We start from the raw sequence: 71,039 nt of genomic DNA, 5'->3' as shown, positions 1-71,039 counted from the left end.
TCCCCGTGTGACCCGATCTTTCTAATGCTCTCTCCTACTAGTGCTATATATAAAAACATTTTCTCACTGGATTTACACATATTTGTCCTCCCAACACGGTGTGCATATTTCTGACTTGGCCCTTGCCATTAGCTCCCAGGCTCACTGAGTCTGCATTGACGTCTTCCTCCCCACTTCCCTGAGTGACTGTGCCACCAATGTGAGGCTTTATCAGATGCTGCCGGTAGCCCTTTTCAGAGTGACTCAGTGTCACGCTTGCTTCTCTCTTTCACAATGTGCTCCTTTCACGTACTCAGCGTCTGTTGAATGAGCCGTTGCTGTGAGACCCTAGATAGAAAGTGTGCTGTTTCTGTGAGGAGCCAGATCTCTCCTCAATTCACCCTCCCTGCAAAATACTGTCACATCAGGGGTCCTTTAGTGCTCGGGACAGTGAATCCCAGCAACTTTCCCAGATTGGTCTTGTTGGCTGAGCATTTTCTGACTGCATTATTGTTTCTCTGGCAGTTCCCAAACCAGATCTAGATTCATACGTGTTTCTGAGAGTGAAAGAACGACAGGAAAACATCCTGGTAGAACCAGAAACAGATGAGCAAAGGTGAGCGACATGTGACCTTGATGGTGGGACATACGCCTCCACTGGGGGCACCAGCTCAGCTCTGCATACATTTGTTCTTCCTTTTTCAGGGACTATGTGATTGACTTGGAGGAAGGCTCACAGCACTTGATCCGATACAAAACCATTGCACCCCTGGTCGCTTCTGGAGCAGTTCAGCTGATATAAAATCAAAAGTAAATACACAATGACGGCATGGGACCCTAAAGAAAATGTGTAAGAACGCCTTACCGCGCTGTGCCTGAGGACAGCCGGCATTCCCGGCAGTGCTGGGGGTTACTTGGGCATCGAGGAGGAGCTCAAGGCACCATTCCTAACTTGCCACACGTCTTCACTGCCTGCCATCTTAGCCACCATCAGCAGATGGCGCCATCGCTCTGTTGATTCCGCTCGCTCGCCGAGCCCTGGGAGAATCTCACTTTGTGGGCCTTTTTCCTTTGTGGTATTTCTTGAGCTAAGGGAAATGAGGCAACCGCAGTTCATAAAAAAAGCATCGCTGCCTATGATTAGGAGATGGTAGTTAGCCCTGACCTGAGAGTGACCGGGCAGTCCGTTCCCCTCCCCAGTAAGAAGACTACAAATGCAGGGGCGCCTGGGTGGAGCAGTCGTTAAGCGTCTGCCTTCGGCTCGGCGTGATCCCGGCATTCAGGGATCGAGTCCCACATCAGGCTCCTCTGCTGTGAGCCTGCTTCTTCCTCTCCCACTCCCCCTGCTTGTGTTCTCTCTCTCGCTGGCTCTGTCAAATAAATAAATAAAATCTTAAAAAAAAAAAAAAAAGTATAAATGCAGTAAAAAAACAGAAGATGAAATATCTTCTAGATTATCTCACTGGATTGTGTGAACTAACCTTCTGGAACCTCTAATATTGGACTTAAAACCGGTTTCTGCCCTGGTTAACTGAGAATCACAACTAAACCAAGAAACCATTACAGAGTTTCAGTTTTGTGCCAGATGGGGCCTCTGGCCAGTTCTCAGTTTGTAACCTCATGCGGTATGTGCTCCCTTCTGCTAACCTGCAGCCTTCCCTGAGACTCAGGCAGCTTTGCCAAGCCAACCTCCAGGCCATCTGGCCGTTCTTGGCCAGGGATCTGCTAACAGCAACATAAACTATCCTATCTTGTGACCTCAGTAACAGCGTTTCTGTTTTTAGCTCTACTTTCTCAAGGGAAGTGGATGAAGTTAACACGAGCAGAGAGTGTCACAGTGATGCCTGAAGGAAGGATGTAGACAGTGAATGAATCGTCTTTCCCTGAAACGTGGTAAAAAGGAACCTGCATTCCAGTCTTTCTTGCTGATGAGAAGGCAGCAGATTTTCGTTTATGTGATACAGGCTGTTAGAGTAATCAATGTCATATGGCCACCATTTCCAAGAGAAATCACTAAGTAAAAGCAAGGAGGGTTTATTTGTTAATAAAAGCATTTTATATTTCATGCAGTGCTTTATTTTTTCCAGTGTTTTTACCCTCTTCAGCTATTTATAAAGCAAATATGTATTGAGCATGTAGGGGACCAGGCACAGTTCAAGGCACTGAGGCTCCAACCCAGAATAAGACACAGAACTGGAACAGGGAGACTCACTGAAGAGTAACTAGAGTGGGAGTTTGAGAGATTCTCACCTCATTCAGTGAATCTCACTAAATTGGGCCAAGATCTGAATACCAAGGAGCCAGACACAGATCAAAAGGAAGGTCATTCCAGACAGAGAAGACGGCTTATACAAAGGCCCTGAAGCAGAGATGAGCTCCGCCCACAGTCATAAAACACAATGGGTGAAATGGAAAGTGGTACACAGTAGGGTCTGAGAGGCAGTCTGGGCCCAGATCACATAGGGCTTTGTTAGCAAGGATCCCATTTGGTCCCCACAGCAGTCCTGAGAAGCAGACAGGGCTGGCAGTAATAGGTGGGAAATGGGTGTTAAAGTGGACGTTTAGTGGTAAGTCTGAGACCAGAACCCACAGCTCCCTCCTAATCACGCGTATGCGAGCTCCCTCCCCAATGTCTCCCTTGTGCTGAGCAGCCCGAGGAGGGATGTGGGCTATCACACTGTTATCTAGAACAGTGCCTCCAGAGCCTTGATATGAACACTGATTGCCCAGAGATCTTGTTAAGATGCCCATTCTGATTCAGGAAGACGATGACGGGGCCCAGGATTCTGCATTTCTGAGGAGCTCCCAGGCTGTGCCGTCGCTAGTGACCCAGGAACCACACTTTGAGTGGTAGAGCTCTATGTCATCACCGGCTCCTTCCGTGTACATGCCAGGCCGCACAGAAGACTGAAAGGTCTCTACAAAAGCCACAGAGCGCATTGCTGTATTTCCTAGGCTGCCTCTTTAAAGGAAGACTAGTTTAAATCAGTCGTTTTAAGATAAAGGGGAAGTTCAATTTCAAAACCAAGTAGGAAAGGAAATGAAGTGGCTTAGTGTGACATTGACTTCAACTTTTCCAGTTTGTGGTATTTCGCTCTAACGATAAGAACTCATCATGGAAGCATGATAGATGGTTTTTCAAATAATTGCATCATACTTCATCATAAGCTTGTTGCTAGCAAGATGGCCATTCCTGAGAAGTGCTGGCAGGTCCGTATCTGGGTTTTTCCAGCCACAGCGATCATGATTCAGCTGTGACCTTCCAGCAAGGTCAGCTGTATTTACTATGTGCTCAGGCTCTGGCAGGCAACGGGACCTTAGTGCCCTCCTCGAATGCATCAGACTGCCTTCTGTGACGTGCACAAGTTAACCATAGAGCGTTCGGAGTAAACTGTCAAGCACATTATCAATTCTTAATGTAATGTTCTTGAATTTTTCATGGGAAGCTAAAATTTCAAACATTTGGAATTCTTCAAGAATTGATGTTTTTATATATTGTGGTAAAATACACATAACATAAAATCTACCATCTTAACCATTTCTAAGCGTACCGTTCGGCGTATTAGAGACATCCACATTGTGCAGCTCTCACCACCGTCCATCTCCATAACTTCTCATCTTCTGAACCTGGAACTCTATACCCCCTTAACAACAGCTCCCATTTACCTCCCTCCCTGCCCCTGGAAGCCACCATTCTACTTACAGTCTTTATGATTTTGACTACTCAAGTACCTCATGTAAGTGGAATCATACAATATTTCTCTTTTTTGTAACCAACTTATTTCACTTAGCATAGTATCCTTGAGGTTCATCCATGTTGTACCATGTGTCAAAATTTCTTTCCTTTGTTTAAAGATTTTATTAATTTATTTGAGAGAGAGCACAAGCAGAGGGGAAGGCAGAGGGAGGGAGAGAGAAAGGGAGAAGCAGACTCTCCTCGGAGCAGGGAGCCCAACAAGAGGCTTGATCCCAGGATCATGACCTGAGCTGAAGGCAGAAGCTTAACTGACTGAGCCACCCAGGAGCCCCAGAATTTCTTTCCTTTTTAAGGCGAATAATATTCCATTGTATATGTATAGATCACATTTGCTTACTCATTCATATATCATTGAACGCTGGGTTGCCGCCACATTTCAGCTATTAAGAATAGTACTATAGGGGCACCTGGGTGGCTCAGTCGGTTAAACATCTGCCTTCAGCTCAGATCATAATCCTGGGGTCCTGGGATCGAGCCCCACATTGGGTTCCCTGCTCAGCAGGGAGCCTGCTTCTCCTTCTCTTTGCTCTTCCACCCCCTCAATGCTCTCTTAATAATAATAATAATAATAATAATAATAATAATAATAATAATAGTAATACCAACGTGGATGTACAAATATCTCTTTGAGACCCTGCTTTCAATTCTGTAGACCCAGAGGTGGAATTGCCAGATCATATGGTAATTCTGTTTAACATTTTGGAACCATTCTACTCTTTTCCACAGCCACTATACCATTTTACATTCTCACCAACAGTGCAGAAGAGTTCCAGTCTCCAGTTTCTCTACATCCTCACACTGTTTTCTATTGTTTTATAATGGCCATCCAAATGTGTGTGAGGTGGTATCTCGTGGTTTTTAGTTGCATTTCCCTAATTATTGGTGATGTTGAGCATCTTCCGTGTGTTTACTGGCCATTCCTCTATCTTCTTTGGAGAAATGTCTATTCAAGTTCTTTACACATTTTTTAATTGGGTTGTTGGTTTTTTTGTTGAGTTGTCAGAGTTCTCTATACATTCTGGTTATTAACCCCTTATCGGATTTATGATCTGCAAACATTTTCTCCCATTCTGTGGGTTGCCTTTTTACTCTGTGAATAGTGTCTTTTGATGCACACAATTTTTAAATTTTCGTGAAGTCCAATTTGTCAATTTTTTCTTTTGTTACCTGTGCCTCTGGTGTCGTAGCCAACAAATCATCATGAAAGCCAATGTCATAAGCTTTTGTTGTATGTTTTCTTCTCAGAGTTTTATTGTTTTAGGTCTTACATTCAGGTCCTTGATTCATTTTGAGTTAAATTTTATATATGGTGTTAGGTAAGGGTTCGACTTTTTTTTTTTTTTTTTGCATGTGGATATCCAGTTTCTCCCCCCCCCCCAACACACACACCATTTGTTGAAAAGACTGTCCTTTTCCCATTGAATGGTCTTGGTACCCTTGTCAAAAATCATTTGACCACTTATGTCAGGGCTTATTTCTGGGCACCATATTCTGTTCATTGGTCTATATGTCTGGCTTTATGCCAATACCACACTATTTTGATTACTGTAACTTTATAGTAAGTTTATCATCAAGGAAGTGTAAATCCTTCAGTTTTGTTCTTTCTCAAGACTATTTCGGTTATTCGAGGTTTTCTTGAGATTATATATGGGTTTTAGGATATATTTTTTCTATTTTTGCAAAAAAATGTCCTTGGGATTTTGATAGAGATTGCACTGAATCCGTAGATCACTTTAGGTAGTAATGACATTTTCACAATCTTAACTATTCTATTCCATGAACACGGAGTGTGTTTTCATTTACTTATGCCTTTAATTTCTTACCGCAATACTGCATAGTTTTCATTGTACAGAACTTTCACCTCTTTGGTTAATTCCTAAGTATTTTATTCTTTACGATGCTATTGTAAATGGAACTGTCTTTATAACTTTTCATTGGTCAAGTATAGAAATGTAACTGATTTTTGTGTGTTTGACTTTGTATCCTGCTACTTTGCTGAATTTATGTATTCTAGCAGCTTTCTGGTGAAGTCTAAGGTTTTCTACTTTTAAGATCATATCATCTGCAAGCAGAGATAATTTGACTTCTTCCTTTCCGATCTTGCTACCTTTTATTTCTTTTTCTTGCCTAATTGCTCTGACCAGAACGTCCAGTACTGTGTTAAATACAAGTGGTAGACATGGGCGTCCTTGTCTAGTTCCTGATCTTAGAGAAGCTTTCAGCCTTTCACCATTGAATATGGTGTTTGCCGTGGCTTTTATTACGTGAAGGTAGTTTACTTCTCTTCCTATTTTGTTGAGTGTTTTTATCCTGAAAGGGTGTTGAATTTTGTCAGATGCTTTTTCTGCACAACTGAGATGACCTTGTGATGACCTTGTGGGTTTTTTTCCGTCATTTTGTTGATGTGGCCTATTACATTGATCAAGTGTCATATTTTGACCCATCCTTGCATCCCAGGAACAAATCCCACTTGGTCACTGTGTATAATCCTTTTCGCATCAGTGTTCATAGGGGGTATTGGTCTGTACTTTTCTTGTAGTGTCTTTGTCTGGCTCTGGTATCAGGGTTATACTGGCCTCATTGAATGAGTGAGGAAGTGTTCTCTCCTCTTTCATATTTTGGAAAAATTTGAGAAGGATTGGTATCACTTCTTCTTTGATTTTTTGGTAGGATTCACCAGTGAAGCCATCAAGTTCAGGGCTTTTTTTGGGTGAAATATTTTTTATTACATATTCAGTCACCTTAGTAGTTATAAGTCTGTTCAGATTTTCTATTTCTTTGTGATTTAGCCTTGGTAGGGTTCTGTGTTTCTAAGCATGTGTCCATTTCATGTGGGTTAACCAATTTTTGTTCATGTACTTTCTTATAATCCTTTTTTCCTCTGGAATCAGTAGTAATGTCCCCACTTTTATTTCTGATTTTGGTAATCTGAGTCTTCTGTCTTTTTTTAGTCCATCTAGGCAAAGGTTTGTCAATTTTGTTGATCTTTTTGAAGCACCAACTTTTGGCTTTATTGCTTTCCTCTGTTGTTTTTCTATTCTATATTTCATTGATCTCTTCTCCAATCCTTACTATTTCCTTCCTTTTGCTAGGTTTGGGTTTTAGCTTGTTCTTTGTTTCCCTAGTTTCCGAAGTTGTAAAGTTAGGTTGTTGATTTGAGACTTTTCTTGTTTTTTTAATATAAAACATTCATGGCTATAAATTTTCCCATTAGCACCGCTCTTGCTACATCTAATAAGATTTTCGTATGTTGTGTTCTCATTTTCCTTTGCATCTGTTTTCTAATTTCCTTTGTGAATTTCTTCTTTGAGGTTGTTAAAAAGTATATTGTTTAACTTACACAATTTTGTGAATTTTTCAGCTTTTTTATGGATTTCTAACTTCATCCTGCTGTGATCAGAGAAAATGCTTTGTATGGTATCTTTTTAAATCTGTTGAGACTTAATTTGTGGCCTAAAATGTGATCTATCCTGGAAAATGTTCCATGTGCACTTGAGAAGACTGTGTATGCTGCCGTTGGATAGAGTGTTCTGTTATGTCTGTTAGATCCAGTTGCTTTACTGTGTTAAGTCCTCTGTTTCCTTACTTAACTCGTTTGTTCCATTCATTGTTATGAGGGGGTATCGAAGTCTTCAACCGTTATTGTAAAACTAGTTGTCTATTTCTTCCTTCAGTTCTGTCAGTTTTTGCTTCATATATTTTTGATGGTCTGTCATTAGATGCATAAATGTTATAATTATTATATCTTCTTGCTGTATTAAACCTTTTATTAATATATAAGGTTATTCTTTGTCTCTTCTAACCTTTTTTGATTTAAAGTCTATTTTGTCTGATATTAGCATAAGCTTCCTGTGCTCTCTTTTGGTTACTGTTTACATGGAATATCTTTTTCCATCCTTATCTTTCAACCTGTTTGTGTCCTTGGACCTCAAGTGAGCTTTTGTGGACAGCATATAGTTGGGTCATATGGTTTTATCCATTCTGCTGATCTTTTGAGTTTATGTACAAATTTAAAGTAATTACTGATTAGGAAAGACTTAGTTCTGTCATTGTGCAGCTTGTTTTCTATATGCCCTATGGCCACTCTGTTCTGTATTTCCTGCATTTCTGTTCTTTCTTTGTGTTTAGTTGATATTTTTTTTCAGTGAAATGTTTAAATTCCTTTATTATTTCCTTTTGTGTATACTGTCTAGCTACTTTGTGGTCACCGTGTGGATTACATTTAATAAGCTAAAGTTATAACACTCTAATTTTAATTCATAGCAGCTTAACTTCAGTAACATGAAAGCTTTGCTTATTTGCAGCTCTGTCCCACCCCTTTCAGTTGTTGGTGTCCCAGAATTACATCTGTATACACTGTGTTCCTAAAAACATAAACTCATGATTCATCTAAATTCATGATAGTCTCCTTAATTATGTAGAAAGCAAGATTTGTAGTTACAAACCAAAGTTACAGTAATACTAGCTTTGACACTATAAAATTGAGGGTTTTTTTTTTCTTAAAATACATGTCTATTAAATCATGTAGAAAACAAAAGGGACGGTTGCAATAATACTAGCTTTTATAATTGCCTGTGTGTTTACCTTTATTAGATTTTTATCTCTTCATATGATTTTGATTTACTGACTAGTGTAATTTCATTTCACCTTGCTGGACTCCTTTGAGCATTTCTTACGGGGCTAGGTCTAGTGGTCACGGATTCCTTAGTTTTTATTTATCTGGGAGTATCGTAATTTCTTCCTCACTTTTGAAAAACAGTTTTATTGCATAGTTTTTTTGTTGACGGTTTTTTTCTTTTAGCACTTTGAATATATCGACCCACTGTCTTCTGGCCTCCAAAGTTTCTGATGAGAAAACTACTCATAATCTTATCGAAGTTCCCTTGTTATGTGATGATTCACTTCTCTCTTGCAGCTCTCAAGATTCTCTATTTTTGGCTTTTGAAAGTTTGATTATAGTGAGTCTTTGTGTGGGTCTCTTTGAATTCATCTTGCTTGAAGTTTGTTGAACTTCCTGGATATTTATATTTGTGTCTTTCATCAAATTTGGGAAGTTTTCAGCCATTATTTCTTCAAATGTTCTCTCTGTCCCTTTCTGTCTCTCTTTTCTTTCTGGGACTCCCATGATGCATACGTTAGTCCCCTCGATGGTGTTATGTCCCACAGGTCCCTTAGGTTTTGTTTGCTTTTCTTCAATTTTTTTTCTGTTCTTTGGCTTAAATAATTTCCATTGGCCTGTCTTCAATTCGCTGAATTTTTCTTCTATTGTTCAAATCTGCCTTTGAATCTGCCAGTGAATTTTTCATTTCAGTTATTGAATTTTTTGGCTCCAGAGTTTCTTTTTGGTTTCTTTTTAAGTTTTCTGTATCTTCAATATTTCCATTCTGTTCACAAATCATTTTCTTGACTTTCTACACATCTTCTTTTAGTTCTTTGAGCACCTTTAAGACAGTTCTTAAAAATCTTTGCTAGATTACTATTAGGTCTTTTTCAGGGACTGTTTCTATTGATTTATTTTTTCCTTTGAATAGGTCATAATTTCCAGTTTCTTTGTATACCTTGTGATTTTTGCATTGAACACTGGACTTTTGAAACTAATAATGTGGTAACTGTGTAAATCAGACACTCCCTTTTCCCCAGAGTTTGCTGTTTTTTGTTATTGTTTGTGTTTATTGGTTTTGGGGTTTTGTTTGTTGTAGGCTGTCTCAGTGCCAAGGAGAGACCTGAGGTCTAAACTTACTGTCTTCTCGGTCTTTTTGGAGCTTTTCCCTGGGCATGGACTGTCACTTTCTAGTATTCCCAGCATATGCAATTATTTTTGAATGTCCTAGTCTTTAAGTCTGGCTCCTGAATAGGGAAAAAATGAAAAATAAATGGAGAAAGAAAAGGTACCAGCCCTTTAAATCCCTTGGAAGTCACCTTAACCAGAGAGAAAGGGGGTTGCAACAATGAGGGGAGGTTCAATAATGGCTGCCTGCCTCTTTGCACCTCTGAGATCAGAAGCACCAGTCGGCAATCAGAGCACAGAACCCTCTATATTTAGAGGATTGGGTTCCTTTTTGCCCACCCTAGCTCCCACAAGCTGAGTGTAAGCTGCTCTAGGAACACTTGGACAACCACCTACCACATGGCCAGGAGTGAAGGATGGGTAGCTGCTACTGAGCTAAGAGCTGAAACTGACCAAATCAACTGGGATTTACCATCCAACTCTTCCCCTAGAAGTTGAAAGCCTGCAACAGACTCCAGCATTCCAAAATAGTTACAAAAGACCGATTCTGCCAGTGTAATTATTGTCTAGGCAGAGAGACGGATTCCTGATGCTTCCTACTCTACCATCTTCCCAGAATCCTCTGAGATTTTATTTTTTTAAATGTATCTAATAAACTAGCTCTGAAAATACTCTCACTTATCAAAACAACTTCATTTTTTAAAAAGCAAAATCAGTAGCCTTTATTTATAGCTTGGTTTCAAATACCATAGCTGTTTCTAAAAACTTGAACATCCCTTCCATGGCTGAAAAACAATTACTGAGTGTTGTGAAAATTAATGAAGGGAAACCTCATTGAAGTGCAGTTGGGAGGCCAGAAGAGAGGACAGTACTATGCAACATCAATTAAAAGACACCAGCGGAAGGATCATCAATTCCAAGTCCCAATAGGGAAAGATGTACATCGTATCTCCAACAAGACCTCCACTACCCCTGCAACTCACCCAATGAGAAACTGTCATCGCCCTGGACTTTTACTTTTCTCCAATAGACTTTCGTTCAAAACCACCCCTCCCAGCCTTCTCCTTCTCCATAATATAACATTCCTCTCCTTCCTTTGTTGGACAGGCCTATGGTTTTACCGTAGCTTGCATGTTCCTAAATTGCAATTTTCTGTTATTCATGAGTAAGCCCATTTTCACTGGTAAAATAACTGTTTCAGTTTTTTAAGATTGACAGGGTATTCAAAGGAATGTACTACAGACTCTGACGGCAATACTGTTGATCAAGTAGTTACTATGAGTCATACTATTCTATGCCTTCAGGAGGATAAACTTGTAACTCTTCACAGCAACTTTATTATTTTTTTCACAGCAACTTTATTTGCTTACAAATTCTTCTAGCTTGTTAAGGAAAACTATTCAAAATAAATTCACACAATTAATTACCTAAGCCTTGCTTTTTGTCCCAGTTCTGTTAGTTTCTATGAGAATAAAAGTAAATGACTATTTCTGCCCCCAAGGAATTTACAATGAATCCTAAGAGAACCCCCTAAGTGTAAACCTGAAAATATGAGATTGTTCAACTCAAGAAAAAGATTGTCTTAAGAGCCGGGACTATGACGTTTGAAAGGCAATGATTTGCTTGGGTTCAAAGCTTAGTATATGAGAGGATGTTTTAAGCCCCTTAGGTGGGGTATTCTTTAGGATCCAAAGTTGTTCCCAGCTCAAATGTAAATTTTTTTAACTTCAAGTTGCTGCTTCTGTTATCTCTGAAGCTGCAATTTTCCTCAAGTATAATTCTGACCATTTCATTGCTTCTCTTAAAAAGCATCACTGGCTACCCACTCCCTACAGAAAAGGAAGGAGTAAAGTGTCCAGGGCAATGCATGAATTGCCCTCCACAAATTACCTTGTTTAATCCTCATACTCACATTGTCTCCCAGCTTCCTGGTTAAATCACCCTTTCTCTTTCCCTAAATGGTTACTAATCTTTTACAGTTTTAGTATTTTCTGTTCATTAAAATCCCACCAAAATTCTTTGGAGAATTAGGTAAGGTATAAATAATTTCATATTAGGAACACTGGAACAAACAAGATGATTTAAGCATGACTGCAATCTAATTTCCTGAATAGATCATGAAAAATAACATAATGAGAAATGGCATATGCCTCATCTAATTTCATTTGACAGCAAACACGGCGTGTGTGCACCCACTTGGCTGTGTTTGCAGGCATGGCTGCCATCAACCTCCAGACATGGCAGCTGGCCTTCAGTCTCAATGAGACTGCAGTCCACCTCCATCATGTTTATAACAGATCATCAACTTTGCCATCTCCTGGTATCTAAAGCTTTCTGACCAGCAGTCAACAGCACCACATGTCTACACTTGCGTGAACTCAGTCGTGAGTAATAGACTGCCAACCGTGGCGCATCAACAGTTTAATAAACAAAACAAGAGAAATACTAATACGAATACTGATACCATAGTAGCAGTCTCTTTTTCCTGGTTCCACAAGTTTTATTTCTGTATCATACTTGGTCCCAGAAAGCAGTTACCCTGGGCTAATGGGAATGTATTCCTTGATTTCAGCAGAGAAATAGCTGTGTGAATAACATTTCCATGTCTTCCAAAAATTATAATCAAAGTCAATTATGTTAACTTTTCTTATCTTTTTTTAAATGATTCTTTTTTTTTTTAATTTTATTTATTTATTTGACAGAGAGAGACAGCCAGTGAGAGAGGGAACACAAGCAGGGGGAGTGGGAGAGGAAGAAGCAGGCTCCTAACGGAGAAGCCTGATATGGGGCTCGATCCCAGAACGCTGGGATCACACCCTGAGCCGAAGGCAGATGCTGAATGACTGCGCCACCCAGGCACCCCAACTTTTGTTATCTTTATAAGGATCCATGTAAGAAATTTTTCTCAAAATTTAGTACAAGTAAAAATTTTTCTCTTCAAACTTCTATGATTCATTGTATCAGAGGAGTCCTACTGGTTCTCATTTTTAGCCTTCCTACCAGGGAGCTCAGAGCCAATTCCTGTGTCCATTGCCTCACCGTGGCTTCCCATCACATTGCCCTGGGTCCCTCCTTAAATACTTTCTGATCTTTTTATACCTACAATTTTACTATTTTGTCTTAATTTTAAAAGCTATGCCAAATCTTGAGGAGAATTAAGAATAAATAAGTACACAGTAGTAACTTGGACAAATATTAGTAACCTGGTCTACCCAATTTTTAAAACACGTAGGAATGAGCCATTTCATGGAATACAAATTCCTAGGCGAGGGGCATAAACAAAGGTGGTAATGAAGGCAAGAGTCGTAGTGTCCTGTCTAGAACTTTACAGAGTGACTAGATCACGTAAATGACACGATAAAAGTAGTAGTATGCTTTGTGCTTCATCTAAAATTCAATAGCAAAAAAAAAAGGTGTGAAGTTGAAAAAATTAAAATTAGAAAAAAATAGTAGTATGCCAAGTATAACTCCTCTCAATTTGATAAACAAATGTAAGGTCAGACACTGTGGTGTGTAACCTGCATGTAACCTGTGCATCAGAGGAAGAAAGTGTATCACCCAGTGAGGGAGACCAGGAAGAACACAATCACAGAATAATATGATTTTGCAAAAGTTGGAATGGGCAGGAAATGGTACAAAAGAACACAGGAAGAACTCCAAGGACAAGAAATCACACAAGGTTCCTGGAAAGGGTGCCCTAAGTCAAGACTTGAAACACTAGAGCAGTTAGCCAGGCCAAGGAAGGAAGAGGAGACAGCTATTTTGGGTAGACATACCATGAGCAAGGCACAAAGCCGTGGGGCACATACAGCACTCCAAGAAGCTGGGCATGGTAATACCTTAGGATGAGAGTGGGTTGTGGGAGGAGGGCAGTCTTACAGGGTCCCATAGGAGACACCTGGGAGCTTCTGGAGGACTCGAAGGTAAGTTCTGAAATGATTAGAATTGTATTTTAAAATCTGATTTGCATTTAGAAAAATGCTTCTGGTGACTATGGAGAATGGAGGCCACACCACAGGGTTAGAAATCAGTGGCTGTAAATAAAACTTAAAAATAAAATAAAAATTAGAAAAGGGGGGGCACCTGGGTGGCTCATTCGTTAAGTGTCTGCCTTCGGCTCAGGTCATGATCTCAGGGTCCCGGGATCGAGTCCCACATCGGGCTCCCTGCTCAGCAGGGAGTCTGCTTCTCTCTCTCCCTCTCCCTCAGCTTGTGCTCTCTCTCACTCTCAAATAAATAAATAAAACTTAAAAATAAAATAAAAAAAAAAAAGAAATCAGTGGCTGTGTTGGTCGTGCAAATGAGAAGAAACAAGGAGCCTATGGCACATAAATGCGGGGATGGCATGGCAGTGCACAGGCAGCTCTGCTTGCTGTAATGGTCCGAGTAAGTAATTTGGGTCAATTCACACTGAAGACAATTTAAAAATTGGATAAAGTACAAAAACATTTTTCTGAAGACATCAAATTTCTAACGAACTAGTGAGGAATTGTTGCATCAAGATCTAGGATCATACAGAAGTCCGGAGAAGTGGGTTCAGCATTTGCCCAGGCCAGGTGTAAGCCAAGAGACTGAACAGCACTGCCAACAGCCAAATGCAGTGATTCTAAATCTGAGGTTCACAGACCATTCGATTCAGGGCGTCTATGACCTTGGTTAAGAAAAAAACGACATCTTTCTTTTTCTTACCCACTAAACGAAACTTAACTTTTCTTCTATTACTAATCTAGGCCACAAACCGTAGTAATAGTCACAGTACTTGTGACTTTGTCATCAATAGAAATCAGGTATTTTCATGCCACACTTACAGTTGTTGCAGATTCCTCAAAATGTCATTTACGTTCATCACTATTCTAAATTACACTTGGTATTAGACCACTGCTAGAACCTGCTATTTAGTACATTAATAGAGAAGCACATATATTACCATATCACCAATTTTTAACCAGTCTTTTGATAACTTTATTTCAATATAATAGGTTTCCTTTGTAATACTATTTATTTTATGATTTTAGGGGCACCTGGCTGGCTCAGTCAGTTAGGTGTCTGACTGTTGATATCAGGTCAGGTTTAGATCTCAGGGTCATGAGCTCAGGCCCTGTGTTGGGCTCCACACCTACTTAAAAAACTTAAAACAAAACATTGTTCCAAGGAGCCATTAGCTCCATCAAATTGTCAAAAGATGAAAAAGGTTACGCACCTCTTACCTAGTGGAACCAGTGGCACAAAAGTTAGAGTTCAGTGCCTGCGAAGGCTGAGAGTTCTGGTAAATCACCCTTCTGTGGGATTAGGACTCAGGGAGTAAAAGAGAATTAGGAATAAACCAAGCCCTCGCACACGAGATTTTAGGTCCACTTTGAATCATGTGAATGGTCCTGAAAATTTTAAACTTGTAAATTGGATTAAAGCAATCCAGGCTGCTGGTGAACAGAACTAAAATCATCTCTGAGGAAAGAGAACATCCTAGGCCTCAAATGATTTCTATAAATAATTTTTCAAATGCAATGTCTAGCATAAGTTAACTAGGCATGTAAAGAGAAAAGATAATATGTGTGAGAACCAATAGAAGGAAAAGATAACAGAAAGTCAGGTATTCCAAATGCGGAATTACTAGACACAGGCTATAAAACAACCATACCCGTGGGGGTAAAAGATGAACTAAAAAATTTCAGTGAGGAACTAGAGCAATACAAAATAACATTGCAGATTTGGAAAAAAAAAAAAAAAGGTTAGCAATGAGCAAGTCTAAAGAAGGAGATGACCATTTAGATTAGAGGTGAGTGGAAATTACAACAGAAGAGAGAGAAGTCTAGAATGACATCCAATCTGGGTAACTGTGAAAACAAAAATTACACGAATTGGTATAGGAGAATATAGAAAAATTTTGTTAGCTGGAAGTAGAATGAAGGAAATGATGATGTCATGGACATATGGAGCTTAATGTATTCATGGAACAAGAAAGTGGAAATTCCTGCAGGAATCTGACTGGCTGGAGCTCAGAAAGGAGGTCTGACATGGAATATGACATGGAAGTCATCAGTACTCAGGTGAAGTTGAAGTCCTAGGAGCAGATGAGATAACCGAAGGACAAGTAGACTAGAGGGTGTGAAGAGAGTTCCATAGATCAGAGATTCTGGTTACAAGCGATGAAACTCAACCTGAGTTAACTGCAGGAAAAGGAATTTACTGCCTCCTATAACCCAAAATGGCAGCTGGCCTCTAATGACCAACAAGGTCCACAGATTCTAACACCACTTTGAGAGGGATATGCGTGTGTGTGTGTGTGTGTGTGTGTGTGTGTGTGTGTGTACAAGTCTCTATCTCTTCTCCTGCGTCTCCATGTCTTTTGACCTTATTCTCTCCTGCAGTTGGGGTTTCTCCTGAGCAGGAAATAGAACTGCAGGCAGCTTCATCGTTACTCCACTCCAGCTTAGCAAATTCACATGTTAAAGTCCCACCCCTCCAAGGTGATGCTATTTGGAGGTGGGGTCTTTGAGAGGTAATAAGGTGTAGATGAAGTCATGAGGGTGAGGCTTCAATTATGGGATCAGTGCCCTTATAAGAAGAGGAGGAGATCAGAGATACCTCCCTTTCCACCATGGGAGGACACAGCAAGGAGGTAACCAACTACAAGCCGGGAGGTGGACTCTCACTAGAATCCATCCATGCTGCACCTTGATCTCAGACTTCCAGCCTCCACACCTATGAGAAATAGTTGTCTGTTTTTGAAGCCTTCCAGATTACGGTATTTGTTTTGGCAGCCTGAACTAAAACAGGAGGCAAAAGTTCCATGGAATTTCCATCCTCGGAGTCTCTGAGAAAGATGTAGCTTTGTCCTCCATCAGTGGGAAATTGGGATTTCCTTGCTGTTTGTGATTCACAGCCAACCAAGTTGTTTTAGACTCCGGAGACCTCCAAAATGAAACTGCTTAATAATAAACTCTTGGGACTACATCAAGATAAAAAATTTCTGCGCAGCAAAGGGAACAATCAAAACTAGAAGACAACCTACTGAATGAGAGAAGATATTTGCAAATGATATCTCCAACAAAGGGTTAGTATCCAAAATGTATAAAGAACATGTACAACTCAACACCAAAACAAACAAACAAACAAACCAAACCCAAATAATCCAATTTAAAAACGGTCAGAAGACATGAACAGATATTTTTCCAACAAAGACATAAAGATGGGCCACGGATACATGAACAGATGCTCCACATCTTCAGGGAAATGCAAATCAAAAACACAACGAGCTATGACCTCACACCTGTTACAGCAGCTAAAATCAAAACCACAAGAAACAAGTGTCGGCAAGGATGCACTGCTGGTGGGGATGCAAACTGCTGCAGCCACTGTGGAAAACAGTGTGGAGTGGAGGGTCCTCAAAAAATTAAAAATGGAACTACCATACAATCCAATAATTCCATTACTGGGTATTTTCCCAAAGAATATGAAAATGCTAATTTGAAAAGATACATGCACCTTTATGTTTATTGCAGTGTTATTTACAGTAGCCAAATTATGGAAGCAACCTAAGTGTCCATCGAAGATGAATGGATAAAGAAGATGTGGTGTATATACACACAATGGAATATTACTCAGCCATAAAAAAGAATGAAGTCTTGCCATTTGCTACAAAATGTATAGATTTACAGGGTATAATGCTGAGGGAAATGAGTGAGTCAGAGAAAGACAAGTACTGTATGCATTCACTCATATGTGGAATCTAGGAAACAAAACAAACAATGGAAAAAAAGAGACAAAGTCTCTTTATAGAGAACAAACTGATTGTTACTTGAGGGGTAGTGGATGGGGGATGGGTGAAAGAGGTGAAGGGAATTAAGAGCACACTTAGCATGATGAGCACTGAGCAACGTATAGAATCGTTGAATCCCTATATTGTACACCTGAAACTAATATACTACCACATGCTAATTACACTGGAATTAAAATTTTTTAAAAATGAAACTGCTTAATTTTAGTGAATTAAACAGAACAGACGGGAGTCTGGACATGATGACCAATGATGAGGCCATCAATTTGTATGTGGTAATTAGAGGCATAAACTGGATCTGATGACCAATTTGATCTTGGTTTTTAAGGGATAAATTAGTTTTATGGGATAAAAAATGCAGGAAGAAATGGTTGGAAAATTATTTAATTGAAAGGAAGAAGGAAGGAATTAAGCAGCTTTTAAAAAAATGAATGCTAAAAGACCAAAATTCTCTAACATTATGATTAGCAGGAGGAAAACAATGGAAAAGAAATGGAGACTCATGAAAATCAAGCCGCTTTTCTTTTTTTTTTTAAGATTTTATTTTATTTATTTGACAGAGACAGCCAGCGAGAGAGGGAACACAAGCAGGGGGAGTGGGAGAGGAAGAAGCAGGTTCCTAGCAGAGGAGCCCGATGTGGGGCTCGATCCCAGAACGCTGAGATCACGCCCTGAGCCAAAGGCAGACGCTTAACGACTGAGCCACCCAGGCGCCCCTCAAGCTGCTTTTCTAAAGTATAAGTCGGCACAATCAGGAACATATATAAAGAACAAAAGAATCAGAAAAGTGACAAGTGACAAAGAAAGCTAAACCTAGAACTTTTTACAAAGAGGAAAGAGACCTATATGGTATCACAAAGAAAAGGTTTTTTATCATCTAGATAAAAAAAAAAACACACACACTGGATTTGTCTACCAAAGAAGGCTATAGAAGCTAAGATCTTGGAGATGCAAAAAAAAAAAAAAAAAAAAAAGTCATAGATACTTTTCTGTTCCTGAAAGCTCTCAACACTTGCTTGCCTACTGCTTGCAAAGGATTGGACCAGAAAATCTCCCAAGTTCCCTTCCGCTTTTCAATCTGCCTGCAGCCCAGCAGTCTTCTGCAGATCCACACCCGGAGCCACCCATGCCTCTTGCAGAAAATTAACACAAAATCCTTACATTTGCAAGGTGCTTTTTGTTTATCAAAATGTTTTCACAAGGACCAGGTTACCATGAGATGATGCTGGGATTTGGAGTCAAAACTAGGCTCAAGTCCTGAATCTGCCTTTTTACCAACTCAGGAACCTGGAGAAATCACTTCCTTACATGTAAAATAGGGAGATTAGTAACACCGACTTAGCAGGGTTGTCATAAGGAAAAAGTGAGATGAGGTGTGAAAAGGTTTTAGAAAATTCTAAAATAGTAATGCATATATAAATTGTTCATTTATTGCTGTCTTCTTCTACAATACATTGTCGTAGGCAGAGATCCCTATCCCATTCGTAGACTATCATGGCTGTTCCTAATTACCAGTAAGTGGTTTGGCCAACACCGGAACCCAGCACTTCTGACGCAGAAAACCAGTTATCTTTCCTTGACCCTACATCCCTTGTCCAACAGAAACATGTCCTAGCCTTGTGCTCTTCAGATGGCAGTCACACAGGCAGCGCCTACCCAACTCCCCAGTTTCCGTGTTCTGTGTTAAGGAGTAAGGTTGCTTATCTTGTGGTAGATTTTTTCCACTTCTAGCTTTGGTTCACTATGTTATTCCAACCCAACATGTCTTTGTGGCTGAAAGATTTTTAAAATCTTGGAGAATTTCACATGCCTGCATGCACGTGTCTGTTTCTGTTTTTACCAGATTTGGGAAATTTAGGGGTACAGGATAGATATACAGAATCCTGATAGAAGGAGGTCTGAATAATAGCCAGAAACTCCCCGTTCAGTTCATATTAGCTCTGATAGCAGCGCTAGGAGCTCATTGAACTAGGTGCTTGGCATTAGACAATGAGGATGGAGAAAAACCCACTCTTATGCAATGCAGGTCAATTGAAAACTTAGAGCTTATTGAAAGGACCAAGAGCAAGAGGAAAAGAAGAGAAATCTAGAAAAACACAGTCCCACTATTTCTGTTCCTCCCAAACAACCTCACACTTAAAATAACCGAAAAGTGGATTTAATAAGTACTAAATACAGCTATAACAGGCTGATATTAATGAAGCAAAATAGGGGTACTGATAGAATTATGAATGTAGACTGCAAGGCAAAAAGATTAAATAAGATAAAGAGGATTCGTTGATATAACATAGACTCGCTAAGAAGGTATAATAGCGCTGAGCTTTCACGCGCCACCAAGGCGGTATTGCAATACTATAAAGCATAGTTACCAGAGTATATGAATTCGAGAAAAAACTATCATCATAGAAGATTTGAACACTCGTTTCTCAGAATTTGAATTCAAGCGAGGGAATTTTATTTTAACAAAAGAAGGAAACACTTCTTTTTTTTAAAAGAAAATTTGTTCACATTTTGGCCAACAAAGAAAATCTCAATAAATTCCCCAAAATAAAGGTAATAAAGACCACATTTTCTGAATGCTGGAAATTAAACCCCATGTGGTCAGCAACCTTGCCACTTCTGTTCACCTTTGTACCTCAGCACCTAACACATCCTTACCACGTTGTAGGGATCCAGAGCCTTGGCGCATAAGAAAGAAAGGAAAGGTGACCCACAATGTAACTCAAAATCAGCATGAAAAATATAGCCTCCCCCAGGATCATCCCTTAGAAATTTCAATAACATGCTTAAGAATAATTCTCACAGGGGCGCCTGAGTAGCTCAGTTAGTTAAGCGTCTGCCTTCAGCTCAGGTCATGATCCCGGGGTCCTGGGATCCAGCCCCACTTTGGTAAGCTCCCTGCTCAGCAGGGAGTCCGCTTCTCCCTCTCCTCTCCCCTGGTGCTCTCTCTCCCTGTGTCTGTCGCTCTCTCTGTACTATCACTGTCTCTCTCAAATAAATAAATAAAATCTAAAAAAAAAAAAAGAGCCCACTGCGCCATTGTTATTTATTAACCCAAGAACTACTACTTGGTTTAAAAATATACAAATGGCTTACTATAAAACTTGGCAAAAGATTTGACTATGCATTTCACTGAGAAGAAAATGGAAATGGCAGAAAATATATGAAAACAATACTACATGCCGTTTTCATTTAAAAATATAATCAGGGTGCCTGGGTGGCTCAGTCAGTTAAGTGTCTGACTCTTGATTACGGCTCAGGTCCTGATCTCAAGGTCATGAGATTGAGCCCCACATGGGGCTCTGCTCTGGATAAGGAACCTGCTTAAGATTCTCTCTCTCCCTCTGCCCCGCCCCGCACCATTCTTGCTCTCTCTAAAATAAATAAATAAAGATTTAAAAAAAGAAGCAGAATCAAAACAATTATGAGATAGTTTTTCACCTATCATATTGGAAAATATTTTAAAGTGTGATCATTCTAGTGATGGTGAAGTTATGGAAATAGGGCATCTCTTGAAGGTTATCGGTGAAATTATAAACTTACGCAGCATTTCAGGAGGCAATATGTGGGTACCCTTCGAACTAACAGTCCTCATTCTAAATATCTGTCATGGAGAAATTCTCACACGTGTGCACAAATGTATGTATGCAAGAGTTTTTTTCAGGGGGTGGTTTTTTAAAGATTTTATTCATTTATTTGACAGAGAGAGCACAAGCAGGGGGAGCTGCAGAGGGAGAAGGAGAAGCAGGCTCCCCACTGAGCAGGGACCCCCCCCAATGTGGGGCTCAATCCCAGACCCCAGCCGAAGGCAGATGCTTAACTGACTGAATTACTCAGGCACCCCAGTAGGCAACAGTTTTAGTTGCACTATTTTATTAGCAAAAATTTGAGAATCACCTATGGGGTGCCTTGGGTGGCTCAGTCGGTTAGGCATCCAACTCTTGGTTTCAGCACAAGTCAGGATCTCAGGGTGGTGAGATCGAGCCCCATCTCAGGCTCTGCACTCAGTGGGGAGTCTGCTTCTCTCCCTCTCCCTCTGCCCCTTCCCCCGCTCGTGCTCATGCTCTCTCTCTCTAAATTAAATTAATTAATCTTTTAAAAATATTCAAAATCACCTAAATGTGTTGTAGAGTATGGTGGACCCATACGACAGACTACCATGCACCATGGGTGAAAAATGAGCCGCATTTGTAATATGAAATGAGGTTCACTGCTGCACAGATTAAGTGTAAAATACATATTGCCTTCATATATATTCATTCTGAGGCCATTCTTGTAAGAATAAAATCTTCAAACCACTATATAATTAACAGTTTTACCTCCTTGCTGGTTTTTTCTTTATTTTTTAGAAGATTTTCTTCATTTATTTGAGAGAGAGAGAGCGCAGAAGCAAGGGAGAAGGGCAGAGGGAGAGGGAGAAGCAGCCTCCCCACTAAGCAGGGAACTGGACTAGGGGTTCCATCCAGGACCCTAGGATCATGACCTGAGCAGAAGGCAGACACTTTACTGACTGAGCCACCCAGGCGCCCCTGTTTTTTTTCTTTAAATAAACCTTCGACTGATTGAAGTAAAACACACATAGAGAAAATTACACAGGGAACTCATCCGCGGTACCACCCCCCAGATCAAGAAGTAGAACCATGATCTAGGAGTCTGGAGTGCGACAAGAGAAAGGTCTAAGCTAGTTCCAGATGCGCGAGTTAGCATATGAAAGTAATTGAATAATTGTCAAATTGGATCAAGATCTTGGAGGAAAAGGTCTAAAGCAAAAAATGCAGAGGGCTGAGGACGTGGGGAGCGTTAAGCTTGAAGGGACAGAGACAGTACAGTGGTTTACAGAGGAGACTTGAGGACACCAGAGGTGAGAACACAAGGGCAGCTGTCCAGCTCCTGAGGCAGTCTGATCCTACCAGGCACAGGAGTGCCATCCCCCCACCCCGTGGGATTCCTTATGGGGGCACTTTGTAGCCTGTGACCCTGTCACTCTGGCCACAACTGACTGAACCAGAGATCCAAGCCCCAGGACCCATAGGCACGATATTGGTCAATAAGTGCCTCACCCAGTGACCCTCCTCTCTCTTTGGAGGTCGAACACACACACACACACACACACACACACACACACACACGGGGTACAGAGTAATAAATCGACACAGAAACAGAAATTCAGAAAGAAGGCAGTGGTGAAATGTGATTGGGAAGAAACCGTGAGGGAGAGAGAAGCGAAGCCAAAAAGTGGGCAGCAGGTGACTGCACAGGGAAGAGCCGCAAAGCCGACTCTGTCAAGGGAGAGGCAGAGAAAAGTAATGAGCTGNNGAGCGTCGTCGGAAACCCTCTCCTCCCTGGAAGCCTGGATCTGTGTCCTTGCCCTGCCTCTCCTCGTACTCGACCACAACCACAGATAACCGCAGCGTGACCCCCGGGGCCGTCTGCTCAGGGGTGGAGTGCTGGTGGCCCAGGGCAAAGTGTCTGAGTCACACTTCTTGTCATCTCCACACTTCTTGTCATCTCCTTCCACTTCCCCAAGCGGTCCCGACGCGAAAGGCCTTTCTGATTGGCTGCCTCCAGGGGCCAGTGCCCCGCTGCGGCGGGCGGCCCGGGGTCAGCAGCACATAAATACCTCCCGCTGGGGAGCGTGGCTCAGACTCCGGGAGCTGCCGCGCGCTGCTGCCTGGAGCCGCGTGGGGTAAGTGCTCCCACCTTCAGGAATCGCCTGGCTCCCTCTTGGCGACCAGCCCGCGGCCACTGCTTGCCTGAGCTTACTTTTACCCAGTTTCACCAGACTTTTGCGGGCAGGGGACCCCAGGGAGGGAGAAGCGCAGCGATGGGGCAGGAAGGAGGGGCAGGCTGGGCTGCAGGGGAGAATTCCAGGTCCTTGTTCCCTGTCATCAGGACGTCCTTGCCCTCTCGTCGAAGGTCCCAGTGCTGCCAGCCCGTCTCCAGTGCACCGCTCCATGCACCTCTGCCTCAACCACAGCGCGGCCCCGCAGCCGCTCCTGCGGTCTGGCCGAGCCCAGCCGGGGCCCCTGCGGTCCTTACGCTCCTGCCTGGCACGACCTCCTAAACCCCAGGGCCCCAGGAAGCAGGTGGTGTTTGCAGACACGAAGGGGCTCTCGTTGACGTCTGTGCACATGTTTGAGGACGCTGTGGGCGGAGACTCTCAGAGCTGCTGGTGCCCCCTGTCCGGCTTCCCGCGCCCCGCGCCACCCCCAGCCCCCTGCGCCCCGGGCCCCCGGGCACTCGGGGCGGACTCGGGGTTTCCAGAGGCGCCTGCAGATCCGGAGCATGTGCCCAGAGCAGAGGGCGGGTCAAGGGGGCTGCCTGCGATGCACCGTGCGGGGGCGCACTCTGGCTTTCCAGAAGGCAGTGTAGATGGCACGACCTTTGATGCCGGAGACTCGTTCGAGAAGCGCCCTGTGTTTGCAGAGGAGAGACTGACAGCTTCGGCTTCCAGGTGGCAAGGCCACGAGGGTCGCCGGGTCCTGAGGACACCATCCCGTTCTGCTTCTCTTTAGGGTGTGTTCAGCAGCTTTTGGGGGACAACAATCAAGGACAAAACTGTTGCGCGGTGTTCAGTTCACAGTTCTGCTCAACAGACTGAAATTGAACTCCTTTGAGGGCTCACAGGCTGAGCCCTCTGCGATTACTTTTTCTGCACGGGCAGAGCTTGGTTTTCTTGCCCAGGCGGTGCGTGTTTCCTCTCTCTCCAGACTAATTTTGCTCGGGAATTCACAGTGGGAAAACGGGACTGAGGCCACTCCTGGCCACGCCCCGCTCCCCGGGCGCCGGGCCCTGAATGCCTTGCATTCTTCTCCCTGGAGGGCAGGCTCACTTCCTGACCGAAGGGATGAGATTTCCTTTAGGAAGATGCTGGGAATGGCACCCTTTACCCTTTGCAGGGAAGGAAACCTTTGGAATGTGGAACAGAAGAAACATAAATAAAGCTTTTACGTGTAATTTTAAAAAGCCTTGCAGAGAGTGTCTCTCAGGGCCGTGCCGGTGTGTGGGAGAGGTCAGGAGGAGTTCTTTACATTGAAGATAGAGATGCAGCCCAGAAATGTGCTCTTTTACTTTCCTCTCTATCCAGAAAGGGCTAGTCTTCTGGTAACTCAATATCGTCTTGCGTCTTCAACTTTTGCCAAAAAAAAAAAAGTTTGTTAAAGCATCTGCAGGAGTTCATCTTGTATTGTCTACCAACACCTGACCTTTCCCCTCTTCCAGCAGAAAAAGTCTGAGAAAACTGTCTACCCCAAAATAAATGTACTTTAAAAACAAACATTTTTAACTGTTTAGCATGTTCTTTTAAGTGTAATTTCCCTAGACCCAGAAGCCAGATCTTTGTTCCTATCCGCCCCCCTCCCCGCAATTTCCCTGTTGCGCGTGTCCCCCTGTATTGAAACTGCTTATTGAATTGTTTGCTCCCGTCAGGGCCTGGGAAGGCTCGGACAGGCCCAATCATGGCTGGCCCATAGGCTGGCCACCCTGAGACACTCAAGACAAATGGGTTGAAATAATGCATGAGTATCCGTGCCAAGTATGCCCCCAGCTTCCATTTATAATGTTCTGAGATCCTTAGTCTTTGGAAGATTTTAGCCTCTTTTCAGAGATTGTTCATTCTCTAAGATTATCATTCGTAGATGATAAATTTCTAACAAAAGCATTGATTTGTTGTGTTTTTTTTTTCTAAATCTTTATCTCTTCTGATCCTTGACTTCTTGGGCTATATTTGTTTGTGCCAGTGGCAGGCTAATACATGCAATCATAATGGTTGAGCAAGCAACATTCGCCTTATTTATTTTTGTCCCTTAGTGGGCCTGCCCCCAGCAGACTCCCTCTGTGTGTAAAACAGCCAGGTGGTTAACAGGGTAAAGATAGAAGGAGCCGAACATGAAAGCTTCCAGGGACAGGGAGAACACAGCTGCAACTTCCTTGTCTGATAAGGGGTGCCACTGTTTCCTCCAGCCCCCCACCCCAGGCTTCTAGTCTTGACTCATTAAGAGAAGATCTCGAGTAGGGTAGGCGGTCCCCACAAGCTAGGCTGTCAGGATTGGGAGTCAGTCTCTGAAATTAAAGCTGGTAAGAATCAACAGAAAAAATAAGCAGTCGGCTGTAAAGGTGGCTTACCCCTAGAATGTGTTGTGATATAGTTCTCATGAAACTAGGGTTTTCTGAAATCTCACTGAAACTTGTAAGAAAATACAGTTGAGGTTAAGGCCCACCACTGGAGAAGGGAAGTCTTGGAGGACCATGTAGGTCAGGTCTCACAGTTTAGGGGAGCTGAGGAATCTGTACTTAGGATATTATCTCCAATGACGTTACTCCTGCAACCACAGAGACAGCTAACAGGATTGAAAAGAGATGCTGCTCGTTGGTCATCTTTGAATTTCAAGTGTTTCAATGCCAGATCACAAAGTATACTATTGAATTAATATTTGATATTTTTATAAAGCCTTATCTTATAAATAGCATAACAGTGTTTAATTGTGAATTTTGGAAATACACACATGTACTATATGCCACAGCTATAATCATGTAATTCTGTTTTTTCTTTTTTATAGTGATAATCTCAGAAAAACAAAAGTGGCCCAGGACTCTTGACCTCTCAAACCTCAGACTAAGATAAATTGGTTTAATTTATGACAACCTTTACTATGTAGGTAATTTTTCCATTGTGACCCCTTTTACTGTCTTTCCCACACACACCCTGTATTATCTACCAAATTTCATGCATTAAGTACTAGTTCATTCACGATTTTATGAAACACATGCATACTTTTTCAAGTTTCTGGTAGTCATGGTTTAGTTTTGAGTCATTCAACAAACATTTACTGAGCAACCACGATGTGCCAGACATCATGTTAACTATTGGGGCTAGAAAGATGAATAAAACAAAATTCACAGTCCAGTGAAGGGAGCCAGACATATAGATGGTCAATAAGAATAATGTTAGAGACACCAGGCAGTGTTAGAAACACCTGGAGGACAAAAAAAAAAAGGGAGGGGGGAACACACAGAGAGAATGAGCACCTAGGAAGAAATCAGAGAAAATGTCTTGTTGGAGTTGACCCCCAAAGTGAGTGCCCAAAAGATGAGTGGATGTTTGCCAAAATTACATTTCAGTTAGCCTAAGTGGCCTTATTCATATATGGGATTTCCACAAGACTTTTGAATTACCGTTACACTAATTGGAAATTTCCCTCTTCTTCCCCTGAGGATCCCAGGAAGGCAGCCATTGTTTTAATGGAGGTGATAATGGCAGGCAGGAGTGAATTTTGGAAAATGGAGAGCTGGGCAAAGAGGAGGGGATGGCTGTATTCATCCAAGAGGACGTACTGCTCAGGAAAGTGTTTTTGGCTGTTTGGCAGGTAGAACCCCATACAAGCACAACTTCAGGGGTATATCAAGTTTTTAGAGTCATACATTTGCCTTTCTCTTTTTTAAAAAACTTTATCATCAACCTAGTGATGCTGATTTGGTTTCCCAAGTAGATGTTGCTATAAGGGTATGAAATGACCTATGGATTCTATTATTCCCATTAATTTTGCATTTTCAATTATCCACCTACTTCAGTAAATAAGGCCCCCAGAACCCGATCATCTTACTGTGAATTGACAAAGTTGTGCCTGTGAATTTTCCAGGTGAAGACCACAGCGTGGATGCAGACTGAAAACCTGTCTTCTTCATTTTGCTCTTAACCGCAAAGTCTCTACTTCTTAAGTCAGAGTGTTCTTGTATTGATCTGATCCAACAGGTGCACCAGCCGTATTCTGATGACTCTCTGATTTAAATCACTGGATCTCTCCTCCCAACTTCAGATTCCCATATCAAAGAAGAGTATCACAAATGGTGGTTCCCCCCAAAATTAAAAACAGAATTACAACCCGATCCAGCAATCCCACTTTGGGGAATAGATCCCAAAGAATGCAAGGCAGCGTCTCAAATACTTGTGTATCCACGATCGCAGCAGCCTTGTTCGTAACAGCCAAAAGGTGGAAGTAACGCAAATGCCCGTCAGTGGATGAGTGGATAAAGTTAATGTGGCACATACCTACAACACAACATTATTCAGCCTTCCAAAAGAAAGAAATTGTGACACCTTACAACATGGATGAACCTGGAAGGCATTAGGCTAAGTGAAATATGCCAGTCACAAAAAGACCAATGTTATATGATTTCACTTAGATATGAGTATGAGGTATGAGTAATGAAATTCAGAAACAGAAGTAGAGTGGTGGTTGCCTAGGGCTGGGGGGAGAGGGAATGGGGAGTTTGTGTTTCATGGGTATAAGTTTTCATTTTTCAAGATGAAAAATGTGTAAAACTGATCTCATAATAATGTGAATATACTTAACACTGCAGAACTGTACACTTAGAAATGGTTAAGATGGTAAATTTTATGTGTATTTTACCACAATGAAAAATTTTTAAATAAAGAACACATCTTGGGGCACTGGGTGGCTGTCAGTTAACATCTACCTTCAGCTTGGGTCATGATCCCAGGGTCCTGGGATGGAGCCTGGTCTGGGGCTCCCTGCTCAGTGGGGAGCCTGCTTCTCCCTCGCCCTCTGCCCCTACCCCTGCTTGTGCTTTCTCTCTATCAAATAAGTAAAATCTTTTAAAAATAAAAATAAAATAAAAAGAATACACCTTTTGCTTAATTCGTCTTTTTCTCTTGGCGCTTAGAAATGAACATTGGTAGTGCTGGTTGTTTAGTAAATAGTTGTGGTTCACCTCTTAATGTCAAAGGTATCCGTGGAAGAGAGAGAAGTTATGCAACACACACTTATGGGATTATTCTACTGGGGGAAGGAGTATCTTTTAAAAGGAGTACATTCCCAGGTTCATAGCACCATTTGCCATGCACACAGCAAACACAATGATTATAGAGGCACATTTTGGGAAATTAGCTCAAAGTCAGAATGACATAGGGGTTGTTAACACTGTGATCCCCTTTTTAAATTTTTTTATTTATATATTTTTAAAGATTTATTTATTTATTTATTTGAGAGAGAGAGGGAGTGTGTTAGCCAGGTTTGGTGGGGAGGAGCAGAGGGAGAGAGAGAATCTCAAGCAGACTCTTCTTGAGTGCAGAGCCCAGGCGGGGCTCCATCTCATGACCCCGAGATCATGACCTGAGCCCAAATCAAGAGCCGGACACTTAACCGACTAAACCACCCAGGTGCCCCAAGATCCTCCTTTCTTAAGAGACTATCCTTCATCAGGTTTTTAAAGATTACTCACATAGTTTTTGTATTAAAGGAGTATTTTCATTCTAAAATGTGGAAATACCTCAACCATAATCTAAAGACAGTCCAAATTCAGAGTGACAAGGAATTTAGTACTGGATGTAAGCCTAGTCATGCTATAGGCCGCAGGCCTTCTCTATAGATAAACCCACTTTGTGTCTAACTTTTCAAGCATTGCTTGCTAATCTTCTCTCTCTCATTTGTATTCCTCTGCCTAGAAATGGGTATGACAGAGATGTGCCCAGCTCATTGACATTTGCGAACAAAATTCTGGAGCCTGAGGGAAATCTATTAACCCAGTTCCTATTGGCTCCCTCTTCAAAGGGAAGTTTGATTGCCTTCCTGCACTAAAGAAGTTTAGAGAATGTGCCAGGGACTATGTACATGCCGTGTGTGTGTGTGTGTGTGTGTGTGTGTGTGTGTGTGTGTGTGTGTGTGTGTGCGCTTTGATACCCAACAACTGAGTCTACTATTTGGGCAAAGAATCAATCAATGTCATTTGTGTTGAGTCTCTAAAATGTGTTAAACATCTTTTAATTTCAACATTATCATAGAGAAATAACGGTAATACATGGTGAGAATTGTAAGAAAATGTAAACACAAACACGCAAAAGCAGAGCACAGACTACCTCCGAGTTTTGACTGGGTCCGGGGGCAGGAAAGGAGACCAGATATCAGAATCCAAAAACCATTTAATATGGGGGTGACCACTTTAAAACTCTAGCCTTAGCACTGAGGAGAACACAAAAATGTACGATGTCCAGGTTCTGTTATGGAATTTAATAGAGTTGAAGATTGCCATGGCCATGCATTATTCAACTTTGTATTACCGTTTGGACAATGGCAAAAACTGGCCACATGGGAAGGACTTGGTGAAGATTTGTTAAATGAACAAATGATTGAGTTTAAAATATGTGTTAAGTCCCAAACAGGTCCGTGGTGATGAGTGGGGACGAGTGGTCCAGTGTTTTGGAGAAGAGCCGTCATTCTTTTTTTTTTTTTTTTTAGAGTTTATTTATTTATTTGACAGAGAGACAGCCAGCGAGAGAGGGAACACAAGCAGGGGGAGTGGGAGAGGAAGAAGCAGGCTCCCAGCGGAGAAGCCTGACGTGGGGCTCAATCCCAGATCGCTGGTATCACGCCCTGAGCGGAAGGCAGACGCTAAACGACTGCGCCACCCAGGTGCCTCAAGAACCATCATTCTTATAGTCAGACCTTGAGGCCTAAGAACGTGGACTTTACCCTGAAGATTTATTATCAAGTTATTTGGCATGGAATGGCAATCTGACACTAGTACTTAGAATAAACTTGGAGGGGAGGCTTGGTATTGGAGGTAAAAATGTCTTTTAAGAACAAGAAGGACTAACTTTTTTCCTAAGCAGAATCCATTTGAGGGAAGATGATATACTTGAGTTCTTGGGTTAGGCATTTGAAGTCTGAAGTGCTGGTGAGAAACATACAGGCAAACTCCAGCAGGCACCAGCTAGACTTTAGCAGAGAGATCCCTTTCGAGTCGAGGTGGACGTTGGAAAGTACCAGCTGCGAGGGAACACGGAGATCTGTCCACACAAACCCCTTGCACTCCCTGGCTTCATTAGTAAGACAAACGAGATTCAGGGATGATGACGATGGTTTCGATGATGATGATGATGATGATGATGATGATGATGATGTTGGTGGTGGCGGCAGTGATGGTGATGTGATAGCAGCTAATGTTTCTTGAGCGTGCCAGTCCTTGAGCTAGGTTCTTTATATACAGAACTGTATCTCACCGCATACTCACAACAACCCCAAGACGACGAGATAATTCAGTGACTCAAGCCTTTCTTGCTGATCAGGACTGATTTCACCCTCTCTAGAACCTACGCGAGCGCATCTTGGGGGAAGTAGCCAGTATTCGGGCCCGGGCACAGCTCAGAAACGTGGAGACCCCCTCTTTGGGAAGCGCTCCCCTTATCCGAGCAGGAATCCCGGGGTACGCGCGCCACGTTGAGGGGCAGGCGACCAGGGCCCTGTAAGCACAGTAGCAGCTTTCGCGGCGCTCGGCCAGCCCGAGGTAACGGCTCCTCGCTCGCCAGGGGGCGCCTCGGTCCGTTCCCGGCGAGCCCGACCTCGGGCAGGTGACGCGGCGCCCCGCCCCTCGGGGTCCCCGCCCGGCGCGCGCCCGGCGCGCGGGTGCCTGGCGAGGGATTAAACGGCGGGAGGGGTGGGGATGGGACGCGAGGGGTCACGTCAAAGCGGCGTAGACAAAGGGCGGGCACGCGCACGTCTTTACGCACGCCTCGGCCGGCGGCGGCGGCGGCCAAGGGCGGGAGGTATCGGCCACGGAGGCATTGGGAGCCCCGGAGCCTCGCGGTCGGTGAGTTTGACCGAGTTCCCGTCGGTCCTGAGGGTCACTGGCCCCAGGGGAGCCGACAGCGGGCCTGGGGGTTCGGGGCCCAGGCAGCCGACGAGCGGCCTGCGGTCCGGGGACCCCCCTCCCAACGCCGCTCCGGCGTCAGGAGACACCATTGCCTCTTCCTGGGGTTTCCCGGCCGGTCGGAACGTACCGCCCCCTCGGCCGCAGTGGAACAGTCCGCGCCCCTCCCCGGGCGAGCGCTTGCCGCGCCACCCTCCGGTCCCGCCGCAGCGCCCCGGAGCCCGCGCCCCGCATTCCCGGAGGCCGGTGCCGGGCGGCTGCCGCCACTCCCTGCTCCGTCCGGTCCCACTCCGGATGGGCTCTCCGGGCTTCTCCCGCATCCCAGGTGCTCCGCAGCCCGCCCTCCCCGAGCGTGGAGGATTGGAGCTTGGGAGGGCTGAGGGGTTATTAGAGATCACGGGGAGGCGCCTTCACCTGTAATTTCTTTTCTTATGTCCTTTGGCTTCACGGGGATGTAGATTTTCCTCGCTTGTTCTCCAGAGGAACCCATTTTTCTTTCTTTAGAATTTCTTAAACCCCGAAATCCCTTATCTGTCCGTTTTGATTTCACGCCCTGCAAGGCATCCTCCTGCCACAGGGTCTTGTTTATTTATTCACTTCCGTTTCACATAGGGTTTTAACTTTTGCAGTTTCAAAGTTAGGGAAAATATAGCGTATGAAACATATGGAATAGCTCTATGGAAATAAGTTCTGTACTGTACTAGATATAAGTGCCTGTCACTGCTCATGCCCTCAGTGCCATGGATCTTCTCAGTGATAACCTTCTTGAGAGCAGTTCCTTTCTGGTTCATTTTCCATAATTTTGACTTAACTTTGAGTGCCTCTGCTTAGTTTCATCTCCTGTAGATTCTATCTCAACCCAAGGGAAATGGTGTGAAAGCAGTTATCCATGTGCCAGAGACTGGAGAAATGAGTCCTGTAATAATGCCAGTCTGGTATTCTCCTCTCAACTTTGGTAGTGTTTTTGTTTTGTTTTGCTTTTTTACCAACTTTGTATTATGGAGACTTTCAGACATAGCAAAATAGATAAAATAGTGAGCCAGCATGTGTCCATCATCCTGCCTCAACAACTGACCTTCAGGTTGAGCCTGTCCCATCCATTTCCGCCTCTCCGAAGCTCTGTGATAAGTACTTGCTGTCAAAAGTAGCATGAGATTCAAAATAAAAAACGTACCGGTGTGTAAAGTCATAATGTACTTTTTTGGGACATAGTCTACTATTGGAAGTTCTTCAACTAAGAAATATGTAATAGCATTGGAGAAGGGCCAGAAGAGGGCACCTAAAATGATCAAGGGTTGAAACGAAAAGTCTTTTGGATGTGGATGAGAACTTCCAGATCATCTTTCTAACTTTTTCATTTTTGATGCACCCTCAGGGTCCTTAGAGGTTCAGTGACTTGTCCAGATTAACCGGGAATAAGAGTCCAACTGAGGCTGGAAACCTCTCCCAACTCCACGTTCAGTCTTCTTTCTCCTGTACCATAGTACTGTCTTTAAGTTGTTTCTTTCAGGAAAGGGAAATGTCTTGAAGAGCTATAACTGAAGACTTTTACAATGAAAGGTTTGGATGGGTATTATTAATAGGAACTTTCCCATCAAATTCCGGAATAGTAAAACTAGGGGATATGTCTTAAAGTATTTCTTAAGCCAGATATGGGACAAATGAGAAATTCGAATCACAGCTTTTAGTAAACATGGGAAAATTGTGACCTTAGAAGGGGAATACCAGACTGAGAATTACTGACTTTAAAAGATGTAGATAACATTCACAGCTATTTAAGAAAGAGTAAGGGAAACTGGGATGATTTGGCATGCACTGCTGAAGTTTTGCTCTTGATAGCAGAGGGAACGATAGTACCGAAAGGAAAACATAGAACATCCTTTCTTACCATCAAGAGATAAAAATCCTAGACTGGATGTAACATGAATTAGGTGTTTGCTTTCTTTTCTTTTTTTGTTTTTTTCCAAAACCATAGTACGTATTTCTTAGCACACTTTGTGCTGTTAAGTTTCCTTATCTCAGGAAAGACAGGTAAATTCAGCCCTTGTACCTCAGTCTTTGCCCTTGAAATTGGAGGGGATATTGTACCTCCAGGGAATGCTGTGAGCAAAAGAATCTTTGTATATAGAGTTCATTGAGTTTGTTTTTAAGCTTGGTTTATATGATGTGACATAGTTGTTTATAAATTATTTTCAGGATGAACTTTGTTAGCTTGTGACTTAAATACAGTGGTCGTCACATGCATCCAGCTTATGGAAATAACTGCTGAGATAACAGCATCCGGGTGTCTTCGTAAATCATTACCCTAAAGACATGGGTGCAGGGAGAACTTTTATGTTTTGTGTGGGTTTTGTGGGTTTTTTGTTTTTGGGGTTTTTTTGGGGGGGGAAGGGAGAAGAAGGAAGAAAGGGGGGAGAGAGAATCTTAAGCAGGCTCCACACCAAATACAGAGCCTTACACTCAGGACCCTAAGATCATGACCTGAGCTGAAATCAAGAGTCAGCACTTAACCGACAGAGCCACCCAGGCACCCCTTGTGTGGGTTTTGTGTGTGTGTGTGTTTGTGGTATCAGAAAGAGTGCAGTGGTTAGCTAGGATTCTATCGTGGTAACTGGTTTCTGCTGAAGAATAAACCACTTCTCTTATCTGTAGGCACATCACAAAATGTTACTTTTTATTAAAAATCTCTTGCTTTCTGGAGGTAGAAGCTAGAGATCATGTGACCCTGGTCGAACTGTACTCCAAAATTGTTTCTTCAAGTAAAGTCGAACCTCATTACGGTGTGGCGTTTACTTCTTTCTGTATCATGATGCTCAAGGGAGGACTTGACCAAGTATCATCAAGTCCGTGTATCACTAAACTACAAAATACTTAGGATAGCATGATGAATGCTTCTTAAAAGCACTGAATTTTAGAATTAGTAGGAATATTATAAAGCTTGCAGTTTTTCCTAACTCCTTGAAAGGTACTGTCTCTCCTTTAAAACATGCATACCCATGCACCTGCCACCCAGTCACAGGACCTTCCCTCCTTTCTTTGGGCACTGTTTTAGTTTGCCTTGTTTTTGCATTGCACCTCCTATAAAATAAGCCCAAGATCTGCAATATTAGAATAATGCATTGTAAAAAGTAGAAGCATGATAAATTGTTGTTGACGTTTTGAATTAAAATACCAAAAAACTGGTGTGGAAATTGAAATCCAGGGAAGCTGAATGACTTGCGCAGACCAGATGGTAACAAAATTGTGCCTGAACTCTTAACTAAGGAGACGCCTGAGTTCCAACTCTAAGCTCCTCCCTGGTAACATTTTCTTCACACAGCAGAATGGAGAGGAAAAAAATATTTATGTATATTTTTTTTCTTTACCAGTTACACATATTTTATTTTCAGTGTCTGCTTTCAAAGTTTGTGATCAGGCGCACCTGGGTGGCTCAGTCAGTTAAACATCTGACTCTTGATCTCAGCTCAGGTCTTGATCTCGGATTCATGAGTTGGAGCCCATTGTTGAGCTCCATGCAGGGTGTGGAGCCTACTTAAAGAAAATGAATAAATAAAAAATAAACGTTTTTGATCAGTGCTATCCAATAGAAATACAATACACACCATATATATAACTTTACATTTCATAATAACCACTTTCTTTAAATTTTTTTTTCCCCTCAAAGATTTTATTTGTCAGAGAGAGAGAGAGAGCACAAGCGGGATGAGGGGGCGGGTAGTGGCAGGCAGAGAAAGAAGCAGGCTCCCCAGTGAGCAAGGAGCCTGATGTGGGACTTGATCCCAGGAGTCTGGGATCATGATCTGAGCCGAAGGCAGATGCTTAACCAGCTGAGCCACCCAGGCATCCCGTGTAAGAGCCACTTTTAAAAAAGTACAAAGAGACACATGAAAATAATTTTAATCATGTATTTTATTTAACCCAAATTATCCAGAATATCACTTCAACATGTAATCAATATACAGATTATTAATGAGGTCTTTTATATTCAGTTTTTCATAGAACATTTAAATCCAGTGTGTATCTTATTTACATTTACAGCATATTTCAGTTTGGACTACCCACATTTCAAGTGCTCAAGAGTTATATGTGGTTAATGGCTGCTGTGTTGGACAACATGGAATCTCTGTCAGCTGAGCATAAAGATAAAGGAGCATTTTAGGTTCTTAGTAATACTCAATTCTGAGGTTAAAATAGAGTTTGTGGTTGGGATCATTGGTTTTTTTGTTTCATGTCTTAGTGATTTTTCTTTGCATAATTAGGATTGTTTCAAGTTTGTAGCAAGTTGAACAAAGAAGTCTGATGGTCTACAAATTTGTACCTTTGTGATGAAATGCTTTCTCTCTCTCTCTTTTTTAGCCATCTTGACCATTTTTAAATGTGTAGTCCAGTAATATTGCTTTCTCATTTTAAATAACACTATTTAGTCGTTGGGGGGGAAAGGCTTGATTTTTAAAAAAACAGCAGTAGCAAAACTAAGTAATAAAATAACCTAATAAAAAATGGTAAAGATTTGAACACTTTACCAAAGAAGATAGATGGATGGCAAATAAGCATAAAGATATTCACTATCATTGGTCACTGGGGATATGCAAATTAAAACTATGAGATACAACTTCACATTGATTAGTGTGTCTAAAATTAGAAAGACTGATCCTGTCAAGTGTTGGCAAGGTTGTAGAACAAATGGAACTTTCATATACTGCTGGTGAGGATGCAAGATGATGCTACAACCAGTTTAGAAAGCAGTTTGGCGGGATGCCTGGGGGGCTCAGTTGATTAAGCGCATGCCTTTGGCTCAGGTCATGATCCTAAGGTCCTGGGATTGAGTCCCACATCAGCCTTCCTGCTCAGCGGGGAGCCTGCTTCTCACTCTGCCTACTGCACCTCCTGTTTGTGCTCTTTCTGTCTCTGACAGATAAATAAAATCTTTAATTTTTTTTTCAAAGATTTTATTTATTTATTTGAGAGAGAAGGAAAGAGAGAGTGAGAGAGCACTAGCAGGGCCAGGGGTAGAGGGAGAAGCAGACTCCCCACTGAGCGGGGAGCCAGACATGGGGCTCGATCCCAGGACACTGGGATCATGACCTGAGCTGAAGGCAGACCCTTAACCGCTGAGTCACCCAGGTGCCCCTAAATAAAATCTTTAAAAAAAAAGAAAGAAAGAAAGAAAGCAAGCAAGCAAGCAAGCAAGCAGTTTGGCAGGTAAACATACAGCTGTTTTAGACTCTGTCGTTCCACTCCTAGGTATTTACCCAAGAGAAATAAAAATGTATGTCTATATGAAGACTTGCAGATAGCAGCTTTATTTATAACAGTCCCAAACTCAGCCCAGTTGTTCCTCAGTAGGTGAATGCATAGGTGAATGTGGTATATCCACACATTGGACTACAGCTCAGCAGTGAAAGGAATGAACTTGTGACATGTGCAGCAACATGAATGACTCTCAGAATAATTATGCTGAGTGAGATAGGCCAGACCAAAAAAAAAAAAAAAAAGGCCAGGAGGTTGCTTCCAGTTACATATACAGTACTCCAATGTAAAAGCACCGTTTCCAAGATGGAGCTCTGGGAGCAGCATTCAAGTTGGGTAATGAAACGTCTTGGGTCTTAAAACCCCCGTGAGTCAAATTGTCCTTTCTTAGGCCAGTTGCCCCCGAATATCAAAATATCCGGTGTCCTTTGTCCTTTTTTTCTTTTCCAGCTTTGAAGACTTCATATTGCTTTGGGGGAACTTGATACCAGGTTTCTTATTGCCCAGTTCTAACTCAGGTTAGTCCCTTGTAGGCAAGGGGAAAGTTACATGAGGTCAGAGCGACCTTAGTTAAGACCAAGACCCCGAAACTGACCATATTACAGTCTTCTTTCTGGTGAGTTGACTTATCCTTCAGCTTATTGTATCTTGACTTTGTTTTAAACCATTTATTTTATCTAGATTTGATGTCAGCTCTGTGTATAGTCCTGGTTTTTTAGCACTTCAGGTTCACTTCAGCCTAGTAGTGCTGAGTGCTGCCCTGTTTCCTTGGAAACACTGTATACTTCCTCCTAAGCACCAGTATTTCATTCAAGCAAATTTCTTATACTCCACTACTCTGATATACTTGACATTCAATTCACCCAGCACTATTACCTATTCAAAATGGTAAATAAAAATTTAAAGGTAGCAAAAAGATAAAGTGACCTCTCCCTCACACTCCTAGGGGCAGCAGCTATAGCCATTCTTGTATCTTTCCAGAAATCTGGATCTTTGCAAATACATTTAAACTGTGTATATTCTCCCTTTTCCTCCCTCTCAATTCGTATTTACTGTGGACATTGTTCTGCATCTAACTGGTAGATTGTTTCTTTATCAGTGCACAAGTAAATGTCTTTTTCCATTTAACAGATGAATAGCACTCCATTGTATCTTCTGTTCATTGTGGTGGTTGATGTTTCTTTGGATATTACAAAGAGTGCTGCGGTCAGTAACCGTGCACATACATCATCTAGTATATGCATCAGTACAGGGTTTCTCAGCCTTAGCACCATTGTCATTTGGGGCTGGATGATTCTTTGCTGTCAGAGGTGACCTGCGTATTACAGGATGTTTAGCAGTATCTCTGTCTTTGCACTCGTTACCAGTAGCTCCCCATCCCAAGTCCTGACAACTAAAAATGTCTGTAAACATTACCAAATGGTGGGGGGAATGTTGGGGGAGAGGGGAGAAGTTGGGGGGTGGAAATGGCCCCTGGTTGAAAACTACTGTTCTAATTTATCTGTTTTTGTTTGTTTGTTTTGTTTCTTAGAGAGCGTGTGTGCGAGTGGGGTGGGGGCAGAGAGAGGAGGAGAAAGAGAATCTTAAAACAGGCTCCACGCCCATGGTGGAGCCTGATGGGGGCGGCTTGATCCCGGGACCCTGAGATCATGACCTGAGCCGAAATCAAGAGTTAGATGGTCAACTGACTGAGCCACTCAGGGACCCCTCTAATTTATCTTTAGGATACATTTGTAGAGGCAGAGTTGCTGGAGCTAAGGTTATGTGCATTCAAAATTCTGATGGCTTTTACTGAGTTGTTCTCTAAAGAGGTTGTACCATTTTTACACTCCAGCCAGCAGTATTTGAGAATATTTTCTCATCATCACCAGTACGGTGGTTTCTAAAAGAAATTGGTTTTTTGCTGTCTCACTAGTTTTAATTCACATTCCTGTGCTTTACAACTAACCTTTTTATTGAGCACCTAGTGCGTGTTAGGCATGTAGTATTTTTTGGCCTGTGGGTTTTGTGACATACTTTAAAATGCTTTCCTCTCTATCTAGCTCTCTTAAAGTTTGGTATTTGGAACTGAAGACAGGCACCTGGGTGGGTCAGTCAGTTGAGTGGCTGACTCTTGATTTTGGCTCAGGTAATGATCTCAGGGTCCTGGGATTGAGCCCCACATTGGACTCTGGGCTCAGCAGGGAGTCTGCTTGGGGTTCTCTCTCTCCCTCTGCCCTGCCCCCCCCCCCACTCACACATGTACTCTTGCTCTCTCTTGCACGCAGGCATGGTCTCTCTAAAATAAATAAATAAATCTTTAAAGAAAAAAACTGAAGACAGTACCCTGGGTGTTTTCTGATCCTAGTGGAATGATGACGGTACATACCATTTATTGAGATTTAATATGTGACAGATATTGTGCTTGGGTGTGCTTAAAAAATGCATTATCCCTGTGTTGCCTAAGCGTTGATGTTTAATAAAATGGTAATATTTTCTTCCTTTGAATTGGTATGTGGCATCTCTCTGGACGTATCCTGGTAGTCATGGTCACCTGAAGTAGGATGTGTCACAGAGAGCTAGCTGAAAAGAAATGCAGTTGGCCCTTGAACAACATGGTTCTTAAAAAGACACCAACTCCCTATACAGTCGAAGATCTGCGTGTAACTTTTTACCCTCCTAAAACTTAATAGCTTACTGTTGACCAGGAGCCTTACTGATACAGTAGGTTAGATTAATAGTATTTTGTATATGTATCATATGCTGTATTTTTATTTAAAAAGTAAGCTAGAAAAAGAAAATGTTGCTAAGAAAATCATGAGGGCTGCCCTGGTGGCTCATTGGGTTGGTTAAGTGTCTGACTCTTGGTTCTGGCTCAGGTGATGATCTCAGATTTGTGAGACTGAGCCCTGTGTTGGGCTCCGCACTGAGCATGGAGTCTGCTTGAGACTCTCTTCTCTTCCTTTCCCTCCCCTCTGCCCCCTCGCTTGCGTGTGCGTGCCTTTAGACTCTTGTTTCAAAATAAATAAAATTTTTAAAAAATCATAAGGAAGAGAAAATACATATATGGTACTGTATTTATGAAAAAAATCCATGTATTAGTGGACCTGACAGTTCAAACCTGTATTGCTGTTCAGGGGTCAGATGTATTTGATTCTGCAGTTAGGAATCATAATAGTCCCTGTCTTGTGATTGGGTCCGAATTGGTTTACATGACCTATTTAAATGAAGTTTTCTCTGTTATTTTCTCTTCCAGGATCCTCTTTTTCTTGCTAACAATTATCAGCGTGTGAAATTACAATTTTGTGTATGCTTATTTGCTTAACACTTGCCTCTAGGCATATTTGTTCATCACTAAATACCGCCTGACATAATGTGTGGCAGCACATAGTATGTGCCCAGTGAATATTTGTTGTATGAATGAACTCGTCACTCTGAGAACTGAGGAGCACTGGAAATTGGGTCATTTGGGGGCTTAAGGGCCCAGATTTTTGCCATTCAGTGGGCTGAAGAGTTTAGTTGGCTTAGTGATGGGTTCTGTCACATTCCCTTCTAAAATCCTCAGAACTACTTGGTTCTTCGGTTTTTTTCTCTGGACCTTTTGGGCTGTTAGGGGAACTTTGGTCCAAATTAACTTTCCTTAAGTTTGGCTGAGAGCTATGGAAATTAAGAGAATGAGCAAATACTACCTCATGCTTATGGAATCATGGTTATATTTTACCTGAAGCAAAGTGATAGCCTCTCCTAAATGAGCAGTTATCTGGAAATTGTGGTGTGGTAGAGCTCCTCTGTGACTAATTTTCTGATATTATTTTCAGAGATTAAAGTTTGTGTTAAGGGGGGGGGCGCCTGGGTGGCACAGCGGTTAAGCGTCTGCCTTCGGCTCAGGGCGTGATCCCAGCGTTATGGGATCGAGCCCCACATCAGGCTCCTCTGCTGTGAGCCTGCTTCTTCCTCTCCCACTCCCCCTGCTTGTGTTCCCTCTCTCGCTGGCTGTCTCTGTCAAATAAATAAATAAAATCTTTAAAAAAAAAAAAATAAAGTTTGTGTTAAGGGGGCCTAAGATACCACTCTTCAGGCTTTAATGGCTGCTCTGCTGAGCCAGCAGGATGTTGGGAACTCTGTTTGGTAACTGCAGTTTGCTTGCTTTTTCTCTTTACTTCTAAGAATTTATGTGAGGATTGTTTAGTGCTGGCCGGATAACTTGTTTGGCTAGGTTACTGTTCTCTCTGTTCTGGAGTCTGGCACTAATAAACATGAACTTAAGGGGTGGGACAGGACCTTAGAGCGGTGGTCAGTGCCTCAGGGGGGCGGGGGAGGGGGGAGGAGTGGCTGGGTCATGGGTGGGCAAACTGTAGGGTCAGATAGTAAGTATTTTAGGCTTTGCTGGCTGTGGTCTCTGTCACAAATTATTCTTTGTTTTTTACAATTCTTTAAAGATGTAAAAACCATTCCTAGCTTATGAGTCTTAGAAAAACAGGCCAAAGCCAGATTCGGCCCACAGGCCATGGTTTGCCAACCTCTGAACTAAGTGAAGAAACTAGTTTATTGCCAAATGTGTTTAATGATTTGGGGACATGAACCTGGAATAACCTTGGGAATTCTCAGTTGATTGTGATTCAAAGAAAAGAGATCTAAACCTTGGCATGGGAAGTCACAGTGACCCCAGGGTCCGTCATCTTGAGGCCGTGGAGCTCAGGGTAACCATGGCCGGTGGGATGGAGGGATTTTGCTGCTACTTTCCCATGGGAATGCTGGACAAGGGGGACAGGGATGGAAGAGTGGAACAGAGATGTGACCCTAGAATTAGGCTTGAATTAGGTTTAAAGGATACAGTGACTCAGCAAATTAAGTCTCAGAAATTGTATCTAATTTCCTCAACCTCTGCTGGGATGTTGTTAGAAATCTGGCATGTAGAGTCAGTTTGGCCAGTTTATAACAATGAAAGAGCAGGTTTGTACCTTGGATTCTAAGAACACCAAATTCTGATACATGAATCCAGATTGGCCTTGTGGTTTTTCCTCCGACCACAGGAAGTTCTGTAGAGCAGGCCTGGCATGAAGGAAGTATTAATGTATTTCAGGGTTGTTTGGGAGCTAGGAGGGCATAGTGGTTAAAGAGCTTGGGCTCTGAGACAGATCCCCTGCTCCACATTCCTACTCTGCTACATAGTCGCTGTGTCATTCTGGATAACGTACTTAATCCTCTAAGCCTCCATTTCGTCCTGCGTCAAATAGCAATGGTAGTAAGACCTCCACCATAGGGTTGTGAGACTTACCTGAGGGCCATATGTGTAAAATACTTGTTATGTGAGCTCGGGGTCACATGTTGCTGTTAGCATTCAGTAAATGTTAGCAGTGATGATGATCATGTGAAAGTGGAAGAACTAGAGGATCCAAAATAGGAACTAGTGTTTGTGACTCAGTGCCATGAAATAGCAGGTCCTTTTGATCTAATCACTAAATGTGTGGGAATGTAATGGGAGCGGTACTGGGTTAGGAGTCAGAAGAATTGGATCTGTCTCTGTCTGCCTTCGTTTCCTAATTGGTAAATGGAAATAATACTGTTGACAGGTTATGAAAGAACCCGTGAAAGGGCTCTAAGAGTTCTAAAAAGACACTGGACAAAATTTAAGGTAAAGGTAGTAACCTGCTTATTTGTTCAATTTCTTGACCTTCTGAATGTATAGGAACGGAGCCAGGAGGTGATTGGGGTGAAGCCGCAGTGTTTGCCAGAGATTTGAAAGGACGTTCCCAAGTGCAGGACTTGCATTGGTAACTTGTGGTTAGGGATAAGTAATACAAAATTGAAATACTTTGTAAGATACTTAAAATAGTGGAGTTCAGGAGTGGCTGTGTTAAGTGGAAAAAGCCAGTCTGAAAATACAATTCCAATTGGAAAAGGCAAAACTCTCCAGACAGTAAAATATCAGTGGCCAGGGGTTCAGGAAAGGGAGGAATGAATAATCAGAACCCAGGGGATTTTTAGGGCAATGAAAATACTGAATGATACTGTAGTGATGGGTACATGTCGTTATACATTTGCCCAGGCTTCTAAAATGTGCAGCACCCAGGGTGAACCCTGATGTGAGCTGTGGACTTCGGGTGACTCTGATGTGTCAGTGTAGGTTCATCAGCACTTGTAACAGATGTACCTTTCTGGTGGGGCTGTTGGTAATGGCTGTACATATAATAGGGACAGTGGGTATGTGGGAAATCTCTGTATCTTCCTTTCAGTTTTGCTGTGCTGTGAGCCCAAAACTGTTCTAAGGAGAATAGTCTTTAAAACAAAAAAGAGTGACCAGTGTGGGAGGATAAGACAACTGGAGGAGTTTGATCTCCATGTGGAAAATGTGACAGTATCTTATAAAATTAAAACTGTGTTTCCTTTCCCCCTGCAATTCCATTTCTAGGAATTTATCCTGAAAATATATTTATATTGCCTGTGCATTTTGTGTGCTAAATCATGTATGCACATGGTTATTCATTACATTATTTATAATAACAAAAAAGTGGAAGCATTGGTGTCCAACCTAAGGAAACCAGTTAACTAACTTATGCTACAGTCTTTTTTTTTGTTTAAGATTTATTTATTTATTTGAGTGAGAGCGAGAAAGAGAGTGTACAGTGTGCGCGTGCACGCGAACAGGGGGAGGGTCGGAGGGAGAGAGAATCTCAAGCAGACTCCCCACTGAGTGTGGACCCTGACACAAGGTTAGCTCCCACGACCCTGAGATCACGACCTGAGCCGAAACCAGGAGTTGGCCGCTTTACCGACTGAGCCACCCAGGCGCCCCTATGGTATAGTCTTAAAGTTGAAAGCTGTGCACCTGTAAAGAGTGAGGGAGCCCTGCATGTGCTGGTGGAATACTCTTCCAAGGTATGGTAAGCTAAATATGCAAAATAAAACACAAGTTGAAGAACAGTGCACAGAATATGGCACCATTGTTGTTGCCAGGGTGAGGGAGTGAGTAGAAAAGGTAAGTTATCATTTCCTCATGTAACGCACAGAATAAATACCTTGGGAAGAATATGAAGCTGGTAACATGGTTGCATCTGCAGACAAGAACTCTCGGTAGGTGGGGACAAGTAGGAGGGAAATCTTTTCATAGTATAAATGAAATGTGGCATATATCCATATATGGTGGATCTTTTGCCCAGACTTCTAAAATGTGGCATATATCCATATATTTTCTCTTTAAAAAGCTGGCCACAGATTATATCATTGAAATTGAAAGCTATACGAAACATCTCCGTTTTCGTTCTGCATCTGCGTCTGCCACCTGTTGCTGTGCCTGCTCCCTTTGACCTTGATGGCTCGAGAAGCTGGCACTGACTCTAGGCTTACTCTAAAACAGCCCCCCCCACCCCCAAAGCATATTGATGTTTCTCCTCTTGATTTGTGTGACTGATGGTGTTTCTGTTTCCATCCCCAGCTTTGGCAGCATGTAAGCAGCTTCTTGCCAAGAACCCAGGTCACCGCTGAGAAGGGGGCCTTAGGGAGAAGAATATCCAGAGGAAACCAATGCCAGACACGTCTGGAGTTACACTCAACGCAGGCAGCATGAGACATTCTGTGCCAGCATCTGTGTTCTGCTGGCAAAGACTGTAGCTCTCCAGGTTGGAGGGTCCTGGAAGCAGCACGCACCAGGAACCTCTCTAGAGGAAGAATGGGGCCAGATGTGAACTCTCTACAATGAATACAGTTTTCAGCTTATGAAGGAGTTTTAAGTAAAACAATTATTTAATTTCCACATATTCAAGTTCAATAGCCTTCTGTGTGAAGTGCCAGCAGTCACCCCCCCTTCCACAGAAGTTATCAGGATTGTTCTGGCACCACGTCGAACTCTTCTTGGTACTTCTGGCAATGACAGATCTTCAGGACAGATTTATCTGCTAAATGCTCTTGAACAGGAAAGAAAAAGTCAAACTTCTGGAGGGAGTGGAAGGGTAGCAGAGCAGAGATCCCTCCCTCACTACTCACTTTCACAGAAACTCTGCCTGGACTCGGATGTTTGTACTGAAGATTGGTCCTGCTTCATTCACCTCAAAAGTCCATCTATTCTGGGGAGAGCTGACATTTTTGGGCTGCCTCCTCTGGCCCTTTTTACTGTCCTTCTGTCCCCAGGCAGTCGAACGATGTGAACTCGCAACGGGGTTTGCTATCCTATGGGGACTTGCTTTCTTTCCCAGAGTGGTGCTGTCTAACAGGACCATCTGAAGACGGTGGTTTGTTCTTGGGGTGGAGGGCACTGGCCTTGCCTGGATCCTCCACCATGTTCCTGTTGCTGCCCTTTGATAGCCTGATTGTCAACCTTCTGGGCATCTCCCTGACTGTCCTCTTCACGCTCCTTCTTGTTTTCATCATAGTCCCTGCCATTTTTGGAGTCTCCTTTGGCATTCGAAAGCTCTACATGAAAACTTTGTTAAAGATCTTTGCGGTAAGTTGTGCCGTTTACAAATAGCTGCTTCACAGAGGACGGAAGAAATGCTATTAGTAAAGAGTCGTTCTTATCTGGCAGGTTTTTTTGTTGTTTTTTTTTTTTTTATCTGGCAGGTTATTATCTCTTCATTGCATAAAGAGAAAGTTGGGAGAATGGGAAGTGGCATTTTTAGTAAAAACAAAACAAAACTTCCCTAAATGTGTACTTGTGAAAGCCTTTAGCACACTTTCTTTTCGAGCTAAGGTGCTTGTATACTTGATTCTTCTGAGCAAAGGAACCTATTCATAACTCCACACCTTGCCTATTTATTTCAAAGAGAGGGGCTTAGAATTTAAGAAAAAAAATCACTGCTAGATTCTGTCTCTTCTTATGTAACAGATAATGAAACACGGAGCTGCTACTCACATATTCCCTCACTAATAAGTTTGGGAGAGACTTTTCTCTTGTTTAGACTTAAATATCTTTAGTAGGTTCTTGCATTTCAGATAGAAGAAATTAACAGGGCAGGACATTTGATGAATTGTTTTATTTTCTTAAAGATAGAGGAGAAGGACAATCAATTTCTTAACATATGTCAGAACTTAGCTAAGGAACCGTTCCTGGAAGTTGATCTTTGCCACGGGACTTTTAATATCTATCCAGAGATTTGGTACTTTATTAGCAGTATCTGTTTTCAGTAGTCACCAAATCTTTAGGTATTCTCTCTCATAGCTGAGACCATATATAATCTGAGAAACCAAAATTTGAGAAGTTACGTGTTCATATTGTAGCTTATGGTTCAGAATAAATTCTCTCATTTTCCTTTGGTTCCTTATAATTTTTCAGTGGACAGGGTGTCTACATTTTGTCAGTGAAAAAATAGAGACTCTGAAAGATTGAGCTATGTGCAATGTTACTTTATACTGGGAAATATTTTTTATGTGTATTATTGAATATTGGGTTTTGGTATTTAATATTCCTGTAAGAATATGATTTGTGTCACATTTAAGAGTGGCATTTATTATATTCACAGTGTTGTACAGCCATCACCTCTGCCCAGTTCCCTAACACTTTCATCACTACAGAGGGAAACCCCACACTCTTGAAGCAGTTGCCCCCCATTTTCCCCTCCCCTGACCACCAGGAGTTTATGTTCTAGCTCTGGATTTGCCTATGCTGGATATTCCGGATTTGAGGAATCATATAAAATTTGCTCTCTTGTGACTGCCTTCTTTCATTTAGCATATTTTTGAGATTCATCCACATTATAACATATTTCAGTACTTTTATTCTTTTAATGGCTGAATAATATTCCAGTGTGTGTACCATGATTTGCTTATCCGTTCATCCACTGGTGGACATGGCAGAGCTATGTCCACCTTCTGGCTGTTGTCAGTAGTGTTGCTAGAGTGTACCTGTTCGTGTTTGAGTACCTGTTTTCAGTGGTGTGATTTTGGAGCCCTACGGATGGTCTCTGAGGTTATCAAGTTACTTGCTACTCGGGGAGTAGTATGCAGTGTCACCTAAGAGCTGGTTAGAAGTGGAAGTGTCAGGCCCACTCCACACCTACTAAATTAGAGTCTGCATTTCCACAAGAGCCAGGTGTTTCACATGCACACTGAAGTTTGAGAAGCAGTGATCTAGTCACTAGTCTTTGGACCAGCTACTTTGCTTATGTGTATTATTTATTTTAATTAATCAGGAAATGTAATTTTCTTAAACTTCAGTCCAGGAAAATCTTCATTCGAGCCCAGGATTCCAGAGGACCATATAACTTACTATTCATGCCCTTTTGCCACTGTGGTAAGCCAGTAGAGGGTCAGTAGAACAGCTGGAAAAATTTTAGGAGACAACATTGAGTGATGGCTAGCTTTCATTCAAGTTTAGAAGCAAGTGGTTAACTCACATATCTATGGAAATCCTTAATTTTAAAACATAGAAATCATAGAGTTACCAGCCTTTGAATTATTCTGTAGTAGCTAAAATTTTCTAACTTGGATCACTTTGGGCCGCAGAAAGCCTAAAATCTATGTATATTCTGTATTCTATTTTGAATTGTCCCCCCAAATTAATATTTTAAAGTTCATAGTCAATGAAAATCCTTCTGATTGTGACTATATTTTTAAATGTATGTTCTTGTGACTTTTAATGCAGATTATAATTAATTACATAACTGAAATTGATTAGATATATATTGTTGGCCAATCCATGGGATAAGTAATCTTGGGCCGTCAGAGACTTTCTTTGCTGATCACACATCTTGAAAATCACTAGCTTGAGGCACAGTGATTTAGAAGTGATTATGGAAATAATGTGTGTATATGTATATATGTTTATGTATGTACCCATTTTTGACCTCAAGTCTTAGGATTTCAGGAATCGGATTTGTGCTTCTTCATTTCCTAGAGACGTGTCTATCAGCCACTGCAAGGGTTCTGGGTACTCTGGGTGCTATCCTGTTGAGCTGCATGGGTAATTACAACTTGGCTATAAGCTAGAGGCAGGGGTGGGCTAGAAAGGACTGCTACCATTCCAGCAAGGTTATGTATAGGTGGCTCTGCAGGAATGTCTGGTCTTTTCTGACTGTTACTGTTCTGAGTTGACCTTAATGGACAGTAAGAACTGAATGCTTTATATATCAGCATTAGTATTAGACACAAGTTGGATTTGGCCAAACTGGTTTTGTTTTATTTTATTTTTTAAGATTTTATTTATTTATCTGTCAGAGAGCACAAGCAGGGGAAGTGGCAGGCAGAGGGAGAAGCAGGCTCCCCGCCGAGCAAGGAGCCCAGTGATGCGGGACTCGATCCCAGGAGCCTGGGATCATGACCTGAGCTGAAAGCAGACACTAAACCAACTGAGCCACCCAGGCGCCCCACTTGTGGGTGTTTTTTAATAGACTTTTATTTTACCTTTTTTAGCCTGTTCATCCTTCCTAAATTGGGCTGCTATGTATATAATTTTGGAGCTGGAAGAAAGCTTAGAGATCATCTTAATTCTGTGGGTCTACACATTTGAATTGCCTGGGGAAGCATTCTAAAGTACTTAGTTGGGAGCACTAGAATCTCCCCAGAGATTCTGATTTAATTGGTCTGGATGGGTATATTTTTAAAACTTCCCAAGTGATCTTGAGGTCTGCCATCAAAAGGTGGAGTCTGATTGACTTCTTGTGAATAGGGGGGCCTGCTTTATGACTTGGTTCTAACAAATAGAATGTAGTGGACATGAATTATACTGTGTAATAGGTGAGATTAGGTTAGAAATGGCAGTGTAACTTCTGACTTTTGGGATGCTTGCCCCTGGCACCCAGCCACCATGTTGTGAGGAAGCCCAGGCCACGTGGTGTTAGGTATTCCAACTCACAGCCCCAGGGAGGCCCTGACAACCAGCATGACTGCCACCCACAGGAGCGAGCAAGTCTGCAGAGGATCCCAGTCCTTAGCCTTTGAGCCACCCAGCTGATGTCAGACCTCGTGCAGTTTGCAAGATTCTTGAGCAAGATAAATGGTGGTGGTGTTTTAAGCCTCTAAGCTAGGCGGTGGTTTGTTATGTAGCAATAACCAGACAAGTAATATAATAGTAAAGAATGTTAAACATACATTCATGTTTACACAGCTTCTAATCCCTTAACATTTTTGTATGTATATTACCCTTCAGTCTTTAGCAACTGCATTCATATTTAATGGTTGTGTTAATAGCATGTATATCTAATTTTGTATCCATATTTTCTTTTGGGATTTTATCAGCCATTTTTAATAGGTAATCTTCATAAAGATGATTAAAACTGCATATCCTATTGGTCCATGCAGTACCTATACCTGTGCTTTTGGCAGAATTAAGCAAACCCTGGCTTAACAGCTAGCTTCCCATAATTAGCGCATCCTTTTATATAAAGGTACCTCGGTATCCCTGCCAAGGGGAGAATGTGGGTGGGTCAGTGTCTTCTCGGTTCCCTGTCATGGAAGATTTAACTCAGTGTAGGTCCTGTCAATGCTGAGTTGCAGAAGATTTTCTTGTGCAGAGGGCAGCAGTGTTCTTTAAAAGTGTTTTTGTTTTCTTAATGTTTGTGCTTCAGATTTACTCTCAGTACAGCGACAACGATGTTATTTGAGGTAGAAGTCCTGGGAGTGGTTTTCCACTGAGTTGAGAATGATTTGGAAAAGGAGAAAGTAGGAAGCCTGGAAATAGAAAGAAATGACCTGGGTGATTTTGCCTCATGGGCAAAGGCTTGATCAGGTCAGGTCAGAGACCGTTGTAAATGTTACAACAATTGTAAGCATGAAACTCCAGCACGGAAAGGGCTGATGGAGAGTCCTAGAAAGCCAGTGGCGGTTGTGAGGAAATTGAAGTCTGTACAATGGGAGTGTATAGTGGGATGGGCAAGAGTTTTTAAGTCAGTGGCCCTTAGCTTGAAATCCAGGGCTCTTCGATGAGCTCTGAAACTTGACCCAAGTCATCAGACTTTGCCGTGTGCTTCCTCATCTACAGAGTGGAAGTCACAACCCCTGCTTCATGTGCATGTCCTCCCTACCCCAGCGAGAAGGGTGACTTTAACATAACCCTGACTAGCTGAGAGGATGAACTGAAGAAGGTGAGAATGTGACCGTGGCAGGGAAGGTGATGGGAAGTAGTTGTCGGTTGTATCATTTCAGCTCTATCTTTTCACGTGGAGACCTTGACGGAGAGAAATAGTGGGAGTTAAATGCAGCCCTTAGCGACTGCCTACTAAGTGCAGGACCCTCTATCAGACTCCGCTGGAGTGAGAGCATGGGTAGGTTCTGCCTCCTTTGCTCAAGATATCTATAGTCCAGTAAGAAAGACAAGTATATGCATACATAACTAATTCACAATTGGGTGCTAATTCAAATACCCCGGGAGAGAAGAACTCCACAGGAATTGGCTAGCTAACATTTCATAGAAGAGTTGGCATTCGAACTGGATCTTAAAAAGGAAAAGGCATTTTAGAAGCGCAGATGAGAAAGTACAGTCTTGTTTAGAGACTGTATATAGCTTAGTGGAGCAAAAACATTCGTGCATGGAGGGAGTGGGGTCGATTATAAAAGCAAATGTTTCTTTAGGCATTGAAAAGCCAGTGAAGATTTTTGTGCAAGGAAGTGACAAGATCCGACTGGCAGCGTGTGTTTGGGTGGCTTGAAGGGAGGAAAGAGCAATTGGATTGCCCTTGCATTAATACAAGCAGGAGAATAAGCTAGGGAGTGAAGGTAATGACATCACACAGGAGGCAGCTGTGAAAGAGCGCCCTTTCAGGGGAGGATCGATAGGACTTGGTGACGGATGGGAAGCTTCAAAGCTTGGATGACCAGAGGGATAGTGATCCCAGTGCCTCAGGAGGAGGGCCGGGGTGGGGGGGAGCACTTTCCGGGTTGGGAGGAGGTGTGCTGTCTTTAATTTGCAACATGCTGGTGAGGGCTGGTTGGACTTGCATGGGGAGACGACCAGCAGGCCATCGGGAATGTGAGGTTGGCACTTCAGTGAAGTAAAGATTTGCAGATTCGCTGGTAGCCACTTAGGGGTTACAGCTGAAGCAGGGAGAAAAGAGAGTTGTTAAAAGAGGTGGTGTTTGCAGGGGAATAGATGTGCTGGATGATGCGAACCTGAATTTTCCAAGGGTCTCGTTCTTTGGGTATATATGGTTAGTTCATGGGACAATGCAGTGGAGGCTGACTGAAAAGGAGGCGGTTTCTGCTGAGATTAGGTTGCAAAGTCTGCTGGATGTGACTTGTGATTAATTCCTAAAGTGTAGTGTTCAATAGAATGAACGGCTAGCGAAGTACAGCACTGCACCCTCTCCCTTTCTAGGAGCTGGGCCTGCCGTTCACCTGCCAAGGTCTGCCTTGGGTTTAATGTTACCTAAGCGTGCAGCGTTGTTAATGCCCTTAAATGGTCTCTTCTCTGTCCGGGAGAACCTGAGACAGGAATAATTTCGTAATCTGATGCTGAATAGCACGGTAAATGGCATCTCACGTCAGGGGAAGGAGAGGAGGTTTATGGGAATGAACTCTGAACCTAGGATTCTCAGTTTTATTCTGGATCTCTGCACACTGTACTTCTGAAAGTGACCACTCAGAGAAGCCAGTTGTGGAGTTAGCGGACTTTGCTCACATGCAGTGCCCCTTTCCTTCAGTCTCCTGCACCGGGCCGAAGCAATCCAGTTCACCGATCAGCTTCTCCTGAACAGACTTCCCAGCCAACAGCCAGGTTCCTCCACCCTTGTGACTGGACAGTTCTCTCCTAAACACAGAAGCATTTTGTAATGTACCTGAAGGGGGGAAAAAGCGAAGCTAGATGTACAAAGCAGGAGGGCAAGGCGATGTTGACAGCTCTGTGATAGAGCTAGGAGATGTAGGGTCTCATTTAACCTGTACCTTTCCGGTTAAAACACCACAGCCATCTTGAATTTTGCAGAGTGAAGCAGTCCTCACAGACTTAAATTCTAGTGCTCAAGAGGCTTGATGTCATATATTAACTGCCTGTTGCAGCCTCATCTGAGTATCAGAATTGTCAGTACAGAACCACGTTTTTCTGATTCTGACTATGCTTGCTGTACTAATGCAGTCTTGGCCAAAATGGAAAACCGTCAACTCCAGTTGAGTGGCCTGTGTTTGTATGTCACGCTTGCTATAAGCTCCCTTGCCCCTATTCCCATCTTCCCTAGATGGAATTCCCAGGGGGAGTCTACCTTCCTCCATTGTAGGTGTTTCATTTACATTTTCTTCTAGAAAAAAAGGTCATGCATGCATAGAGCCAGAAAGCATCAGTGCTAAATATCCGAAGTATAGAAAATGAGCTGTGTGGGGTTTTTTGCCCTAGACCTCTTCTGAGTGGGTGACTCAAAGCTGTCTTTTGTTCTAGACAGCGGTATTTGAAGAAATTTCCAGATGAGGTCAGACCAGTGATTAAACTCGTGTCCTGCTTTTGGCTCTGCTAGAGCATCCAGAGCAGTCTTGCCGATACTTGAGGCTTTGGCAGCAGAATCTACACCAGATGCTTTGGGCTGTGTGGGTTTTGCTGCATCACAGAATGATAGGTTTCTCTCTCACCTTGCGTAACTGTGGAAACAAGTTTGAAAAGATACCTTTCAAAATATCGATTCTATTTCTTTGACTTCCACGGACATAACTTTCTATGCATATTTTCTATACATATTCCAGTTAGCGATCAGTGAGCTCGTTTTCACCTCTTGTTATGGGATAGTGGGAGAGACCCTGGCTCACTTACTGTAGTTAGATGGATGTTAAGGAAGGGAGGCTCTAGGAAGAGGCTTCTTTTCTAGATCTCTTCTAGAGTTCATTATTATTTCAGTCACAGTGAGGACAATTAGGGTGTTTTGCAGTTTCCCAAGTTCTGTCACATGTATATGGTCTCATTTGATCCTGAGCGACCTCATGAAGCAGGAGGCTGACGTGCCACCAGTCCTATTTTGTAGATAGAAAAGAGTGTTGGGATGAGTTGCTTAAGGGACTTAGCGTAAGTATCCAGTTAGATTTTTTTTTTTAAATCTCCAAATGGTGGGGCGGCTGCGTGGCTCAGTCGTTAAATGTCTGCCTTCGGCTCCGGTCATGATCCCAGGGTCCTGGAATCGAGCCCTGCATCGGTCTCTGTGCTCAGTGGGGGGTCTGCTTCTCCCTCTCCCTCTGCCTACTGCTCCCCCTACTTGGGCTGTTTCTCTCTCTGTCAAATAAATAAATAAAACCTAAAAGACAAAAAACAAATCTCCAAATGGTGTTTTTTTGTGTTTTTGTTTAACACTAAGCCCTTCTATATCAGCTTGTGGGGTCCGCACATTACAAGGCTACTCAGAGGAGGATGGACAGTTTAGACATGTATATTATTTAAATACTCAAAAACTAAAATTGTTGCTTCTGGAGTAATTGGGAGGTAGGCAGCATCAGGTGGTGGGCAGCTGTGTAAAGGGTGCTTGATTTTGCTGTTTGTGCAGAGCTGCCGTTCGGCAGTGACGAAGAGACATGAGAGGTCTGTGTACCGTCAGCTAGGGAATTCCTTAGGTGCCCTGAAGACAGAAAGATTTAGGCAGAGAGAACCTAGGCCCAAGAAATTTCTCCAAGCTTCTTGAGTCTCCAGGCCTTTACTATAGGTGACTCATCTTTTGTTCCTTGTCATCAAGGAGGGGGACTGCTTAGAAGGAGAAGGCTTTGACTTTCCTTCTGGAGTGGGTGCTTTCTCAGCTACGGTCCAATCTCAGAAGACTGGGATTAAGGCTTTTCTAGAATGGAAATGGAGTCATTCGCTGTATGAAGAAGGATCTCATTCTGTGTGTTGCCATTTCTCCCCACAGTGGGCCACGTTGAGGATGGAGAGAGGTGCCAAGGAGAAGAACCACCAACTTTACAAGCCCTATACCAATGGTAAGACTGGCTTTTGCTCCTTATCCCAAACAGTCCCTTTGAAATATGTTCCTAAGTGCTTTTAATTCCATACATACTCTTCAAAGGGAGGATATGGACTCTGAATATTTTTAAAGATTTTTACTTATTCATTTATTCACTTGAGAGAGAGAGTGAGAGAGCGTGCGAGCAGGGGAGGACCAGGGAGAGAGCAACAAGCAGACTCTGTGCTGAGCACAGACACCAACGAGGGGCTCATCCCAGGACCCCAAGATCATGACCTGAGCTGAAACCAAAGAGTTGAATGCTTAGCTGACTGAGCCACCCAGGCGCCCCTGGACTCGGAATATTTTTAACATGCTTCCTGCCAGCATGCTGCTTGACACGGGTGTTCTCTTTTGCAGGAATCATTGCAAAAGATCCCACTTCGCTAGAAGAAGAGATCAAAGAAATTCGTCGAAGTGGTAGTAGTAAGGCTCTGGATAATACTCCAGAGTTTGAGCTCTCTGACATTTTCTACTTTTGCCGGAAAGGAATGGAGACCATTATGGATGATGAGGTGACAAAAAGATTCTCGGCAGAGGAATTGGAGTCCTGGAACCTGCTGAGCAGAACCAACTATAACTTCCAGTACATCAGCCTTCGGCTCACTGTCTTATGGGGGTTAGGAGTGCTGGTTCGCTATTGCTTCCTTCTGCCGCTCAGGTGAGGGCAGGCCTGATGGGGACAAAAGGCCAGAGCTGCTGCTGCCTAAGCCTGAGGCGTGGTTGACCGCCCTGTGTCGCTCTGCTTTGCTTTCTCCCGTCTTAGAAAGGAGCGTAGTATGATTCTGTCACCGGCCAGTCCTTCCGACTCTTGGAAGGGTACACTGGGGGTTATCTTTTAAAGGCCCTTGGATTCTCTGCACAGCAGACAGAAATCGTTGGGTTTCTTAAATCAGACTTCTCGTCTAGATGGCCTGAACACAGGGACAGGGAACATGGCATACTTTCTGGCCACTCCTCCCTGGGCATGGCTGGTTCTTTCCTGAAGTTTGCCTCTCTAATACAGAGGCGATATTGAGCTCTCAGGTTTTCTGTACCGTGTGCAATTCTGAGTCCGCCTTGCCGGCTGCCGGTACCTTCAGGTTCTACTTCCTGTTGCTCCACAGAGAAGCTCTGCTTCCGCCAGGGTGTGGAGCCAAAGGGAAGGGTAAGACGGCAGGGACAGCAGGTGTCCGAGGGCAGAGCAGCCAACAGTAGGTTTTTCCATCGTTCTGGCTGCCTGATGTCTGAGGAGATAGCGTCTGCTGAGAGCCAAATCCATACCTCACTGTCAGTTTGGAATTAAAATGATCTCTGGTTATGCTAGACCTGCTCTCATTTCTAGATGAAACTCTTACCTGGATCCTATGATCACATGGTCTTAGGGGTGGTTCTCGTGACGCCCACTTTCATCTTCATACGTTCCAGTCTGTCTGTAGCACAAGGGTTTATTTGCTGTATTTTCACATGTCGTCTTCTTACAGGATAGCTCTTGCTTTTACTGGGATTAGCCTTCTGGTGGTAGGCACGACCATGGTGGGATACCTGCCAAACGGGAGGTGAGTGGTTTTCGAGAGTCCGCTTCTGGAGGGTACTTAGTTCTGTAGTAGTGGCTCCAACCAGGCCACTCCTTTGGGGACAGCCAGACCCATGGCATCTTAGAAAGATAAAATAACCCAGTGATAACAACAGCTTCAGCATTAAGGCTGTATTTTTCACCAGTCTTGATCTGTGACTGTGTTCTTTTCCCACTAACACTCACACTCTTCCCATTTTAAAGACAAGGGAGGAACCTCACAACCATGGAACTAGCAGATTTTACAGCATATCATTTAGTTTTAAGCATTCTGCTGTGTTGGTAAATTGGTAAAAGGAAAAGAAGTGTAGGTAGGGCGTGTGTGTGTGTGTGTGTGTGTTTTAAAGAGAAATTTGTTCCTTCTGGAAGTTCTGGGGCTAGCTGTCTTCTTCCCTGGGCTGGTGAGGTTAGACTCTCTGTCCTTTGCCCTGCCTCTAGGCATTGACTGGGAAGGAAAAGAATTGAGGAGGCTCACCTTTGCTGGAAATTTGAGGGCTATAAATTCTAAACCCGGTCACTTCAGTGAATTTAAGCAATTCTCATCCTTTCTCTGTTTCCTCATTCGTAGGCATAAAGACACTCGTACACTGTAGAGTTTAACCGGTATAAAAATACTCTGCAGTCATAAAGGGCTGTAGGCAGTGATAGTTATGCTGTTAGAGGCCGTAACTTTCCCCGACTTCCTATGTGTAAAGTAATAATAAAAATCTTTGTCGTGTCATACCAGGTTTAAGGAGTTCCTGAGTAAACATGTTCACCTAATGTGTTACCGGATCTGCGTGCGAGCCCTGACAGCCATCATTACCTACCACGACAGGTGAGGGCACTTTGCATGACATGGGGAAGTGGCGCTGGCTAACCGCGACTCACCTGCAGCTGGCCAGCGAGCGCTCTTCTGAGCTCTCAGAGCCCATGAGGCGGGTGAGGTAAGGGCTGAGTTCCAGATCAGTTGTCTCACATGGATTTTGTTGCTTTGCATTCTTTTTAAACACAGGGAAAACAGGCCTAGAAACGGGGGCATCTGTGTGGCCAATCACACCTCTCCAATCGACGTCATCATTTTGGCCAGTGATGGCTATTATGCCATGGTAAGACCTTTCTCTGTTGCATTCTTGGGCAAGTAAGAGCTTTAGAACGCTCAGGGCTGGGATGCTTCTGACCCTTCAGAGAGCTCTTACTGAAGAATGTTAAACATGGAAACATGTTTTTACACACGGGCCCCAACCTAGATTGTCGCCTCTGTTTCTATTGCTTCTCACTCCTTGGGACTTTGATAGGAGGTATTCTGAGAGAGTAGTAACTAAGAGTGTGGTTGGAGATTAGACTTTGGATGTTTAGGCAGGCCACAGAAGGGGGTGAAGGACAGGGAAGGAGGATTTGAAAGGACGGGGTTCAAGGGCATTAGAGAATCTGTCCAGTAAAAGCATTTTTACACAAGGTATTACTCAGCTTCATTGTTTCTTTTTTAGGTTTTCAGCTACGTTTTTAATGATGTATCTTTGATATCACTGAATAAAAGGCAAAATTTTAAGATTCACAGTCTAATTTTCTAAATAGTGAGAAACCTATGCTTGTCAACAAAATGTTTAGAGGCTGAGAGGTTGGGGTACTTTTGGGACCTGGGGCTGTCTCCATATAGTGGGGGTTTGTTTGAGGATGTCTTCACTCCCAGTTATTCCTTTGTGTGAGATTAGGTGGGTCAAGTGCACGGGGGACTCATGGGTGTGATTCAGAGAGCCATGGTGAAGGCCTGCCCACACGTCTGGTTTGAGCGTTCTGAAGTGAAAGATCGCCACCTGGTGGCTAAAAGGTAAATCCACAAAATGCCGTTGCTCTGTACGACCAGTTAGAGAGAATGAGTGAGTTTTAGGGGTGGTTATCTTTTCACAGTAGAATCATAGTGTCTTCTACACTGAGCCTGTACTGCTTTCATAATAAAACATTTTCCCCTAAAATATGGAATATAAAAAATACAGAAACCTTGGTAGTATTTGCCAAGTTAGTAATCTCTTAACCTTTTTTATTCGTTGTACTCATTATAATAAGCCACATATGAACTTTCAATGCTATTTGAAATCTCCAGGTGAATTCGTTACCACAAATAAAAACAAACTTAAGGCAATGGAAAAAAGGTAGAGCTGGTATACGTGATAGCAAGAGCTTTGCAGGAAACTGGGAGGAATGAAGACTCAGCTGAGACCATCTTCTACAGGGACCAATGAACCTGCCCCCAGATCCCTTTACTGCATCTCTCAGGGACAGTATTAAGCCAGGTGGACTGCAGGTTCAGCCCCTAACATGGCTGTCAGGAAGTCCAGAAGTCCAGTAACAAGTCTTTATTGAGGGTGCTGTTAGCAAGTCCCTGTGGCAGGCACGTCCTTGAGGTCGTCCCAGGTCTGAGCAGTGTCCTCTAAATAGGCCTTAATGCTTAACTGAACAGCTCGTATGGGTTCAATAGTAGCCATCTGACTTTCCCTGTCTTTATAAGTTTTGTCTTTACGAGATTCAGGCTGGGGGTTTATAGAAGATTGTCGTGTTTGTTAACTTGCTTTCATACGCCATCCAGTGTGACATCTGCATAGTTTATTTATAAGTGCATTTTGATGATGATGAATGTAAAGCTGTCTGAACCTTTGTTTTCTTTTTCCTTTCCAAAGACTGACTGAGCATGTGCAGGATAAAAGCAAGCTACCCATCCTCATCTTCCCAGAGGGTGAGAAGGGGTCGATCCCCGCAGAGAGCTTCTGTGTGGGAGGGTGGGGAGGCCATGCAGGATGGTGACTCTGGTGTTGCCGCAGAACCAAGTCCCTCAACCCTGGCTGGGGTTATCTGCTTTCACTGAATGATGTTCAGTCCCCCACTAAATTGGTTGTGGGACTAAAAACTCGGGGAAGTTCAGCATTTGACTGAGAGTGCCAGAGTGTGACCTTCTCAGTACAGGAGTCCTTTCTGTCATATGCCCGTGGGGTCTCAGCGTCTTGTAGAGTTCTTCCTGAAAACGCAAGTCTCCTGAGTGGCTCTGGCCTTTCATCGAGGCTGAGTGTGTTCATTGGGGAAGGTGATCCTGTAACAGCAGGATAGGAAACAGTACAGCGTTTTCTTTATCCCTATTTAGTATTCATTCCTAAGCCAGGGAGATGACAGATTTATCCTGTTTGAAGAATTTTTCTTATTATATTGAGTTCTTAAACTCCTAATCTCTGAGGTAAGGACCAAAAGAAAGCGCATTTTATTCTCTTCTGCATTTTAGGAACCTGCATCAATAATACATCAGTGATGATGTTCAAAAAGGGAAGTTTTGAAATTGGAGCCACGGTTTACCCTGTTGCTATCAAGGTACAAGACCTCTGAGGGCACATGTGGTCATTGTCGCAGCTGCCATGAGTGGGACATAGCAAGAGAAAGGGGAGGAAGAAGATGGTGTCAGCGGTCGGTCCTCCGGTGGAGCAGCTTGGGCTGGGCTAGTGTGGGTAGAATGTGCTAGAGGAAGAGAAGGGACTTGTTCACGGTTCATAACCCGCTACGTTAGAAGGGACGGGGGAGTGGCCGAATGAGGACCGGCCGGTTCCAGCCCATACCTCGCTGCCATCACCAGATTCAGGAAATGGCAAACTCTTCACAAACTTTGCGTGTTGTCGCCCACTCACGACCTCTTCATAAACCTCCCTGGAGTGGAAGGTGCTCCGCTTGAAAAGGAGGCTTGCTGCAGGGAGTAGATGTGTGCATTTGGTGGAGAGGTGAGCATAGATGGCTGCAGATGTGTCCTTAATCCTGAAGGAAGAAACAGCTCCACTGCTTTGGGTTGTGTTATCATTGTAAATACCAGGAACTACTCATAAAAATGAAATGCAGCTTGTCCAGGCTGTCCCCCACCTTTCAGGAGCTTGTACTTCAAACTCACTTTGAAGATGGGATTCAGTTAGTCAGTTTCTTCTTTTTTTCTCCCTCCTCTCTCCGCCTTTACATCCATCTGGTTTTATAAATCCGTACATTGTACTGTTTCTAAAAGAATGTTATTACTCATGTTATTACTTCTTTTTTTTTTTTTTTTTTTTCATGTTATTACTTCTAAATGCCACAGGCTGTTGTCGGTGTGTTTAGTGCTTAAGTTGAAATCTCAGATCAGGGTAGAACAGCAAGTGCATCCGTGCCTGTTTTACTTAAAATTTAGTCTCCATCCTTTCCCAGGGTCTGCGTGTTGTGTGCAGAGCGTTCTGTTGAGAGAGTCGGTGTCACTCGGCCAGCACAGCCAGTGCAGTGGAGGAAGCGCTGTTTCTCCTGGGGAAGCAAGTGCTCCCAGCATTCCCCTTTACCAGGGAGGCAGAGCACCGGGGCAGGAGTGGCCTGTGCACAGTGGCTGGAGGAGAACCGACTGATCCGCGGGTTAGGGCTGCCTAAGCCACCTGTGGAGGGTGCTGTCTCTGGGAACAGCAGGAAAGAAAACAGTCTGTCAGCGGTTTCTGCCATGGGAGGAGAACCTGGGGAGTGGTGTCCGTGTCACCTGCAACCCATCCTGCATTTCAATATCCAGGGCTCCCCATACATGTACAGTAAAAACATTACTAGAAGAGGCCCTTCCTTATTGTTCACTCCAGAACATCAGTACTTTGTAGCTGTATCAGCATCACCTGGAGGGACTGGGAAAATGCAGATTGCTGGGTGTTTTTGAACTTGATTTCTAGCCCTTTCCTGGGTGCTCCGGATGGGCTGGTTGGGAACCACACTTGGGGAGCCCTGTTGTGGAGCAGTGGTTCTTAAACAGTTTTGAGACATGGACCTTTAGGACAGTTAGGGCTCCTCTCCAAAGAAAAAGGCATGTCAGTTTTACATATAATTTCATTCTGTCCACAGATTGATTAAAGCCCATTTAGGATTAAGAACTTCTGCTCTACAACAACTTTGCTAGTTTTTATAAAGCCTTCATTGGTAACCCAATTTGGATAACCGTAGCAGTTTCAAGGCTCTTATTATTATTTCCACCAAAGTTAAGTCATTATTTGATGTTGAAATTTATTGCAATTTGGGTTTTTGCCTTGTTTTTCTCTCTACAACATCAGCCCAGCATGGAACAGAGATTCAGCTCTGAACAAAGGGCTCTCACATTCGATGTCAACTATGTTATCCATATAGTGCTTCGTAAGTGTAAGACTTTCTCTCAAACATAAGCATTAGTTTCTATTTAAAACTCCTTCTTCTTCCTTATTTCCCTTTGCTGTTACAATGTCAACTCCTGAAGCTTTCTGTAGTTAAATCTAAATTTCTTAGTGTAGTCTGTAATTTATTTTTTATTTATTTTTTTATTTATTTATTTTTTAAGATTTTAAGCGAAAGAGGGAACACAAGCAGGGGGACTGGGAGAGGAAGAAGCAGGCTCCCAGCGGAATAGGGAGCCCAGTGCGGGGCTCGATCCCAGCACCCTGGGATCGCGCCCTGAGCTGAAAGCAGTTAGTTTGTAATTTAATCTAAATCTAAGTGTCTTCCTTCCTGTGTAGTCAGGTCCATGGCTAGGCATAATTATCCAGTTTGTTCTGAGAGTCATAAAATCTAGGCTTGAAGAGCCTAAAAGATCCTCTGGTTCACACCCAGCCCCCCACAGTGTCGCATCTCTGTCCGTGTTCCTCTCGATTTTCTCCAGGGAGAGGGCGCTCCTGACACCAGTGGCAGCCTGCTCTGCGCGGTCACTCTTGCAATTCCATCCCCTTTTCTTTTTCCACACTCTGGTCCTCGTGTTTGCTCCATAGTCAAAGCCTGAGGGCATGTCTGTGATAGCCCCTCAGACATTGCTAGCAGGGGCAGGACTCTCCCGGCGTTCTCTTCAAGGACTCAGTTCCTTTTGTGGCTTCTTACAGAACTTCCTCCCGCACCTCTCCCCCCCCTGCTTACCTGCCACTTAAATTTCTTTTCTGTTGGGTGAGACTGCAGGTCACAGCTTCAGCCCCATTTCCCACAAAATGCCACTGAAGTACAGCCTTCGCTTCCATTACAGTCATTGGCAAAGAGCGTATCTGGGGAGCCTGCTGTGTGGTGGGAAGCGCAGCAGCCGCGTGGCGGAGGCCTGGTGCGCTGTCGTGCGTGCCTGGTTGCCGAGGGGCGTGGGTGTTGCCATCAGCCAGACCTCCTGCTCACGCAGTTAGCTTGCTTAGTGGTGTCGTCCCAGAGGCCTATCAGAAGCTTTGGCAGTGTTCTCTCCTTGGTGGGGGGCACCAGAAATATTAAAAAGTGGGTGTCTTTGGGTGAGGTACGTGTAGAGTGTGGATGAGTGAATGACGCAGTGCTGGGGATAGGCAAAGCTCGTGCGGTGGAATGTTCTAACGGTTAAATCTGGGGCATGGAGGTATGAGAGTATCTGTTCTCTCTGGTTTTGGATATGCTTGAACACGTTAAGAATTACATACACCTATGAGTGAGGAAGACGTGAATTGGGTCAAAGAGAGAGCTCACTTGTTTGAGGAAAGCAGTTGGGGGAGTCCTCCCTAGTGGTCTACAGCAGAAGCTTGAGCCCATCGGGAGGTTCGTGTTGCTAGAGGTCGGAACTGCCCGGGCATAGAATTACTTCAGCAGTGTTTGTGGAGGGGGTCTGAGAGCGGCTTTCTGGAACTGGTACTGCACCACGTGAGGCAGTCTCAAAAGCTGCTGTCGACACCCACGTTTTGTTGGAACTACTGACTTCTTACCACCCGGTTTTCCACTGCTTTTCAGTATGACCCTCAATTTGGTGATGCCTTCTGGAATAGCAGCAAATATGGGATGGTGACGTACCTGCTGAGAATGATGACCAGCTGGGCCATTGTCTGCAGTGTTTGGTACCTGCCTCCCATGACCAGAGAGGTGGGTGCTCACACCGTGCCGAGGTCTTCGCCTCCTTCCGTATGACGCCAGCCTGTATTGAGTGGTCTCATTTGTTCTTTCTTACAGACAGATGAAGATGCCGTCCAGTTTGCAAATAGGGTGAAATCCGCCATTGCCAGGCAGGGGGGGCTCGTGGACCTGCTGTGGTGAGTCAGAGCCAGGTTTTATCAGCAGAGTCTAGCAGGATGTGAATTTCTGAAGTGGATGCTGAATTGTTGACTCCTTTTATGAGGAATCTGCCTGTCCCTGGTGTGGAGAATTAAGCTTGCCAGCCTTGGAGAGTGAGCAATGTGACTCCTTTCTCCTAGCTCCAGCTCAGAAGTGCCCCATGCTGCCTTGACCTTGGGGACACAGAGCACAGCATGCTTGGGCTGAAGCAGTTGGTTCTCTGTACCTTCTGGGGTTTGTACCCATCTGCCAGGGCTCCCAGACAGTCCTTGTCTCTTTAGGTAGGGGGGACCTAATGCTGGTCTGGAAACTGCATTAACTGGGCTCTCTAATCTTGTATATTTGGTAAAACTGGACCGTCCTTAGAAAGGCAGAAGTTTCATTTATTACATTTAGTTTGTTACCTACTAAAGCAATAGTTGGCAAACGCTGTGAAGAGTCAGTAAATATTTTAGACCTTGTGGATCATGTTGCCGTTGTTGTAACTGCTTCAGTCTGCCACCGGTGTGACAGCAACCAGAGACCATATAGAAACACATGAGCATGCGTGGGTTCCAGTAAAACGTTCTCAGAACAGGTGTCAGGCTAGATTTGGCCCGCGGGCCATAACTGTGGACCCTTACACTAGAGTATGAGATAGTTATACTCCAAATAAGAGGAGCTGAATAGGGAAATCCTTCCACCCTCTAGGACCCTTCGTTTTAAGCACAAAGGTCATCTGTGTTGGGCATTTGACTAAAGTGGGCATTATGGGAAAAGGATGTAGAGATTCAAATTTTAAACTGACATGTGGATTCTTTGATAATGGCACGGTCCTCAGGTGTGGCCTTTTAAAAAAGGCTCATGTTTATCGGCACTCATTGTGAGCCAGGCATGTGCTGCTGGCGCCGGAGATGATGACCTTACCCCATCCACACAGTAAACCCACGCAGTATAAGGAGTGTTACTCCCATTTCACAGATGAGACACCAGAACTCAAAAAGGTCAGGTACCTGTTTTTCAGAGTCACAGAGTATCAGTAGAGGCAGATTTTGAACTCCGGTGTGACAGGCTGCTAGAGCTGGAATGTTTAACCACTGCTGCACATTCCCCGTCCACGGGGCCTTAGAAGGACAAGCATGGCTACCTTTAAAAAGGCGCTTTTGCTGTGGATCGTAAAGGGCATCCAACATATAAGAGTGTTCGGTGTAAGGTCTGTCCAGCGATGGGGGCCGGGGAGGGGGTGCGGGCTTCATCAGACTTTTTCTGCCACCGCCACCTGCATAACTCAGAGGGGAAGTATAGGTGTAGCAGAAAGCCTGAAGGTGGACTGGGGTTTCCGTTAGTCACTGAAGGTAAGGGATGCTAATTCTAGGGTGTAGGCGAGCAGTTGGAGTGCCAGGTAGGAATGGGACTTTGAAGAAGCAAATCCAAGTGCAGGGATAGCAGAGGGAGGTGCCGGGGTCATCAGCACAGGAGTCTGAGAGTGACTTGGATTCCTGTCCAGCACCATCCCTCAGGCACGGAAGAAGTAAGGATTCGCAGGTCCCCCCTTGTGTTTGTTGTCGGCATGAATCTCTAGGTCTGAATTTTACAGATTTTATTTCACAGATGAGGTTTATAGATTCATTATAGTCTCAGTAGTTCTTAAAGCTTGGCTCACCTTCATGATGCCAGAGTACCTCCTTTGCCTTTCGTCAGGTGAGGGTGAATTTTGAGTAGAAAGCATTGTAAACTCCTTGGTAGGTAGGTTTGAGTGACTGTGAAGTACCTTGAACGTGAGTAGTGACTTCTGACCCCAGGGCAAGAGAGAGATTTAAGGTAGAAATGGTGAAATTGGGGAGTGCCGGCTCAGTACCTGAGGTCACCCTCAGGAGTGGGAGAGCCATAGAGTGCTTCTGTTTCTGACAGGTTCTTCTGGGGTTTTGAGCAGTGCGGCCCCGTGATATAAGGGTGGATAGGAGGCCGTCTTTGCCACTACACCAGACTTTCTCTCATCAGGGATGGTGGTTTGAAGAGGGAGAAGGTGAAGGACACGTTCAAAGAGGAGCAGCAGAAGCTGTACAGCAAGATGATCGTTGGGAACCACGAGGACAGGAGCCGGTCCTGAGCCCGCGCCTCGCGCTGCCTGGAGCCACCACTCACAGATCCTGACCCGCGAGCCAGCTGGAGTTGCTGCTGCCGCCGCCCCCGCCGCCCCCACTGCTGCATCCTTTCCAACTCTGGGGCTCTTCGGGCCAGTCCGGATCCCAGGACTCCAGCTTCTTCAGAACCGCCCCAGGGATCCCTGGGCGCACCGTCTGAAGTGGACGCTACTGGGGGTTGCTACCCAGGATGAGATGCCTTCTTGTTTCTTTTACACTAAGTCCGTTGGAGGAATGCCATTAAAGTCCCCTCCCCACCTGTACACGTGTGGGGCTGAGTGGTTGGGAAGAGTCGGCCACATCCCGTGTTCAGGACGTTAGGGTGTCAGTCTGTTATGGATGCCACATGCCAGGGACTTTGCTGGGGAAAGGCCCCCCGGCACTTGTGAGGAGGGCACTGCTGAGGCAGTGTGACTCGCTTCAGCCTACGCATCACCCCCCAGCCTCGGAGCTGTGCAGACTGGATAAGAGGAAGACCGTTGTCTGCGGGGCCTTTCGGCAAAAAGAAATTTTAATTCCTATGCTTCTGCCCATGGGCAGTCACCAAAGGGGAGGCAAGAAGCAAGGTGGACCAGTGACTAGGGTGTGGTGGGAACCAAGAGTCATTTTGTGTTCAAACTCCAGTGCTAACCCTGAACTCCCATGTGACTTGCTCTTTGTTAACTCGTGCCTCAGTTTCCCCATCTGTAACCTGGATCAGGAGGGGAAGGGTGGTGATACCTACCTCACAGGGTTGTTGTGGGGATTGAAGTGCTACTTTGAAGGACAAGTTGCTCAGTGTTACAAGTATAGGTCCATGAAACGTGGCAGGAAAAGGTCTGAGCTCAGAGCTGCTGCAAAGGGCTTTGAGTTTGTTTTTGTGAGTAAATAAAATTGTCTGATGGTCAATTAATTGAGGGGTTTTCCCTTCACTCTTTGCCCCCTGGATGTAGCCTAAGCAACATGCTTCATATAGCAGTTACAGTTCTCTGACTTGACCATAACCCCGAGACCGTAGGGAATCCCCTTGACTTCTGGAATTGAGAACTAGTATTGTTCAGAAGAAGCTGCTCCTCCTATCAACTGTTGACCTATTCCTCTGATTAACTTAGAATTTCCAGCACAGACTGAGATGTGGACTTTTCCACCGGTGGGTGCCTGGGGTTAGAGGCGTGTGGAGGGGCACCATTTGTCAGGGTTGGGAAGAGTGGACAAGAGGGCAGGGCAGTCTGGATGTAAGGAGAGTGGGAAGCAGCAAGGAAATAGGGGGGCAAGGCAGGAACAGAGGCTCTGGAAGGCTTAGGGAGGGGACAGGATGGGCAGGGGGCTCTTGGGTGCACTGTGGGCTTCCACACAGCCGGAGGAAAACTGTGGGCTTCATGGGTCTCCTGCGCCCACCTACAGTCACTGTGAAGGCGGATCCAGAGCCAAGCAACCCTTACTAATTCTGGCTCTTGGGGTGCACCAGTTTCACATCCCTAACAAGAGAGAGTTGTCTCCCCCCACCACTTACCCATCTGTCCATCTCTCCCCGCTCCGTCCCCTGGCTCCAGCATGGCACAGCCATGACACCTTTCAGGATTTGCAACAGCTGTGGTAAGCGTCACCTCTGCAAGGCTGCCCTCTGGCCTGTGCCCAGGGGCTGCCGTGGCGGGGGGAGGGCAGCCCTGCTCCCGAGGCACTGACTTGATAGCACTTTGTCTTCCCTGCCCTGACTGCTTTCTGTTCCTATCCCTCCCTTACTAGCCCCCATTTCTCTTACCTGCCCTATTGCTAACCAGTGAAAAACGATTTTTCCTTCCAATAAAAACCCTGTTTTGACTGTAAGGAACAGCCTCTTATGAACTGTTTTACAAAGAGTAAACAGTGGTTTTCAGCCTTTAGAGGAGGCAATATATTTATAGTGTTTAAACACCATCCGGAATGATCTTTAAAATTGGTTTTGAAGATCAAGTTCCCTTTTTTAAAGTTCTTTTTTTAAAAAAACTCTTGTTTAGTACGTTTACATCATGATTTTCATAGGTGTGCTGAAAAGAATGTGAAAAAACTAAAAACAATATTAAAAATATGCCTGTCTGTTGATGACCTAGCAGCGTATTGCAAGAGCCGGGGTTAGAATCAGCTGCTGTGTAAAGAAATACTTGTGGAAACTAAGCAAGGGTTATTTTACGGTTTTACTAAGAGAAGAGCTGTGAATTACACCCCCAGAAAAGCAATTTCTAAAATTTTTATTTAGTGCTTGTCATAAGTATGGAGATAATTCTGACTATACCACTTTTTTAATTGGGGACCTGCAGGCTCCGCATTACCCCCAAGTCAGGACTTGGGTGGTAAAGCCTTACAACACGTAGGAACAACGACAGAATCATGTAAAGCAGTGTCCAGTACAGAGTACTCACTCAGGATTCTAGCAACAATGAGGATGATTCTGGAATAAAACCAACAGCGTCAATGGGTGGGATGAGCACTGGCCAGCTTCTAATCCCACTTCCAAACCTCCTCATTTGCTGTTTTGAACTTTATTTCTCGATTTTCTGATCCACAATTAAGGACTTGGGCTGGATGGCCTCCAAAGCTCTTTCCACCTCAAATGTAACTTTAAAAACCATGGTTCAAACTTTAGCTCTCAGTTCTAAAGTCATGGGGTTCAGAAACAAGTCAGCTTGTACCCATTTGTTTCCTCTAGAACACAGGGCTAGTGAACACTGCCCTAGAGCGTGTCCCTGTGTAAAGAAGGGGCCTCCGTGTTTAGGTGAAGTGGGGCTGGGCGGATCTGAATGTGGCTCTCGGAAAGCTGTTTCCACTCAACCCTGAGATATTTTTGTTCCAGCTAGTTAGGAAAGGAATTCTCTGAAAAGGCTAGGAAAGTTCCCGTCAGAGGAAGCTCAGTAGAAGGCCGTGAGCCAGGCGGGAGCTCAGCAAGCTCAGCTTGATGGGAGCAGTTTGAGATGATGTCCTTGCGACAGTAGAACCAACGTTAGAACTTGATTCTTGACTGCGTCTGCCCCCACTCCTTGCTGCTGCCCTTCCGAGGTGAAAAGAGGCTGGCTGTGAGGCGGCAGCGCCCCAGGAGCCCCGAGTGCCCAGCCCTTCGCAGCAGCAGCCCACCAACAGCGGGCGCGAACCCTGCTGTCCTGCAGAGGTGGTCTGGGTCTGGAGATCCCGCCGTTCCTTCCTGGAACGGCCCGCGTGGTCTGTGGGATAGATGCTTCCATGTCCGTGACATGCCAGCAAGAGCGAGTCGGCCGAGTTGTAGGTCCCATGGGCCGGCCTGCTGTGCCTCTTGGGTGGCCAGACTTGATTTCTCCCGTCGCACTTGCGCTGTGGCCTGGGACCTGCAGGCTGGAAGGGCAGCTACACGCACACTGGCTCTTGGACAGGTGAAGAGACGACCATCCCGCCATCCATCTTCCATGGCGCTAACACCCCCTCTCCCCCCAGTCAATATGTCTCTCTCCGATGGGAAAGTTAATAAATTTTGCTCTAGATTAAAAGTATTGATCATTTCATTTGTAAACGATAAATAAAAAGGGGGGACTTTTCATTGCAGCAGGGGGAGCGTCTGGTGTATTTTGCCGGTGCAATTGCGCCAGCCGTGGGGGGGTGGGCTTCTCATATGCATTCCGGCCGGCCAGCTGCATTGATTTCCTATTAGTCTCCCCAGCACCACCCAGTAACACATCATTTCAGTACCTGCTATTAATGGTCTTTTGATAAATAATCACTTGTAAGTCAATAAATTTTTATTAAACAGTGTGGCTCTTTGATTTATTAAAATCCGACCGTGTTTGTCTGGGAGAAAAGGGATGCTGAATTGAAGTGGAGGCTTTCATACATCTTCCTGACGCCGAGCAGTCACCGCACACTCCAGAGAAAAACAATTGCATTTTAACAGAAACAAAACAGCCGAGTTTGGAACTTGGGCCCGGGGAAACTTTATCTTCGTCAGTCTGATCCGTACTCTGCAGGGAGCAGCCGCAGGCCGGAGGGCGCCGTGTCAAGAACTTTGCTTCCGAGAGCGGTGAGGTACCTTGGCCGGCCCTCCGCGCGTGCACACACACACACAACACACGCACACGCAGCCGGGGGCAGCACGGAGCCTGCGCAGTGCCGCAGGCCACCGCACCTGCCCGCCCTACCGGTGGAGAGCTGCACCCCCCAGTAGGCACCCTTGACAAGCAGGCATTTGGGATCCTTGAGCAAAGTTCGACTCCGCTCAGGGCCTCTCAGCTTCCATCCCCACCAAATCTCCCAGGTCCCATCTTGTGGCAGGAAATGCCAGGAGATAGTTGATATTTTATGTAGAGATCTGGCTGTATGGGTGATTTTTAAAAGTGGGCCAATAGCTGAAGACTGGAGGTCTTTTTTTGTGAGACTGTCATTGGCATAAAATTTGCTGGAAAGGATTGACAAGTTTTCATTGAGACTAATGCAGCCCCACAAGGATTGTCATGTATACAGAGGCCCAAACGCTGAATACAGAAGCAGAACTCCCAGCCCAGACGGAAGTAGGAGAAAGGCGGAGAACGTGGCTAGTAAAATGCTTTTATTAAAGCTCATGGTTGGAACTCCTTGACTCTGGGCCTATCCAGGCTACTGCTGTGACTCCATTTCCGTTTCTATTCAGTGTGACAGGTGCTAACAGGAAGACATGCAAAGTGGGGACTGCTAGTAAGAAGTTCAGGTGAGGGCTTTAATGTTTTTAAACATTTTAGGTTATTTAATGTTTAAATCACATTTTAAAATGTTTTTAAATTTTAATGTTTTAAACCCGCTGCAAGGTTTCTCTGTTGTTGCCTGGAGTTCCTTTTCCGTCCTGGTGTTGGCGGGGAAAGCTTCAAGGGAACCTCAAAGGTGAACAGGAAGCTGGAGAGCAGAAAACAAACGTGTGACCGTCCCACCAGGCAGGTGAGTAGGAATGCGGGTGTTCAGGGGCGTGGCCCATTCTGCCCCCACCTGCAGGAGGTTAGCCAAGGAGCCCAGCTCCCCCTTCCAAGGAGCTCAGAGCCTGTGCCTAAGGATGAGCCTCACCCCAACCCCCTGGGGGGGGGGGAATGTAGTGGTGTGCCCAGACAGGAAAGCCACAGGGCAGCGTGCACCTAGCTTTCTAGAATACGGGTAACATTGAGTATATTCTGTACTTTATATGTGCAAAATTCAAGTCCACTTTCAAGGTAAAACAGGAGACCTGTAAAATGTTTCACTTGGGGGGGTTTGCCTCTCGCCTTTGTTAAGTTCCCCTCACTTCATTTCCCCTGTCCATGTTCTTTCCACTCTGTTTTTAGGACTCCGGTGGGGAAGTTGAAGAAGAGTCATCTTAGGGTTTCTTGAGCTCCATGAGTTTACTTCCAGTGACTCGGAATCCTACATTCAGCTCTGGGACAGGGGTGACTCTTGCTGCTGGGCAGCTCCCATTGCGGCTGCTGGTTGGGGGCTAGGGGTGTGAGGCCGGCACAGAGGACTTACAAGAGACTTTTGGGCCATCATGGCGGGTACCCGCACACCTGTAGATACAGCCAGGCCGTCGAGGCTGGGGAAGGTGGAGGTTGGGAGGGAGTAAGGCTGGAGACCTGAAGCTTCCAGAATGGAGAATTTGGTAATCCTAGAGAGCTATGACAATGGGTTTCCCTCCCTTGGCCCCACAGCTCCCCAAATGCATATTCATCGCCTTTGAACCCCTCCACATAGCACAGACTCAGCTCTGACTGGTGGAAGTGAGGTCAGGAGAAGGTCAGCAGGTGCCTTCCCACCTCATCCCATCCAGAGTTCCAGGCCAAGATGGTCCTCGGCTCCCTGGCGCCCTCCCGGCCTGTTTCAGGGTGTGGACAGACACTGTGCCTCCCACGCTGCGGAGAGGCTCTGCAGGAGCCGCCGGGGGAGGTGCCCAGCCTCTTGGGGTCTCTGGTTCCCGGCGCTGCCACCGTGGGCTCGAGGAAGGGCTGCCTGCACTCAGATTGATCCACCAGCTGTGATTTGTCATTTCTCCGAGGCAGGCGCTGTTTTCTCTTGCTTCAGGAGGCCCCTTCGACACCTGCTTTATTTTTCTTCCTGCGCTGACGTGACGGGAGACAGGTGTTAAACTACTTAATCACTTTAAAATTGTTTTAATTTTCTGTTTTTTATTGATCTCTCCAGCACCAATTAATCAGCTCACTGGACCAGGCAGTTAGTACATTAAAAATTGTCAGGGAGGCCGTGCATCTTGCAAAATGTCTAAAAAATATTCGGCTAGCAAATTTCGTTTTTCTTTGGCATGCAACAGTCCTTGGCCCACAGAGCTCCCGCTTGCAAAGGACCTCTGCTCTGGGCGCGCGTCTGGGAGTAGTCGGGGTGCAGGAGGGACCCTGGCCAGAGAAGCTTCCTGTGGGGGAAATGGAAGACCGTGCCCTTTTCAGCACTGATCTGCCACCTTTCCTTCCCCTTCCGTTTTCTGCTTCCCACACAACTGGGTCTCCTTTCCCCAAGAGCGCTGGGAATTTTGGTGGAAGGGCGCACTCGCTGAGACCATGTGTCCTGACCCCCACAAGGGCAGGAATTCATGGTCTGTAACTGTCCTCGCGGCCGGGCACCCAGCCCACAGCCAGATTTCCTCTCCCTGGGACGTCGGCAGCTTTGATTTGTCCTTCTGATGTTGCCAAAGCCACCTCCCTGGGGCGGGGGGCCTGCTAAACTTGGTAAACTCTCTCTGTTGGCAGGTGGCTGTGTGTCACACTGCCTTGTCCCTGGCATCCTGGTGATGAAACTGAAGCCCTTCCACAGAATGTTCTGGACAACCCCACCCCCACAGTCACCTGGTCCTGTGCTGCAAACCCTTTGCCATTTATCTTTTATCACCCCTCTTGAAAATTATTTAACTGCTTGGCTGTACTCTCTGAATTAAATAAAAACATGGACAGAATAACCAGGAGCTTCAGTATCATTTCTTAGGGGTAGAAATTTGGTTTCTAGTTTTCCCATTTTCAATCACTCTCCAGAAGCAAGCGACTTATTTTTTATGTGGCAAACTAAACACCCAACAGCCGGTGTGCATGCTCTGAACTCTCTGTGCCCTTCCAGTGGGTGCTGCCCTCCCGAAGCATCTCCATGCCCTTCTTCCTTCCTTCCCAGCCGCTCCCAGGACTAAAGGGTAGCTCTTCTTACCGCCACCCCCCCTCCCTGCACCACTCACACAAGCTGCCCCCCAGACATCTCAGGCGCAGCCCCCACCTGAGGAGGAAAAGGGCAGGAGCCCCAAGTTGTGGGGACGTTGGGGGCAAGCACAGTCAGCCCCTGCACACTGGCCAGCCAGACTTATCTTCCCCCAGCACCCAGCCCCACCCGCTCTGTATTAATTGGTATATGATTGGGCTAGGGCATATAATCTAGTATTGATTTTCTCTCTGGACGCCACAGCTTTAT

The 71,039-nt window shown here is 44.2% G+C and overlaps 2 protein-coding genes across 5 annotated transcripts in view; both read left to right on the top strand.

Moving 5' to 3' along the window:
* Nucleotides 1–2,044, top strand: part of GINS4 (GINS complex subunit 4) — a 12,012-nt gene extending 9,968 nt beyond the window's left edge. Inside the window, exons 6-8 of one of the 2 annotated variants that reach the window (XM_008706301.2) lie at nucleotides 505–595; nucleotides 685–789; nucleotides 1,764–2,044. In XM_008706301.2, coding sequence (XP_008704523.1) covers nucleotides 505–595; nucleotides 685–781 — 188 coding nt within the window. In that variant the 3' untranslated portion in view covers nucleotides 782–789; nucleotides 1,764–2,044. Of the gene's footprint in view, nucleotides 1–504; nucleotides 596–684; nucleotides 830–1,763 lie in introns of both variants that reach the window. The other variant, XM_008706302.2, reaches the window with a different exon arrangement.
* A 28,691-nt stretch (nucleotides 2,045–30,735) lies between these two features.
* Nucleotides 30,736–64,554, top strand: GPAT4 (glycerol-3-phosphate acyltransferase 4). Of its 3 annotated transcripts, none has more exons than XM_040643224.1 (13): nucleotides 30,736–30,846; nucleotides 43,571–44,575; nucleotides 52,875–52,944; nucleotides 53,328–53,553; nucleotides 54,431–54,505; nucleotides 55,250–55,339; nucleotides 55,517–55,610; nucleotides 56,217–56,332; nucleotides 57,180–57,235; nucleotides 57,773–57,858; nucleotides 61,222–61,350; nucleotides 61,438–61,517; nucleotides 63,520–64,554. In XM_040643224.1, the coding sequence occupies exons 2-13, from the start codon at nucleotides 44,411–44,413 to the stop codon at nucleotides 63,626–63,628; spliced, it is 1,296 nt and encodes a 431-aa protein (XP_040499158.1). In that variant the 5' UTR covers nucleotides 30,736–30,846; nucleotides 43,571–44,410; the 3' UTR covers nucleotides 63,629–64,554. The 3 variants fall into 3 exon arrangements, with proteins under 3 accessions (XP_040499158.1, XP_040499156.1, XP_040499157.1); XM_040643222.1 differs by having other exon boundaries at nucleotides 53,328–53,628; XM_040643223.1 differs by having other exon boundaries at nucleotides 53,328–53,628; nucleotides 63,430–63,564.
* Nucleotides 64,555–71,039: the final 6,485 nt, after the last annotated feature.

This window comes from Ursus maritimus, unplaced genomic scaffold, assembly GCF_017311325.1.
Source record: "Ursus maritimus isolate PB19 unplaced genomic scaffold, ASM1731132v1 scaffold_28, whole genome shotgun sequence".
NCBI lineage: Eukaryota > Metazoa > Chordata > Mammalia > Carnivora > Ursidae > Ursus > Ursus maritimus.
The sequence above is the reverse complement of the archived record's forward strand: the minus strand, read 5'-3'. Positions and strand labels throughout refer to the sequence as shown.

Bases quoted from the DNA above. Each gene is read 5' to 3' on its own strand.
- GPAT4 (XM_040643222.1), top strand. From the start codon at position 44,411: ATGTTCCTGTTGCTGCCCTTTGATAGCCTGATTGTCAACCTTCTGGGC. The intron at 54,506-55,249 runs GTGAGTGGTTTT...GTGTCATACCAG, and splicing joins GGATACCTGCCAAACGGGAG to GTTTAAGGAGTTCCTGAGTA. The intron at 57,859-61,221 runs GTACAAGACCTC...ACTGCTTTTCAG, and splicing joins TTTACCCTGTTGCTATCAAG to TATGACCCTCAATTTGGTGA.